The sequence below is a fragment of the Numida meleagris genome, chromosome 7 (genome assembly GCF_002078875.1).
Source record: "Numida meleagris isolate 19003 breed g44 Domestic line chromosome 7, NumMel1.0, whole genome shotgun sequence".
NCBI lineage: Eukaryota > Metazoa > Chordata > Aves > Galliformes > Numididae > Numida > Numida meleagris.
In genome coordinates, this window is record NC_034415.1 from 29,017,200 (window position 1) to 29,086,474 (window position 69,275).

At 44.5% G+C, this 69,275-nt stretch overlaps 3 protein-coding genes and 1 long non-coding RNA gene across 12 annotated transcripts; 2 read left to right on the top strand and 2 right to left on the bottom strand.

Moving 5' to 3' along the window:
* LOC110402640 (methylcrotonoyl-CoA carboxylase beta chain, mitochondrial-like) lies at positions 1,553-15,175 on the top strand. Of its 3 annotated transcripts, XR_002441214.1 has the most exons (14): positions 1,553-1,705; positions 2,189-2,504; positions 3,902-4,098; positions 4,932-5,110; positions 6,040-6,120; positions 6,518-6,696; positions 7,110-7,302; positions 8,333-8,424; positions 9,320-9,476; positions 10,238-10,360; positions 11,349-11,494; positions 12,057-12,138; positions 13,589-13,733; positions 13,978-15,175. XR_002441214.1 is itself a non-coding variant. In XM_021404991.1 (13 exons), the coding sequence occupies exons 2-13, from the start codon at positions 2,200-2,202 to the stop codon at positions 13,670-13,672; spliced, it is 1,818 nt and encodes a 605-aa protein (XP_021260666.1). In that variant the 5' UTR covers positions 1,553-1,705; positions 2,189-2,199; the 3' UTR covers positions 13,673-13,796. The 3 variants fall into 3 exon arrangements, 2 of the variants coding, with proteins under 2 accessions (XP_021260666.1, XP_021260667.1); XM_021404991.1 differs by lacking the exon at positions 13,978-15,175 and having other exon boundaries at positions 13,589-13,796; XM_021404992.1 differs by lacking the exons at positions 1,553-1,705; positions 13,978-15,175 and having other exon boundaries at positions 1,753-2,504; positions 13,589-13,796.
* On the bottom strand, positions 14,712-24,412 carry RPE65 (RPE65, retinoid isomerohydrolase). 3 transcript variants are annotated; one of them, XM_021404990.1, is made up of 14 exons: positions 20,696-24,412; positions 20,150-20,232; positions 19,272-19,422; positions 18,622-18,729; positions 18,405-18,546; positions 18,179-18,326; positions 17,647-17,728; positions 17,216-17,348; positions 16,994-17,133; positions 16,526-16,655; positions 15,880-15,994; positions 15,695-15,789; positions 15,483-15,594; positions 14,712-14,881 (listed from the first exon to the last, which is right to left on the bottom strand). In XM_021404990.1, exons 1-14 carry the CDS (start codon positions 20,704-20,706, stop codon positions 14,730-14,732), a joined length of 1,602 nt encoding a protein of 533 aa, XP_021260665.1. In that variant the 5' UTR covers positions 20,707-24,412; the 3' UTR covers positions 14,712-14,729. The 3 variants fall into 3 exon arrangements, with proteins under 3 accessions (XP_021260665.1, XP_021260664.1, XP_021260663.1); XM_021404989.1 differs by lacking the exon at positions 20,696-24,412 and having other exon boundaries at positions 20,150-20,392; XM_021404988.1 differs by lacking the exon at positions 20,696-24,412 and having other exon boundaries at positions 15,695-15,994; positions 20,150-20,392.
* On the bottom strand, positions 24,546-35,072 carry DEPDC1 (DEP domain containing 1). 3 transcript variants are annotated; one of them, XM_021404985.1, is made up of 12 exons: positions 34,926-35,072; positions 34,060-34,325; positions 33,299-33,443; positions 31,975-32,093; positions 31,414-31,544; positions 31,051-31,095; positions 30,466-30,606; positions 29,134-29,997; positions 28,360-28,532; positions 27,245-27,421; positions 26,782-26,967; positions 24,546-24,788 (listed from the first exon to the last, which is right to left on the bottom strand). In XM_021404985.1, exons 1-12 carry the CDS (start codon positions 34,971-34,973, stop codon positions 24,648-24,650), a joined length of 2,436 nt encoding a protein of 811 aa, XP_021260660.1. In that variant the 5' UTR covers positions 34,974-35,072; the 3' UTR covers positions 24,546-24,647. The 3 variants fall into 3 exon arrangements, with proteins under 3 accessions (XP_021260660.1, XP_021260659.1, XP_021260662.1); XM_021404984.1 differs by having other exon boundaries at positions 31,051-31,098; XM_021404987.1 differs by lacking the exon at positions 29,134-29,997 and having other exon boundaries at positions 31,051-31,098.
* LOC110402641 lies at positions 35,081-57,667 on the top strand. Of its 3 annotated transcripts, XR_002441216.1 has the most exons (6): positions 35,160-35,364; positions 35,485-35,642; positions 36,182-36,245; positions 38,943-39,010; positions 46,015-46,110; positions 56,391-57,667. It is a non-coding gene; the product is annotated as an uncharacterized LOC110402641 (long non-coding RNA). The 3 variants fall into 3 exon arrangements; XR_002441215.1 differs by having other exon boundaries at positions 35,081-35,642; XR_002441217.1 differs by lacking the exon at positions 35,485-35,642 and having other exon boundaries at positions 35,090-35,364.

Consider the following 69,275-nt stretch of genomic DNA (forward strand, 5'->3'; position numbering starts at 1 on the left):
TAGGTGGACAGCTGGACTGGATCATCCTGTTGGTCTTTTCAAACCTTGGTGGTTCTATAATTCTATTCTACAATTCTAAACCCCAGAACAAGGAATGCCCCATATCATCCTGCATGGTGTAGCAGGCTGCTGATGTCCTTCGTGGGCTGTGCCAGAAACGCCTCTGTGGCTGCACCAGTGCCTGCAGCATGCTTCCTGAGAAGGATTTTTTGTTCACTAGTTTTGTTGGCCACTGCCCAGGGGTGGGGGGGTCACCGTCCCTGGGGGTGTTCCAGAGCTGTGGGGATGTGGCACTGAGGGACGTGGGCAGTGGGTACAGGGGGGTGGGCTGGGAATGGGCTTGGGGATCCTACCTGAATCATTCTGTGATTCCACGAGTATCAGTAACAAACATCCACTGCTGACCTCATTCTGACTGGTCCAGTATTAATGAGAGTTTTAGGAAAGTGCAAACAAGATCTGCATTCCCAGTTCGGGCAACATCTCTACTTCCTGTGCAGTGCCCATGAGTCCCCCTGCAGCCTCCCACAGCCCCACATAGCCCACCACAGCCCCTTGCAGCCCCACACAGCTGTTCCAGGCTGCAGAGGACACCCCACCAGCTGGAGCCTCTGGAACCCCTCCTGCTGAGATGCAGCCCCACAGGGCAGCAGGATGCTGCTTCCAGCAACCTCATTCTCAGCACAAGGGGAAAGAACATCAAAGGCGATCCTACCTGTTCTGTGCATAAAGGAAAAAAAAAAAGAATATTTTAAATTATTATAGTGCACAGAGTCTTGATTATTATCGTCAAGATTTTTTAATAACATATCCTACGTATTTACCTACAAAATCTCTCTCACACTTATGCTGGATACTTGCGTTCACTGCTGTATTAGTCATTGCTTAATTACCTCTGAGAAGCCTAATTAACAAGGATGGCGGAGGAACTCTGGCAGCAGCGCATGCTAACGAGGCTGCTGACAGCAGTGAGCTGCAAGCTCCAGGTTACAGCAGGGCTAAGGACAGCAATGGGACTGTCACAGCAGCGCGAGGCACAGAAGGGAAGCAAATTCCTGGGAATATTTCCATGACACAGTGCATGAGGAAGCACTGGCACACCTCGGCTGAGCACTGCAGCACCCAGTGACGGAGTGAGCGGACACTTGGCCTGTAGGAAAGCGTGCTGCACAGGAGGGCACGCTGCTGGCGGTTTGTGGCCGGGCAGCCTCTAACGTTCTGTGCTTAATGGCGAGTGAGGCTGTAGTCTGTTACTTCCGAGGCTGCAGCGTGTAATTTAAAACATCAAATACACGCGGTGTGTGCGTAGGTGCGCTTATCCTCCGGTGCAGCAACGCGCTTTGCTGCCCCTGTTGTTGCAATGTTTGCACCCGGAGATGAAATGAGCTGAGCGTTCCCGGAGTTTGACCCGGGCCCTCCTGGAGGGCAGCCGTGACAGACCGAGGGGACAAGGGGGGCACGGGCAGCAGGGCCGCAGGGGAAAGCGGGGCCGAGCGGGGCCGTACGCTGAGGGGCCGCGGGCTGCGCTGAGGCAGCGGGCCAGGAGGGGCCGGGCGAGGCCCGCGGGCGCTGAGAGGCCTGCGGGCGGAGGCGGGCCCGGCGCGCGGGGCGCGGGGCAGAGGCCTCCGGGGGCAGAGGCGGCGGTGCGGGTAGTGGAGCCGCCCCCGGGGCGGGCCCGGAGCGGTCGGCGCGGCGTTGGCTGCCCGTAAGGCTCGGCGGGGCGCGGGGACGGAGCGGGAGGGCGGGCAGGAGGGGGTGGTGGTTGCGCCGGGCCTAGGCCGCTCCGCAGCCCACGCCCGGCAGGGGCGGAGCAGGGGCTCCGTACAGCCCCGGGCCGGGCAGGCCCCGGTGTCCCCCCGGGCCCGGTATCCCCCCGGAGGTCGCGGGGCCGAGCATGCGGGGCCGGCCCGCGGCTGGCCGGGTCCCCCGGCGGGTTGGAAGGCCGCAGTGCGGTGCTTGCCGGCCCTCGTGGCAGCTCCTGCCCTGCCTGCTCGCGGGGTGACAGCGAAGCTTGTGGCTTCTGCTGTGTGCAGAGCGTTACAGCGTGTTAAGAGTAGAAATTCAGTCGTTCGTGGTTTCATGCCTGTCCGAGCTGTTGCATCGTTTATGCTTCTTAATTTTTGCCTTTTTCGGTGTGGGGAATCTGAATTGTAGCGCTGCAAGTGAGCACTCTTTCATTCCACTTCAGTTCCCAGGGTCATGTGGAACAGCATCGCCCTGTGCTCCGTTTGCAAGCCTTCCCCTAACACGGTGTCATTACTGCTGCCAAGACTCCTACCCTTAACTCATATCTTCAGAAGAATGTGTAAGGGCTTCAGCAGTAAGCGGTTGATGCAGATAGCACAGAACAGGGCATGCAGCACGCTGCCCGGCCGCTTAGCGGGTAGCAAAGCAAAACGCAGCCGGTGTGCACAGCATTACCCGCTGTTAGATGGACGCGTCCTGTCTGTGCACCGACACGTGTTTGAAGAGAATTTCAGGAACAGCGAGGCGGTTATTAAAAGGTAATAACTGTTTTTGTAACGTTTTTAGTATGTCGATACCCGTGAGATGATGGGAGAGTTACTTAGGGGCGCTTTTAGGAGCTTTTCACCTAGATTGCTAATTAAAAACTTAAGCTACAAAAAACCTGTTGGTAATTTTTTTTCCTGCCCACTTCGAAGCCCCGGCTGTTTTCGTCACTGCTGTTTCCTGGTCAGTTTCTGTTGACTGCAATGCCCAAACGTGGGTGCAGGCTGTATCTCAGTATTATCCTATGACATTGTTCTGCGTGTACTGCCAAGAATTATTTTTCTGGGCCTTCATGAGATGTGTTTCATGTTTGATTTTGAATGCAAGCAGAGAAACAGCGTCTCAGTCATTTAAAGAATCATGATTTGTTAACGAAACAGGAAAATATATCTTAGGTGTTCTTAAGGATTGGGTGGGAGAATTCAAAGGCCTTTGTTCAGGGGGATGGTGCTTGAGCTGCAAGCACAGCTATGGAGAACGCGCTGTGCCCTCCTGTGGTGGCGTTTGTAACACTGTTTAAAACTCTTACTTTTTTTTTTTCCTGAGGTTTTTCAACCTCTGCAGTCTGCAGGAACACGTAGTAAGTTAATGGAGTCGTACACGGAGTGATTTGTAACTAGGTATTTTTATTTACAGATGATGTGTCTTGGTAAAAAGAAAAAGATATTTTACTTAGAATAAATACGCAGCCTGGTTTGCTTCAGACCAAAGTTATTTGAGGTGCTGTGTTTGTTTCCAGTTTTACTCCATTCGGTACCTGTAATTTATGCTGCCCAGTAATGAGTGGTAATGAGCTTCTCTTTTTGATGACCATAGTGACACTGCGGTATTCAGTTTTATTCAAGTACATCTTCTGTGCTGCTGAGCATTTGTTAGGCCTGCCAGGTAAACTTTCAGCACTTGCTGAGGGGGTGTGGAGGAGGAAACCTGTGGCTGGATTCTGCCCTGGAGTAGTTGGAACCTGGAGTAAACCTCAGTGCTGAATTAGGACTGGCACATTATGGGAGCCTTATTCCTATCTGCAAGCTTAGGGGCTAAAGTTGCTGCTGTAAGGCAGTATCTCTCAGAATGTGCTTTGGTGGCTGCCCCTTCGCTGTGCTCCATTCATGAGTTTGCTGACAGGGACTGAGTACAGTCATATATATTGTGGAATGCTGTGTTGGAGGTATATAGGCAACTCCTGGGAGGGATACGGACAAGAAAACATGCCTTTGAATAGTGTAAGCTGTTAGCCAGTTCCTCACTGCTGTTATCAAGTTATGTGAGTTCATCTTCGTTCCTATGTCACTGGGATGAAGTCTGTGCAATACATTTAAGTACTATGCAAAACCTATGGAAGGATAAAGTATAAGGGAAGGTTTCGTTAACTGAAACTTTCTTTTCGAATCAGATACTCGGAGTTGCTCCAGGTGGTCAGTAAAGGAGGGGGAGAGAATGCCATCTTGCGTCACACTCAGAGAAACAAGAAGCTGTTTGTCCGGGAGCGCCTGAAGCTGCTTCTTGATGATGAGTCTTTCCTCGAGCTGTCTCCCCTGGCAGGCCTCAGTATGCCATATGGTGACGTCCCGGCTGCTGGGTGCCTTACTGGTAATTGCTACAAAATGTAATGGGAAATTCATGCGGTTCGTTTGCTCAATTGTTCGTATCTTTAAGTATGTTTCATATTAGATCTCAAGATTCACATGAGTTGAGGGTGTTGTTTGGATCAGCCCGCGCTGGAGCTGCAGCCCTGAAAGGAGAAGGGTTTTGAACTGAAATAATTTGGGAGGTGATGTTTGAGTGTGTTGTCAGTGGTTATAGGCAGCGTACGATGGTTGCAGTCTGTGTGTGCAGACTGAAAAATTGCCTAAAAGATTTAGAATGATGTGTCACATGCACTGATGTCTGTGGAATGACAGGCGACCAAGTTACTGCACGACACAGGTCCTGTGACATTTATTTTGTAATGTTTTTCAAATGATGGAATTTCTCAAATTCATTGCTCTTTGAAGAGCGGTTCCAGTTTAAAAAGTGACTGGAAGAATGGATTGTGAAATCCTGTCTTTCTTTAGCCTCAGGCTTATGTTGTTATGTTTTATATCAGTAATTTTTAATTCCCTTCCCTGTTAACTCAGTCCAAGAGCTGGAAGTCAAACTGTATTTTTTCTCTTATATTGTCACCAGGTGTAAGCTGTATTTCAGGTTCCATCTTGTGTAGTTTAGATGTATTTGTTTGCTTGTTGTGTGTATGTGTGTCATTATCTGTCAGTTTCTCATTCCAGAGAAGAGCGATTGATTTCTTCTACGTATGGGATTTGCAACTTAATTTGCAGCTTACTGAAATAGCGTTAACAAAAGAACCCCCTAGTTATAATTTGGCCTCCTTGTTTCATTTATGGTATCTTAGAGAGTCTGCTAAGTTCCTGTGTTGCCTCTTGTAGGAATTGGGAAGATCTGTGGGATTTGGTGTGTCTTTGTAGCAAATGATGCAACTGTAAAAGGAGGAACTATTTATCCAATTGGAGTGAAGAAACAGCTGAGAGCTCAGGAGATAGCCATGCAGAACAGGCTGGTGTCCGTGTACCTTGTTGACAGCGGGGGAGCATTCCTGCCACTACAGGTAGTATCAGAACCGCTTTGCAAAGGAATGTGCTCACTTCTTGTCTCAATCATATTGATTTTGTAGAAATCTCCGATTTATGTTTTGTTTTCCTGGCTGGCTGACTTTCATTGCATTGAGTTTTGTCTGAAAATCTGAGGCCAGGAGGTGATTTCAAGGTGTGTAACAGCAGTGATGGCTTTGGCTAATTTTGCATCTGGCATCAAAATGTAGAACCTTGAATATCAGTGCTGGGATGAAGTGGTGACCAGGCAGGTAGCATGGGTACTCCTCAATGCACCAAAATGCTTTGATGTCCTTAGTAAATCAGAAACATTGCTTGAAGTCTCTATTTTCAGCTTCAGAATCTTTAAAACGACTCTATGTTGTATTCTAAAGTCTGTGATAGTAATGTACAAACTTCCATGGTCTCTGAAAATGGAGTTTTTAAAATTCTTGCTGTAGTGGCGGACTTGAACAGGTTGCTTTCCTGTGCACAGAAGTCACATCATCACAGAGACTAGTTATTCCCTCTCCAGACTGAGACCAAATGGGTAGAAAAAGGTTTTATCTGAACTGAAGAACTGAACCAAAAACTATGTAAGAAGGGAAACTATCCTGAAGTCATTTCACAGCTGAAGTGTGAACATGAGCTTACCCTTCCCCATGGTCACAATTGAAGCTTGTGTAGAATAAATTGGTTTCACAAAACACAAGAAACTTTCCTCTGCTTTTGAAATGCAGTGGCCGTGGGTATTTTTGTGGAACTGCACAACGTGTAAGAGCAACAAATGCAGGAGAGAATGCTGCACGTGAAGGTTTCTGGTGTGATTGTTAGTGGTGACCTTCTTAAAGTCGTTACAATGCTTTTGTGAATAAATGAAGTAAAGAGGTAGTGTTAGCTTTTGTAGCTAATACTGAAACTTACTGTGTCTCTTCTCTATCATCAGTCAGAGCTGTTTCCTGACAAGTTGCATGGTGGACGAATTTTCTACAATGAAGCAATAATATCTGCTATGAAAATCCCTCAGGTATAGTGTCATTTTGAATACAAATACGTGTAGTAAAGTTCTCTTGTCATACAGCTCTAAAACACACGATACATTTTTGAAAGCTCACCTTTTCTATTTGTGGGATAGAGCGATGCAAATAGTATCTCAGATAATGGAAGACTTCAACATTAAGGATCTTCTGAGTGCTTACTGACCGATCTGTATAGAAAGCATCAAATCATTAGGTGGTTTCAGAGTAAACGTTGAGCTCTGTGTTGCCAAGAACAGCCACGTTCGTGCTGGTGTTTGTGCCTTTAGTTTGTGGCTCTGCAGGCTGTGGTTTAGTCTCTTGAACATTTCTGAAGTCAAGGTAACTTTGTCCCTCCATTCTGCTCTCTCTAGCATGATGGTTTGGTTTTGGTTCTGTATCATTCAGGTGGCAGTGGTGTGTGGCTCCTGCGTAGCTGGGGGTGCCTATGTCCCAACCATGGCCGAAGAAGCTGTGATTGTAGATAAAATTGGTACGCTGTTCCTTGCTGGCCCACCTCTGGTGAGAGCTGCTACTGGAGAGTATGTTTCTCCAGAGGACCTAGGAGGAGCTACACTTCACTCTAGGTATGCAAAATAATTAGTAAAAATTGTAGAGAGCTGGGCACACTTAGCTTTAAAGAAGGTACCATTCTATCCCAAATTAATGTGACTGAAGCTGTCTCCAGTGACTGAACGTGCTGTGGTTCTCAAGGACTTGAAAACATGCAGTGAAAAAAATGGCAGAAATGATAGATGAATTTTTACAAAAGTTAGTGATATTCAGTTGTATATGCAGGAGTATCATTTGGTTTTTGGGTTGGTTTGCACAGAAATTCCACTGACTTAATGGTTTGAGCTCATTCATACAGGAACACAAATGCATGATGTTTTCAGAGATGTCAAATATTCACAGTAGAGATGAGGGTTTTTCCTTATTTTGGGTTTTCTATCAGAATTCAGGTTTCGTTAATACTAATTAATGTTGCTTTCTCTCTTAGAGTCAGTGGCTGCAGTGACCATTTTGCATCTTCAGAAAAGGAAGCCTATGAGTGTGTTCGAAATATTATCTCAACGTTGAATTATGAGCCTGTGCCAGAAGAGCTCGTGGAGCATGACCATCCTCTCTATAGCTCTGATGAGCTCTTGGGGCTGGCCCCACAAGATTATAGGTGTACTCTTCCTGTAAAATTGGTAAGCTGGCAGATCCTGTATTCCTTCATTCTTTTGGTCTGCTCTAGCTGGTATCTTCAGACTAATAGGCAACAAGCTGTTCTTCTCCCCTGGAGAAATCATGAAGTACCTGAGAGATTTCGTATGATTGCCTAATCAGTTCACCAACCAGACTTGAGTCTGCAGCAAAGCAGAATGGCACTGATTCTGTAGAGCTGTTGAAAATATTTAAACAGAAAGCCTGCTAGAGATAAGATGATTACAGATCACACCAGCTGATCCCCATCTGTTTCTATGCACTGTTTGAGATGCTTTTACATCAGTGTGTCTTGTACTTTATTGGCTCCTTTAGAGCATGCATCCCTTTAGAAAGGCGCTTGTGTCCTGCTTCCTCCCATCTCCCTTGGTTTTTTTTTTTAAGGGTTTTAGGCAATATGTTGTGAATCAAATGCCTAATGAAATTGTGGACTGCAAAAACAAAGAAATTCAAACTAGATTTGTTTGAGGTTGGGTCAGACATCTCTGCAGAGACATGCAGAACTGCACAGCAGTATTTTTGTTGTGTGGTTCTAGGAGAGGTTTGGTCTCTCTGAGGATGTGAGCCCGGTATCTTTACCAGTGGTTAGCTCCTGGAGTTAAGGGGATTGGCTGTAGTCAGCAGTGTAGCTTTGACTAGCAGCTCTTAAACTCATGTTCAAAATAAGCGTGAGCAGTATGCTGCTGAGTGGTTTTAGGCACACAGGCTGTAACTGTACGTGCTGCTTTGTTTATAAGGCTTTTATGCACAGGAGCAGCTGTGTTCCGTAACTCTGAAATAATCGTGGAGTTGAACTGTGCCTCAGAAGCTATGGTTGGTAATCAAACACAAACACAGGTTTGATGCTTTGTGCATATTGAGTATTTATTGGAGCATAAGACATAAATGGACCACTATGATCATTTAGTTTGACTTCTTGTGTACTCCCCACTGTTTGAGCTGAGCATATCTTTCCCCAGGACTAGTCTGTTTTCACCTAGATTTCTGTGTGCAAGATTGTGTATTTCTTTGCAGGTTCTGAGCCGCCTGCTGGATGGAAGCAGGTTCCAGGAGTTCAAGGCTGACTATGGAACAACATTAGTAACAGGATTTGGCCACGTGGAAGGGTAAGACTATAAGAATTCACCATCAGTATGCATGGACATGTATGTCTAAACAGCTTTTGTACCACTTTCAGGTTTTACAATATTCCTGTAACAATATTTATGGAGTTCAGAATAAGTGAAGAATGGGTGATAAAATACTTCCAGAAAGCCTTATTTTTTGTCTCTGGGCTCCACATTCATTGTGTCTCAGGCTGATTGCAGCAGAGTGATTACAAATGAATCGTTTTCATGACTTTGTGAAATGATTTATTTGGTCACTGAAGTCACTACATGGACGGCTGGAACTTAGAAATCTCAGAAGATTCTCTAAGAAATAAGAAATGGCATCTGTAAGTGTTCCTTCCCAAACTGAGCCCAAAGTTATCCCATCTCCCCCAGGATGGAGATGGAATAGTGGCTGTACAAGAGAATCTAGCATAGTTCAGGGCAGACCTAGTCTTACTAGCACATTCATAAAACATACAACATTCCAGCCAAATCTTTAATTAAAAAAAAAAAAAAGTAGTAGTAAAATGTTGGTTAAAAAAAAAATAAACTTTTCAGCTTGACTGTTGTATTGTATGTTAGAGGAAACAGAGAGCACCCAGAATCCTGATACCTTGTTTGTTAGCTTGCAGTGTGAACGGTGGCTGGTCACCTGTACCCTTACCTGCCTTCTGAGTGTTAATCCATGTCAATACCTCCATGCTTTATTCATAGGGAGTACTGTAAAACGTCTTGTTTGTTAGGGGTAGGAGGTCCCCTGAATGAAATGATGCATGTAATTGCATCCTTTTAGAGCCTGAATTTCTGTAGAAGGGCAGTGCCATCCATTTACGTTTCCATCCTTCAGCAGGCCGCTGCGTGCTACCTTTTCTTCATTTCTGGGGAAAATGTTCATGTGTCTGTTTTGTAGGCACTTGGTGGGAGTAGTGGCTAACAATGGGGAGCTTTCTCATGATGCTGCTCTCAAGGGCAGCCATTTCGTGCAGCTGTGCAGTCACCGGGCCATTCCCATCCTCTTTTTCCAAAATACTGCTCCACATGCAGCAGAGCCAACAAGCATCTCACAGGTATGGCATGTTAATCTGCCGTGCTTAATTCAGGCAATACCTGGTTCTCATTTTGACTAACATACATTTTGAAAACTATTAATTACGAGGAAAACTAATTTTTAATCCACTTTTGATGGTTAAATCAAGAAGCTTCCTAATTAGCTTTCTTAAATCTTCCCTTGGCATTCCCACCTGATTCTGATGTTAAGCAGGCCTGTATGCTTGTCTGCTGTCCAGCTGGTAATGCAGGCTGTAACATTCAGAATTCACAGTGCTTTTTACATTGAGATACAGCCTGTTGGTTCTTCTGCTACCGCTGTGCTGTGATCCATAGAAAAGAAATATTTCCCTTTTCTAAAGTGAAGGCATTAAAGTACAGTGGGTTGTGTCCCGGGCTTTGGAAAGCCACACAGTAGAGCCTATGTTAGATTGTCTGAGTAGAGACTTCTGCAGCTCTGTTGCCCCAGCTGTCACTGGCACTTAAGACAAAGCCTGCCACAATTCTGTTGTATCTGAGCTCTGCTGATGCCTGGAAGAGCCAGAGTTACTCTGTGTGGCAGGTTTCTGCACACTGGTTCTAACTGTTTTGCTCTTTGCATTGTAAAATAAGTAGCATCATGGGCTGTGGTGGTTAGCTTATTGATCCCGCCTTACCGATTTGGAAGAAACGATCATACAGAATTGCAAAGGAAGAACTGTATTAGAAGTAGGTTGTAAGTTTGGTGGAAGTGGAAGGAATCTAGAAGAGCGCAGAACTAAAACGTTTCTTGTCCTTTCAGGCTGAGGCTCAGGCCAACAGATTGAAAGCCCAGGCCTCCATGATGGCTGCTGTTGCTTGTGCAGCTGTTCCCAAAATAACCATAGTGATCGGCGGCTGTTTTGGGAGCGAAAGTTACGCGATGGTAAGGGTGTCACAAAAATCAGTGGGGATGGTAATCGACTTAAGGCTTTGCCTAGCATTCCTGGCAGTTTCTTTTTTTCAGCATTGTTAGCTGCTGTACAGACGTTTCACTTGATTCGTGATTCTAACTAATTTTAAATAAGAATTGTGTCACAAGTTGTGGTTACAGAAAATCTGGTCTGCAGCTACCCTAGAGGGGGTTCTGAAATTCAGATTGTCTGAAAATGTCACTACTGAGGATTCAGCACCACTGTTTGCTCAGCACACATTTGTTTTCAGTGGTCAAGGACTATGTCGTTTTCAGTTGTGTCGCCATGTGTGCTACTCATGCCCTAGGAAGTGCACTAGCCTCTGTGCTCTCTTGGGATTAAACACAGTGAAGTAATAAATACCAATCCTGAAGGCAGTGGGACCGTGGTGGTTGCTTGTGCAGGGGATCTGGAGAAGAGAAGGCTGCAAAGCGACCTGAGAGCAGCCTGTCAGTATCTAAAGGGGAGCGACAGGAAAGAAGGGGATGGACTCTTTCAGGGTCTGTGGCGACAGGACAAGGGGAAATGGCTTCAAGATCAAAGAGGGTAGGTTTAGGTTAGATATCAGGAAAAAATCTTTTACAGTGAGGGTGGTGAGGTACTGGCACGGGTTGCCCAGAGCTGTGGTTGATGCCCCATCCCTGGAGACTTTCAAGGCGAGGCTGGATCAGGCTCTGGGCAACCTGATGGAGCTGTGGTGTCCCTGTGCACTGCAGGGCACTTGGACTAGATGGCCTTCAGAGGTCCCTGCCAACTCTAAGGATTCTGTGATTCTATGACCTGTACTGATGGAGGAGCCGTAGCTGTAATGGGAAAGGATCTGCATCACTACTGCCTTACAAATTTAACTGTTACATTTTGTCTTGAACTTGATTGTGGCATTGTAGGCCCTTTTTTTTTTTTTGGTGATTGAATTCAGTGAATTTATACTGTATTTTTTATTTTGTTTTATTTTTGCAGTGTGGGAGATCATTCAGTCCGAACTTTCTGTTCTTGTGGCCTAATGCAAGAGTTGCTCTTGTGGATTCAAGACATTTGTCCGTGGTCCCACAAGCTGGAGACAGTGGTTGTACAGATGAATCCGAGCTAAAACATCTGAAACAAAAGTAAGGATGCTAAGCAATAAAACCCTGCAGTTAGGGTGACATTTATACCTAATTCCCCTCGTGTTTCAGGTTAACGCATCCCAAACAACTGAAGCAAACCTGAATTTCACAGAATCACAGAATCATAGAATCATAGAATGGCTTGGGTTGAAAAGGACCTCAAAGATCATCGATTCTCAACCCCCCTGCCAAGTGCAGGGTCGCCAATTTGATGAAAACTTTTAGAATTCTATATAATTCCATGTCTACTCTTAGGATCTTCTCAAGGAAATGCAAAATTTTTACTTAGAAAAACCTGAAACAACAGAATATAACATCAAGTCACTGCTGTAAATTAACCAGTAGTGTGATCTTCTGAATGCAGAGGACTATCTTCAAAATGCAGAGGGATCAGATCTGTTCTGTATTTGCTGGATCCTAGTGGATTTTAACACTAGAACAGCACATTCACTTGAAATTGAAACACATGCCTTTTTTATCTTTAACTTTGTTTTACCACCCTGGTGGTTTTTTTGTGAAGCTTTTCTGCTTTTAAGTGTGTTTCATGCTCTCTCTTCTCCAGGCTAGAGGAAGAAAGCAGTGCATTTTATTCTTCTGCCAGACTCTGGGATGATGGTGTAATTCTCCCTCAGAATACCAGAAAGGTAGGTGGCTTTTTTTTTTCCCAGTGTATGTTCTATTATACATTTTATCCTCAGATCTCATCTTGTGATGAATATGCAAGCCTCTGGTTTGTTCACGCCTGGTCAGCTAGCATGTTGATTTCCAGAACCAGGTCTCTGAGTTCTCACTCTGTTTTTCTTGGCTTTTGGCTTTGAATTCTCATCTTTTCTCTACCCTATTGGTCTATCTAAAAAGTTTCTGTTGAATTCTGGTTGCAGTCTGACTACAGAATTTCCTCAGTGAACCTCTTAACTGACTTTCTAATTTGGTTCAGACTCCTACTCCTTTCTTTTTGGTCTTGCCGTATGACCCATGCTTTCACTCTTAAGCTCAGGCTCTCCACTGCTTGCATTGTTTTCATTCTTTTATCGTGGGATGTTTCATTTCTCTAAGCTGGTAGACATCTTCTCCATGACATTCTTTCTAAAAGCCACCACTGCTGTTTTGCAGTGTTGCATTGTTTGTTAGCAGTATGTAGTGTTTGCATTTCTGAAGGGCGTTTTTTTTTTTACTTAACGATCACAAATATATCTGATATCAATTAATACTTCTAACTAGGGTACATATTTATGGTGCTACGTATGTTAAATATTTTCTGGGGTGTTCATAGGAACATTGTTAACGGGAGAGCCCTGAGAAGCAAGCATTCTTGTGTAAAGAAAGTTTGTGACAGTTGGACTGCATCACTGTGTTTCTCTTCAGGCAGTACAGGTTTCACCAGTGTGCCACAATTCATGTTCACTTATTTCTTTCTTTATTTAACGCTGTGGTTTTGCTGTTTTGTCCTGGCTCTTGCTCCTAGATGGAGTTTACGTTTAGTTTTGTCTGAACTGACAGCATGTGCCCGTGCTTAGCATACCTTTAAAAAATATCTTTTTCAAGACAATGCATGCTGCTGTGCTAGCAGTCAATTATGCACAGTGAAATTGGGAAAATCCTTATCCCAACTCTTATCTGTCTTGCTGGAAGTCTAAAAGGTTTCGGCAAAGCCAACTGCTACATGTATCAGGTGATAAAAGTTAAAATACTCCGTTAAGACTTTGTTCAAAGCCCAAAACCAGTTCTGCATTTTCTTTCCCTGTTCTCACGAGGCACCAGGAAATAAGGCCTATTAGAAAAAGATGGACACTCAAGCAGAAGAGCAGAACATCTCGATATGCTGTTGGAAATCTTAGGAGCGTGGCTATGAAATAACTGAAGGAAATGATCAGACATTCTTTTTCTTTGCATTTCCCATGACCCAGTGACACGTTACACTGACGTCTGTCTCTGCTAACTGCACAGCCAACAGCTGTACTTTTTAAATGTGCACTGCTTTACAGAAATAAGAACAAATGCACTATTGAATGACTGTTTAACTGATAACCTTTACTGACTTTTTGTTTCAGAAGCCCATTGCTTATATTGTTTGTTTGTTTGTTTTTCAATCAGGTAATTGCACAGTGCTTACAGATTATAGAGCAGCAGAAGTACCAGGTGCTACCTCCTTACCAGTATCCTGTGATGAGAATGTAACTGCAGCCCTTCACAAGTGATCACCCTTTGAAGTTAGCACTGCAAATTGGAAAGCTTTAATGTAAATGATTTTCTAATTCTTTGATACCATGAATAAAAATGTTAAACCATTGCAAGTGAACAATCCTGGACTTCAAGACTGTTTACAATAAGTCTGTATTTTGAAACATAGGCTGTTATTACATGAGTTGAAAAGTCATTTTGTGGAAGGAAAGGATTAAGTTGTGATTCTGTGGCACTCTAACAAAGCAAATTCACCCTAAGCTGTAATGATTGCTTGATTTTATTTTTTTTTTCATATTAAGAATATGCAGAACTCAAACAGCACTTTAAGAAAAGAAATGGGAAAGAGGAGACACGCATGCCTGAAAACTAGACAGGAGTAATGCGTGTAAGTTTTAGTAAAGCACAGAATGCTGCCTGCAAGGTCAGATTGCCAGAGCACCGTGGAAGGGCTCCCCTCAGCTTCCTCTGAGGATACCAGTGCAGTGACCAGGAGGTGAGTTCAATCCAGATCACCCCCATAGGATAAAATTAACCTCTTCTCAAAGCGTGCAACAGCAATAGCACATTGACTTCTACATAGTGTTACCGTGCCTACAGGGTCCAAGGTTACACTGTGCTGTTTCACACGTGTTTCTCTCTGTTGCAGCTGCAAGATTTAATTTTGTAAAAGAAAGCTGCTCTTATTTTAACTGTATGGTTTGATGTATTGTAAATCTCGAAATTAGGCCACGGAGTACATTTGAGAAATATCTGGGTAAGTATTTTGGGAAATAAGCAACAAAACTGAAATTCTCTGTCTTAATTAGGGCAGCGAGGCACCTGTGGGTGCCCAATCCCACAGATGGGGCACTGGGAAGCCCGTGGCAGGGGTTTGGAACTGGAAGGGCTCTAAGGTCCCTTCCAACCTAAGTTCATAGTACTACAGAATGGCTAAGTACTCATACAAATAAATGACCTAAATTCCTTCAGTGTCACTTTCTGCGCGCTTGCAAATGGAGACTGCATCTTTTCAAAGCTGGAAGAAGCCTAACACGGACGTTGCAGGCAGCGGTCACGCTCTTTTGAAGAGTCCATGGAAAGTCACAGGGATGTTCACCTCCACTTCAGCCCTGGCCACTTCGCTCATGTCCTTGGCGTTCAGGATCAGGAGGTAGGCAGGCTTCGGCCCGGAGCCGGGGCTGATCACAATGCTCAGCACCACCCCTGGGAGGTGATAAAAACAAGCACTCAGCACAGCCAGGGGCTCTCCTGGCTTCCCGTGATCCTGCTCTGGGATGAAGAATTCAGGGAATGAGTGGGTGCCCTATAAACCTAGTGCTGCCACCTTCAAAAATAGGTGCAGGGCTGGGAATGTGTGAATAAATGTGGACAGTGCTTGGCATGAATACAACTTCGTGTCCTCCACAGCCAAAGCCTGAATTCACCCCCCTCCTTTGTGGGGAGGAGGGGTCTACAAATAAAAACATACTTGGCTTAAGACAGGTTTAATTTCATGAAGCTTGGCCATCTGGAATTCTTTAAGTAGTGTAGCTCCTGATGGAAAAAGGCTGGGAAATGAGAGCAGATGATCTGAACCTACAGGTTTTTTCTTATGTTTTTGTTCAATTCTGATTTTTCCATGTTCTCAGAAACTCGCCAGCAGTGTTAGAGCAGGGCACGTCTCACCCAGGAGCGGCCTGCAGGTCCCCTGGCTCCAGCTCATCCCTGGTGCACCGCTGGAGGTAGGTCTTAGCAACAGCACACCTAGGGCCAGTGGACACAGACTGCAAACAACTCTAATTAACAAGCACAAATCATTCATTACCATCATCCTCCTCCAGAGCATCTGGATGGGAAACAAAGATCGGCTCCGATGGGTATGAATCTGGCTCCTGCCACACCCAGGTCTCCTTTGTTTTAACATTCAGCTTGCAGAGCTGAGGGGAGAAAATAAAACCACATCTGAAAAATGCCCTTACTCGCCCTTAAGCAAAAGCTCATCAAAAAGATGTGCCTCACCCCTCTGCTGATAGTTACCCTGTCTGGAACAAAGTGATTCAGTCCAAGCCCATATGTGTACGTATATGGTTTCCCGCTGTATTTCTTGTAATTGATCTGTGGAAATTCAAAGGCTGCAAAAATAGGTATATATGCATGAGGATTAGCAGGACATGGGTAGCTGATTCTCGTGCTGCCTCTGTGGCTCCGAGCTGTTGTCTTACCGTGGCGTGGCCCTGAGAAAATAACTTCTGGCTCTAGCCAGATGGTCTCATCGCTGCGCAGCGTTGCAGTGGCTGTCGTGTAGGGCAAGGTGACCAGGTTCTTGCCTGTGTCAGCCTGGGACAAAGAACAATACCCAAGTCAAATGGAGAAACAAATTTCTGAGTGTATCTGCGCAGAAGTTAGCAATACGCAGCAAAGCCTGGTGAAGCTGCAGAATAGAAATATACTCAGAAATGGTTGATTCTTCTGTTTTCTTCATCAGCTTTTAGTGTAGTAACAACACCTATCGATCAGGCTAAGCCCAGCCTGAATTTCTGCCCTCAGCGTGCTTATGAGGTGAACACACGTGTAACTTTTCCCCCTCACTAAGACAGTCAGAGGCTTGTTCTGGGCTGCATGGTTTGCATGAGCAGCAGTGCAAGACGGAGCACAGCTCAGATAGGCTCATCCATCGAGGAGCACAACAAGGGGAGCTGGAAATCACACAGCTCTGCACCAGGCTGACCACTGCTTTAAGGATTTTTCCTTCCCATTAAAAGGTTTAATTTGAATTAAGTGTGACCAGGCAGAGCACTGGGAGTACTTGGCCACTGAGTGCAGCTGTGCAGACTGCAGTGTTGGCTGGCACAGGGCTGTGCACGGTACCTTGTCGATGTGGAGGGGCAGCACGTATCTGCGGGCTTCGGGCTGGGGAGCCTTCTCTGCATTCTTCTTTACCTCATCCCAGTTTGCTCGGAGGTTGGCTAAGTAGAGGTAATTGTAAATGAACTCAAATCTGCACAGAAATGGGATCGGAGACAGCAAAAAAAGTCATTGCCAGTAGAGAGTTCCAAAACAGCTGGTTTTTTTCCCTAAAATTCAATTGAGTGACATGAGCCCTGTTCCGCTCCACTGGGAGTCGCGGGGCCAGACTGGCTCGGGGCCATGTTTCCATCTTGGTGTGGAGCCTGGATGTGGAAGCATTGGCACACACTGCCCAGGGAAGTGGTGGGGCCACCCTGTCCCTGGAGGTGTTCCAGAACCGTGGGGATGTGGCACTGAGGGATGTGGGCACGGGGGGGTGGGCTGGGGATCTCAGAGGAGTGATTTTATGAAGGCAGTGCCAGCACCCACCCCTTCCATGTGCAGAGATCGACAATGAGGAACCCGTTATCCTCGAAGGTGTTGATGTGATGGAACAGGTTGAAGGCTGAGGTCCGGTACTTGATATTGAGGAGCTGCCCTTTCTTTTTCTCCGCCACATGAAGCCAGACCTGAAAGGCAAGCAGCAGGCCAGTCTCTCTGGTGAGTGGGCTTGGTGCGGTGGGCACAGGCCCCGTGTGACCCAGTGCTTACCCCCATGGTCTCGTTGGACTCAAAGCAGTCCATGTAGTTGGCTCCCCAAAGGCTCCAGGAGGAGAGGAACTTGAGGAGGTTGATCTTCACCGGGGTTTCGACAAACACGATGTAGTTTGGGGTCAGGCCAAAACTGTTTGGGAACAGACACGGAGCACAGGGAGGCTCCATGCACAGCGCAGGAGCACGGGATGCAGTACGCAGAGCTTAATGCTACAGGGATACAGTCACCCCGATGTCAGTACCAGCCCCAGCTGTAATTTGCTAATTACAAGCAAAATCAAGTCCTGCTGCCACTTCTAACAGTGAGCTCTGTCAGGGAAGGCTCATTTCCCAAAGCAGCTGGTTTGAGAGGGCGAGCGTGCTGCATGCAGCAAGGAACCAGAGCTCGGAGGGTCTGCCGCCAGCCAGCTGAGCCTGGCAGGAGTTACCTGTGCACATAGGAGGGCTTAAATCTGTCACTGCAAGGGAACTGCACCACCACCTCTGACTTGTTCATTGGGTCCTCTTTGTCTGCAAAGTACAGCCAGATGGTTACAGGGGAGCTTCCAGCCACGCGCTGCCTGTGTTAGCAGTGCCTGCTCAGCAAGGGCTCTGCCTCTGGTGCAAAGGAAGATTGTGGTCTAGAACAGAAGTGTCCAACTCGCTAGTTTTATGTTTTTGGTGCCCTCTTTTTTTTAGTGCTTTAATTAAAAAAAAAGTTTTGTTACTTGTGTACATTAACTATATTATATGCGGCCCAAGACAGTTCCTCTTTGCTCAGTTTGGCCCATGCAGGCCAAAAGGTTGGACACTCATGGTCTAGAACCACATAAATAATTGTTTTAAAGAGAACATTTCTACTGCTGAAAGAAAGAAGGAGGACCAAACGAAGAAATCTGATGACAAAACGCACATGAGGAATAAGAAGTAATTTAGAGAACAAGATTTTCACCAGCTCGTTTGGAGGCGTGTTAAACTGACCTGCCTGGAGTGGAGGAATCCGTATGATGTTGTAGGCCAGTGAGAAATTCTTCCCAAAGCAATTGCCGATGTTGTAAACTGTGCCGTCGTTCTCCACGTGGGGGTGAGCTGTGGCCCCATTGACGGAGACGTACTTGCAGAGATCCACCTGGGGACAGCGTGCAGGGAGGTGTGGGCTGCACAGGCAGCAATGTGGGAGAAGATTTAGCTGAATGCTAAAACCTACCTGCTTAATTGTCTCTAGAGTGTCTGGGTTAATTTTGGTTATAAAGTTGGTCTCCGTACAGGCATAGTAATCCTCGCCAACAGGGTAGACGTTAACGAGGGCGTTATCAGTGACCTCCACTCCTTTAAAGTAGGAGAAAAACCTGTGTGGAGGGAGGCAGCAGGGTCAGTAGAAGCCCCGTGGCACGAAGCTGCAGTGCTTGTCAGGGCCCTGATACCTGGAGAAAATGTTCTTGCATGGGTCTGGGTAGGCGTAGGTACCGAATTCAGTTATCACGATCCTCTTCTCCGTCATGGCTCGCACGTAAGCGTCTGTCCTAACAAACCTGAGGGGGTGAGGGACGTTACAGGCAGTCACACCAATGCGACAAGCAATGCAGTTAAAATAAATGCAAAGATTTTTTGTGGTGAGGCTTGTGAGAGCTCAGCCCAGCCCCAGGCAGCAACCACGGCTGTGTTGCAGCAGAAGTGCTGGAGCCCTGGGCATGGTGGGCAGCTGCAGCCCCGCAGAGCACACGTTGTGACTGCAGCTCCAGGCAGCACCCGCTGCCCTCATCTTCACAGAACGTTTCTGAACTGTAGGAAAAGCTATATATCTGCTAAGCTTGAGGAAGACTTGGTTATTTTCAGCTGTTTTTCACAGAATCATGGAATGGCTGTGTTGGAGGGACCTTACATCCCGTCCAGTTCCAACCCCCTGCCATGGGCTGCTCAAGGCCCTATCCAGCCTGGCCTTGGCACCTCTGGGGACGAGGCACCACCGCTTCTCTGGGCAGCCTGTCCCAGTGCCTCGCTTCGGGTGGAGCTGGAGCTCCTCCAATGAACACGAACCCCAGAAGAACAGCAGTGCCTGGCCGTGTCCCCTCACCTCCGGTGGTAGGTGACGTGCCCCTCCTTGAAGTCAAACTTGTGCAGCAGTGCCTGGCCATCGAAGAGGTGGTAGAAGGGCTCTGCCCCGACCTCAAATAGGCCGGGCCCGCAGCGCAGGAGGCTGCCTCTGAGCCAGGTGGGGATCCTGCCTGCAGGAGATGCAGCAGCGTTGTCAAAATATTTTGTCTTCTATTTTTTTTTTTTTATCCTTTGTTTATTCATTCTTTTAAATTATGATTTTAAGAAAAGATCATTGATGCTTTTAGAATCACAGAATCCTTCAGGTTGGAAAAGCCCTCTGAGATCCCTGAGCCCAATTGCTGCCCACGTCCCTCAGTGCCACATCCCCACGGCTCTGCAACACCCAGGGCCGGTGACCCCCAGCCCTGGGCAGCCTGTGCAGTGCATTGCCCCTCTTTGGAGCAGAGATGTCCCCCAGCACCCAGCCTGCTCCTCCCTGGCACAGTGTGAGGCCGTCACCTCCCGTCCCATCGCTGTTCTCTGGGAGCAGAAGCTGACCCCCCCTAGCCCCATCCTCCTGCCAGGAGCTGTGGGGAGTGATGAGGTCTCCCCTGAGCCTCGTGTACTCCAGCGTGAAGCCCTTTATGAGCCTTTTGGACTGTGGTTTCTTCTTACTCTACAGAGCCGTAGGACAAGGACAACATTCTTGGAACACCAAGGATCACTCATCTGCTCTGTCCTTCCTCTGCTCCCAGTACATCAACTTAGGCACATCCCAAGTATGCAAACTTCCTTGATGTCATTTAACCCTGCGTCCAAGGACATGCAGACCTCCCAAACCTGGATCCTGTGGCCCCAGTACTCCTGAGAACGAACCGGGGCTCATAGGGAAGGAGGTGGTGAGGGCGCACAAACCTGTGACGTGGGCAGTGACGGGCGAGGACAGCTCCTCCACCGTCTCAAAGAGCTTCTTGTAACCTCCCGCGGGGTGCTCCACCCTGCAAGGGACACCAGGCCTAGGTTGGCAACTTCGGAGCAGTGCTGGGAGGACAAAGCTGTGTCTTGCAAAATCCAGTGAGGCGAGCAGGGAGAAGTAACAGGAGGTCTTGGGGGTACAGAGGGGGAACCGGCAGTGGGACAGCAGGCACCTCATCCCCAACAAGTGGTACATGATGGGCACAAGGGACAAACCAGGCAACAAACACCCACCTTACCTCTCCCACGTCTTGAATATTTTTTACTTTTCTAAGCAAAGAGTTTTGGAGTACATAGCTGAGAATTATTTGCTAAGCTCCAATTCCGATCTGTCGCAAAGCACGCGGTTTGCATGGCACATGGTCCTCGCCTCTAACCCAGGGACCATTGCCTTTGTGCCTGCGAAGCCCACGCCATCCCAACCTCGCCACCCCAAGGAGCCACCCTCCCCAGCCCCGTATAGAGGAGAGCCCCGGCAGCACTCACTGGCTGTACATCGTCTCGGTGCAGGATTTGAGGCTCCCGGAGCCACGTGCGGGTTTTTATGGGAGCGCAGGAAGGAGCCACGGGAGCTGCCCGCAGCCCATGGGCTCAGCACTGGAACAGAGGTGGCTTTCAGGCTGAAATCCTCCCGATGCCTTGCGGGGCTTTGTCTTGCCATTCACACGAAAAGCAGCTTTGAGGGTTTTTTTCAGAGACCTAAATTCTTCCCAAGCAGAAGAGATTACAAAGAAAAAAACAAAACAACAATAATAAAAGAGGAACTGGAGCTGCACTTCACCTCAGCTCTGCATCCCCATCCCATGCCATGCTGAGAAACCAGGTGACACCAGCGATGGCGGGAGGCTGGAAAAGCCCTGTGAGATCCACAGCCCACCCCCCTATGCCCACTGCCCACGTCCCTCAGTGCCACATCCCCACGGCTCTGGAACACCCCCAGAGATGGAGACCCCCAGCCCTGGGCAGCCTGTGCAGTGCTGAGCGCTCTTTGGAGAAAAAAATGTCTCATAATATCCAACCCGAGATATCAATGAGAGCTAAACAGTGTTGGAAGTGACATTTCAGCTTAACATGTTTTTCAAATAAATCTACTCCAAGCGAACCAGAACACTCAAACCAAATTAAGGGTTTTAAAAAAAGCAGACTAAACAAGTTTATGCGAGCTTAATTCTCGCATGAAAACAAGTTAAAAAGCCACAGTGTGTATACACGAGCACGTGGGCTTTTCTAAGTGCGGGGCGGAACTCGAGAAGCAGCCCTAAGCCCTTTGCTCACTGCAGACTCCCCTCTCAGAGCAAAGGGGAACAAAGCCAAAGGAAACCTTTGCTCAGCTGCGCGGTGCCGAGCCCTCATTAGCAGTGTGTGTGCCAGCACAGCCACAATGAAACATTTTTTGTTCTCTGGTGAATGCAAGACAACCACAAATCCTTCTCCCATCGCAGTTTTCTGATCAAAACTGTACTCCAAGCAACAGATAATCCTGTTACGCTGCCTTGTAGGCAGCCGATAGGTTACAGCCAACTGTGATTTCATGCCTGATGAACTGCTCCCCAGGCAGAAGTACAGGTTTTGCAGCGTGATATGCAAAAGAAAAAACAGGGTGAAAAGCTCACTTGAGACAAAAGGATAGCTAAGAAAGGCTTACACTAGAATTCCATTTCCACCTGTGGAAGTGGCCCATTGCTAGTCAGTGTCTCTGCTTATTCAGGTTTTTCTTACTTAAGCTTGTCAAAACCTCAGAAGGGAACGTTAAATAATTAAACAACGTTAAATAACATGGATCAAGGACTCTGCATAACGAGGGCAGGCTGTTGAAAGGCAAATCCTAAGAAACGTGAGCTATGTGGCCTCGTAAGTTGCTTAACTGGACCACAACTAACTAAATAAATGAAGCATTTGTGAAACACCGAACAGTCCAAGGAGCAGAAGTGGCTTTAGGCAGGTGCAGGATGCTTAGAAGCTGTCTGCGGGCCCTACAAACCACAGACACCCATCACCTGCTATGTAAGCACCAGGTACCTGCAGGACACTGAGGCAGTACTGATATTGGCTAAACCTGGGTGTTCCTTGCTTTGCCACGTACAAAGCATTCACCCTGAAGGAACAAAACCACATAGTAATGGTGTACAATGCAGCAGTGACAGTCCTCAGCTAAGACCTGTATGAATAACACCAGCAAAGTATCTAGCTATCTAAAGTCCAGGCAGGGACAAGTAGAGATTTCTTTTCATTTTTATTTGTAATATTGCTTTTAAGACAACTGCTGTAAGTGCAATGGCAATTCAGTTTTTGTTAGGAATGGAAAGCCAAAAAGGCATATTGCATCCCCAGCGAGGTAACAGGCACGCTGGAGGTTCACGCAAAGGAAAAGCACTCATCACTAAAACATTTGGCTTCATAAAGCACAACATTGCTTAATAGAAAAAAAACCAGCCTGAAGGTGAAACCACTGGTGGCCTCCGTGTGCATCTCCTCTTCTGCAGTCCAGCACTTGCAATACATCCCTTCAGGTTTTCTGCTCGTGAAGCCAAAAGAAGCAAATAGTTGAAGATTCATCTAGAAGCAATAACGCAAAGTGTGAAACAGACGCGTTCCTCAGGAGCATAGAACAGCTTCAGGGCTCGGCCCAGTAGCGGTGGTGGTATGAGCTTATGGAAGCCTCTGCTAGGACTGCTGTGCCGAGCCCACCTGAACAGCAGCTGGGGTTACGCGTGGATGCACCGTGGGCTGAAATCCAAGTCAGGTGAATCCTAAGCTTTCAAGCATTGTGACATACAAAGGCTTAACGCTCAGCACCCTGAATGGCACGGATACGGCTGGCAGAACCCAGCACCACCAGCACTCACAGAAGTGAATCTTTCCTGACTCGTAAGCAATAATTTTGGCATGGTATTGCAAATGTGAAAAGAAAAAAAAAAACAGACATTAACAAGAATCTACAGAAATTATTTTACACGGTGGCTTCACTTCTCCCCAGGAACCACCAGCTGTGCTCTCTGAAGTTAAGAGTTCAAGCCCATCACTCCCCAGCTGATGTCTCCACTTGTGGCTGCTCACAGATGGAGCTTCACCCTTCCCAGAGCTGTGTTTAAACCCTGTCTGCACATTCTCCTTGCCCTGGGCTGAGACGACAAGGTGCTGAAGGTGTTAGGGCTGAGAGGCAGCTCCGTTAGCGCTCCCACAGCCTCGTAACGCACACACTGCTTGGAGCAACTCCAGCACATAGCGGTGCTGCGCCTGCTATGGCAGATGCCAGTAGTTCCAAATCACAGCGTTCCAAAGTCACAACACTTTTTACATAAATAATATTTCACTTAATGCTTTAAGGTTCAGATTTTTCTCCATTTTTCCCCGTATGTTACACCATTTTTACCCTGCAAAGAAGAAAACGACTTTCATTACGTTTCAACATCGCCTTATTCACCCTAGCTCTGCCCACGTGTTCTCAAGCATCTGTTTGGGGCTACAGACAGAAGCATTTCAGGCTCCTTTGGGTGGGTGATAATACGGGGAAGCAGAGTTCCCCCAACCACAATACTGAACACCAATGTCATTCAGAACTTGGGCTGTTTTCGGATTTTGTTTTGGTTTGTTTTCCTCTGAAGCATACCTGCCTCAGCGTTAAGTTGGAACGTGCTGGATGAAAGTGCTTTAAGCTGTTCTACCACAGATCCACTTCCTAATTCTGGAAACAAGAGAGGGAAAGGGAGTGTATTATGGTTCTATGGAGTGTGTTATGGTTGTGGTTGTTGTCCCATCACATACTATCCATCGCTGTTTGAGAAGTATATCAGTACATCCAGAATAAACATTCCAGGAGAACAGCAGAAATATACAGAACATTTTTAATATAAATAAATAACCCCGTCCCCAAAAAAAGAAAATGTTACAGATGAGAGGAAACAAGTGTTTCAAGGAGCCAGATAATTCCTTTCTGCTGAATTTCTGGCCCCCTTAGAAGCAATAAAAACAAGTATTAATTTAATTCCAAACTCAACTTTGTTTTCTCAAAATATTTGTCTTTAAACAAAATAAGTAAGGCACTTATTCACACCAAACAAATGAGGAGTGTACACAAACTATTATTAATGGCACCAGTTTCTGAACAGACATTAAAAACATTACAGTATGCATATCATTAGTTTCCCATATGAAAACCATATATAAATTTTTGGTTATTAGTAGCTTCATTTTCACATTCCTTTTGCCGAGCGCAACATATTGATTAACATGTAAACAGATAAATATTCCTTCCTTAGAAGTTATTTAAAAGTAACCTCAAAAAAAAAAAAAAAAAAGGTATTTTGGCACTTCTCAGCATAGTGTTCATGTAAACATTTCTTCCCTCTGCATCCACAGCCGCTGTCACATTTCCATGCCAAGCAGCCCTTGGTCAGCCATTCACACACACCTCCCCTAAGGAAGCATGCAGCTGACATTAATATCTCAGGCTGCGAAATTTTGGTTTTCTTAGGCTGAGCATGGGTTGTTTGATGGTAGGTTTGTTCTCAAACAGCATCGCTTCATTTTCTGTGGTTGGAAATCTGTTCTGGTATATCAGAGGATATTCCTTCTGAAACTAGAAAATACACAAGAGAACATTAAATCACACCACCAAAAAAAGCAACAAAAGCACATCAACTCCAGCTATGCAGGATGCAGGCACGAATCACTGTGTACTGATACATGGCAGCAGGAAGAGCAAGGCTATCAGTCAGTAAAGTATCTCTGCTGTGAGACTTGACCAAAACCACAGCCCTTTGTGCTTATGAGCTCAACTGATAAACAAGGAATGAGAAGTTTAGTCAAACCTTCATCTTCTGCTGATATGAGAAAACTCATTTCATTCCACAGGTTTTTACTGTTGTGACCAGAATAGCCCTTCCAGCACACACCATACCATTCCATTTCCTACCAGTGACTACCTGCCCTTATCTCCCTTTGAAATGAGAGTTGCTTGTGATGATGTTGATAACTGAAGAACAGTTGCTTCTGTCTCCAACTATTTAATTTTGAATGGTCTGACCAGTTTTTACCCTACAATTACGACTTAGTAGTCACCCATTTGAAGAGAAGCTGTCAACATGGGTCTATATTTTGTTTATGCTTGGATGACTGTCTTTCAAAAATTACCATGGTGAACGTTTCACCAAACAGAAGTTAAGATTCAGCAGATTTCTGAAGACATTCTCTCACAAGAGATAACTACTTCACCAGAGGAGTTATTTTCAGTCCCTGCAGAGACAGGGTTGGACAGAAATACCTGGCTTCAGAGATACTTTGGTTGTATCCTTTGTCTTCTTTTGAAAGGTTGCTTAGGAGTCTTAAGTAGAATTCACAGCCTACTGAAAATTATTACACCATTTGTAACTTTTGATGGTGATGTCAGTTGGATGTAACCCCCTAGGAAGTGGCATGCATTTGGCTTTTCCTAATTCAAAGCATCACAACTGTATAATCACTCCATAGAGTGGGGATTGATCACACTGCTCACTATCTCGGCACAGCTAGCACGACTATAATACAGCTACACTACAGAGTTTATTTGACACCAACTTTGATAATGCATGGCCTTTACAATCTAAGCTGCTTTTGGATTTTGGTGGGAACTCACAAAAATGTAGGTATACACTTCAGGTTTTACTGTTAGACTATTTTAGTTTATTTCCCTCCTTCCTGCTTCACCTGCTTGAAGTGCTGCCGTGCATCACTTCTTACTTGCTTACTCAGAAGTTTAGCTTTAAATTAACTGTAATTAACTGCTACTCTTTATATGCAGGAAGTTTCCATGAACTTGAACAACAGGCCTGAAGTTTGGTCCAGTAAAAAAAGGAAGTTTTCACAACACATACGAAAGTCAGCATTGTAGAGGCTGATGGAAGGAGCATCAGAACAAACGTGCTTGCTTTGAAAAGCTGCTTTTTCAAATTTGAATCACAAGACCTGCTTAGGAGATTCTAGGACAAGTACAATACTATTCAATTGGTCAGAGACACTTGCCAAAGGTTTTCTTAAAAAGAAAAAAAAGCCAGTATTAAATCCTGCCAGAATCGCTGCATTTCGGCTTTAGTATTAGGCAACATGTTAGTAGGCCATAGAAATGCCAGATAATCTCAAGCAATATACATGTTACAAAATAAAGCTAATTCCACAGAAAAGAATGTTTCAGAATTGTGAATAGATCGAGCTTGACTTTTTAAAGGAAGAAAAGAAAGCCACTACTTTTATCATTAAAATGACATAGATGCGTATAAAATTGAGGGGACACAATCTGTGTAGCCAGTACAACACCTTATTTAATAGAGAGCATCTTAGAAAAGTTTCCTACTGTTTTTGAATCACTGAACATCACCATTGCTAGACAGTATCAAATGCTATTTTAGACATTGCTCTTAAAATGCAATCATACCACGCAACCCAAAAAAAACATTAAACAGCAGACTTAGTGCTCCTTATAAAACAGGGATTTTCTCTACAGTCTGCTCATGCTCTGATAACAGTGTCTCATGACTGAGCTCTTCCCCTCACACGAGCATTTTCAGAATTGCTCAAGTTTCCAACAAGTTCCTCACCTGTTTTAACTTTTTCTTCTTCTCTTTCACAGATAAGTTCTTATCTTTGATAATGTTCTCTAACAGCTCTGCCACAGCAGCTTGAGAGGTAGAAACCTTTTGTTCTTCAAACTCCTGAGGGGTTATTTGTTCACAGTACGAATACGTCGGTAATATGGCACAAACTTCTTCCCCTGGATATTTGCACTGAAATAAAAATCAAAGAAAGGGTCTTCAAAGTCAAGTGATGATGTCCAGTTTTGGTAAGAAGCTACCTTATTTAACATCCAAGCATATTAACTTACAGTGACAGCACAAGTTGCAAGGGGCTATAACGTAGCTGATGTCTACGATTGCACCAACAGCATGATGCAAGTTTGCATTTAATATACTGTGGTTTTATTTGCAGTTTTCATCCAACCCATATACGTAACAAGTACTCTGCAGTCAGCAAACGTACTTAAACTTCTGTTATGCCACCCACCTGAGCCATCTTCACGTATTCTATGTGATCTTGCACTGCAACCTGCAGGTAAGTTGGTACTTTAAATATTTCCTGTTGATGGTCCATTAGAAATGAAACTAATCGTGTAGAAAGTAGCTCGTCAAGATCTACTTCTTCCGCACAGCATAACACACATCGAGAAAAAGTCTGTATCATCTAGAAGTATTTAGCAGATCGTTAGTATGCACAGGTGGGGGATTTGTCTTCCACTCTACACAGCAGCACAATGAATTCTCCAATGACAACTTTCATTGCAGTCCCTCTTGCCCACACTGACTGGTCAAGAGAGGAGGAAAGAACCCACAAAACATTGTTCAATACAGAAGAGTACAAGCCTTACAGTAATAGCTTTTAAGAAATGTATTTTAAAGATGGTGCTAAGTCTTCCCCCAATAGAAAAATGCGCATATTCTATTGATCGTCTTGAGCCATGTGAGATGGCAGAAGGTTAGGCTGACTCTAAGGGTGTTCAAGATGTAATGCACATGAACAGTAAGTTTGAAGTAGCTTTTAAAAGCATTTTCACAGTTTTATTTCCAGCTTTCAGTAATCTTATTTTAAACTAGCACATGCAGATGACGTTGTTTAATCTTATTTGGTACAAATATTACCAACAACTTGAATCATTCCAATTAAAGCTTACTTTCAGACCTAGAAGGCAGCCTGTAAGCTCGCTAGGCAAAACCTAGCTTCTTCTCTGGAATGGCTTATGTCATACCTTCAACTACACAAATATTTAGCCTGAGAAAGGTCATCCACAAACGCTGTTGCCAACACTTTGTAATCTTAAACGGCAGTTGACTGAGAAATCAGACCAAACAATCATTCGCATTCTTTTGATAAATTATTTCCCTTCTTCTCCCGAAATGAAGAAAAGCAACATCGGTATTTGAAACATGTTAGTATGGAGACGAGGAAATGCTCGCTTCAAGTGAGATTTCTGTAAATTTGTAGAGATGAAAGATCTGTTCATTAATCACTATTTAATTACAATAAGCCAGTGACACTGAAGTCCTGATTACTGCTAGCATCCTCGGCATTCCTTCAGCAATATTTTTAAGACAATAGATGCACAGCACTCACAGTTCTCTTACCAAAGAACGCGTGCCCATCGCATCATGCAGTCGTGGCATATCGACGTTTTCACTGATCCGAGAGATCATACGCATCAGGAGCTGAATCTTCCTTCGGTTTGGTGGTGGGAGCAGCAAACAACATATCTGTAGTGCTTCAACAGCAATCCTTTCTAAATGAGGCTGAAGGAGATCTACAAGTTGATTGTAAATACAGTTGTCATTAAGACTTGAACAAGCTTTCAGGATTTTTTTTTTTAATTCAGTAAAATAATTTCCCCCCTCCAATGAAGACAATCCGTGTTTCATTTTCATAGCAAGCAGCTGTAACACTATAGATCAATGTTATGTGGGTATCCCCAATTCACTTCATTATTATAAACTACTTGTGCAATTAAGGCCACAGTACAATTGAGATAATATCCTAATGCTGTTTCTGAGAGCATTCCCAGAAAACACTTTTCAAAGATTGTAAAAAGACATCTCCAAAAGGTAGGTCTGCGTAAGTTCTTCTCCAGATGGTGTCAAGGTCAGAACCATCATTGCTTACCTGAACAGGAAGGTTCTGACAAATCAAATTTGAGAACTCAAAGATAATACACGCTGCTATTGGTTAACAAAGCTACGAAAATCTACTTTTATATGCTACAACTTAGCAACTCTTTTAAGCCCTTATGTTACGTAGATGTAAAAAAAAAAAAAAAAACTAGTAACCGTGTCAAAGAAAGTAAGGAAGCAGAGATTAGTTAGTCAACACAATAAGCCAATACAACATGCTTTGTAAAGCCATCTTACTTTGCGTGCCAGTCAACACATAAGAGTGAGTGAAAGAGCATTCTGAAAGTTCTATGGTACTCCTGCAGAGTCTCTTACTGATGATGATATCAGAAACCTCAGTCCTGGTGCCCATCAAAGTACCCACTGAGGTATTTGCTCTTCCTTGCCCATGAAGTTGAGACCTTGGCTTTACTGTGATTTCAGCAACTGGGACGTTGATGCTAGTGCAACTTTTGGAGTTCCTGCTCCCAAGTAAACTCTGAGACCTGCATATTTGCTTTGATTTAAGAGTTTCTTTAAATAGCTCTCTATCCTGAAGAACTGGGGCAGACACTCTCTTTGAACCATCAGTTTGTTTTTGGTACGCGTTATCAAAGCCAAACTCCAATACGGAATCAGCCTTGTACTCATATGGCAGCGATTGTTTCTCATTTCTTGTGCTCGAGACGTTAGTTTTCCTGAGGGAATCCAATTCTCCTTTGTCACATACTCTAGAGGCAGTGTTTCCAATTCTTTCCAAAGAGTAACATCTCGTCTTAAATTTTAGAGGTAGATCTTGTTCATTCCTGAAACCTGAGAGATTCTGACAACTTCCTCCTATAAGATTGTCAGCACTGCCTTGTTCACTTGTCAGTTTACACAGCTGCAATTTCTTTGCACGTTGTGTTTGAACAGCTAATTCTTCCGAAGAAGACTTCCAGGAAACTTCATATTCCTCCTTTTTTTCCTTTGGCTCTTTGCGAAGCAGGCTTAGAAGAAGACATTCAGTTGACTTGAAAGAGTTCAAGTGAAGAATTTTTGAGGATTGCGGGTCACGTGTCTCATCTCGGACAGAATGTTTTCCACTGCATGTATTTGGAATTGTGATGAAGCCACACATAACTATCAGAAAATGAAATATAAATTAAGATGCAAGTGGTATGAAAGCAAACAAGTTCAGAAAGAAATGTCGTTGCTAACAGAACAGAGGACAACAAATAAGACACTAAGTAGTTAGTAAAATATAAGAAAAAAATGAGCTCAATCTCAAAGCAATCAATTGCAACCAACATGCAAGAATAAGGAATGCCAACAGACTGCAAAGGTGAAGGACAGAGATGAGCATGTGTTTTTAAATTATGGTTACTGAATATTTAGAAAGTTATCTCAGACAGTAATTTGCACAGAATGAGATACAACTGCATTTCAATTACTGATGTAATACAGAATGACAGCATTGAAGATAATCCTCAGATTCAAGTTGCCATACAGATTAATATGGTCAAGTTTCACTTTGAGTTGCAGGTATATTTTCCCCCCCAGTTGATATCAGCTTATAGCTTGCCCTGTCATTTCTAAACTCATACATACCCAAAATATTAACAAAAAGTTCATAGTATTCAAAAGTAAGTAATGGTTCAGGGAGATTGAGAAAATAATCAGCAACTGTTCTGAAGACATCTCGTTCAAATCCACTGTAAGTTGGCTGGCTCATGTCATTATTTCTAGGCCCTAAAAAGAGGTGAAGACAGGAAATTCAGTATTTATTTACACTGTTTTTTGAATAGAATTGTGAAACTTTGTTCCAGGAGGAATAACCATTTCACAAGAGAAGAATCATGCCAGCAATATACATGTGATTTGTTTAGTTCAGTGCTATATCATTTGTGAGCAGAAGTAGCATAAAATATGTATACTCTGAGGAGTTCAGCTCATTTTCAACAGGCTGTTCTGCACCAGTACAGTAAGTGAAGACTCATTTATGCCCTTTATATATTCCTCATCAAAACAGTCACAAATTCTTGATGTTTTCCTTCATCTCCAAACTACAATAATGCCAACCCTCCCACTGAGAATTTGAAAATGAAATTCACAACGGATCTTAACACGCCAGCGTATTTCACTTTCAACTCTCACAATAAGTTTCTGGAACTTCAAAGCTCTTCCATTACTTACAGTATGCGAGGCATTTCATAGCTGACAACACCCAGTGGGGGAGGTCTTCTAAAATAAGTAAATGCATTAGTTATACAAAACACTAAGGACTTCATAATACAAACAGTAACCTGCAGGTTTTAAATACAGTAAACAGAGTAGACTCAATTTAAAGCTAATTTTAAAGGTTACTATGCATACATACATACTTACAAATTAATGTAATACACCTACAAAACCTTCTGGACATGCATACTGAAATGTATTCCAATTTAGAGAAGAAAGTGTAAAAGCCTCTCTATGAAATATATTACCATAATCAATTAGTACCTTTGTTGTAATTGCACAACCCACAAACTTTAAGCAAAGCGAGGAAAATCTTACCTGATTTGTTCTGCAAAATAACAACACCATGTTTGCTTGTGTGTGTCATATTGTATATGACATTCTCAGGAACTATCTGTGTTGGCTGCAAAACTTCGTCCAAGGATGGGAGGCCTAAAATGGTTTGCAAACTGCAGGGAGGAAGAAAACAGATGCTGCTTAAGAAGTTTGTTAGTGAAAAAATAAAAATGAAAACAAGTTCTTTGCATCTATTCAAACAAGAGTTGCTTGGTACGTTGATTTGCAGTTTAATGAAATCTCATTTACAGAAGAAAAGTTTGAGGATACACTTATTGAGAAAAGCACTGAAAAACAATGAACAGGGAGAAGAAAGAACAGCAGTGGGGTTAAAGTATAACTCAACACAAGCAGTAAGTTTCTTAAATACAAAAGCTAATGTTAGAAAATACACTGGAAAGTATATATAAATAATGGTAAAAATATTCACCTTTATTCTTAATAAGTTCAAAAAAGTTTGCAAGTCAAAATCTTCATTGGGCCATTATAGGCAGAAGGCATATACACAGGAAGGGAAGGTACATTTTGCAATTTGTTACTTACTGTATTAGAATGATATTCCTCCAAGTTTCTTGCACATATTCCTGGCTTACTTCCTTCCTGTGCAGTGCATCCTCTTCATTTTCCATTTTTTTCTCTGGCTTTGTTTTTTCCACATTTTCCTGAAAGTGAGCAGTTTATGCATGTTACACTGGAAATTAGAGAAGCCTCTGAGAGAAACAAACACCGATCTTGTCGAAGAACATTAAATTCCACTACATGGTCCAGCAAATAACCTTAACCATGTCAGTACTGAAATGCAAGCATATACACTTAGAAAGCCAAAACCAATGCTACCCGTAAAGACCTAAAGCAAGCCTTTCAGGAGTCAGTAATTTAAAGGACAGAAACGCATCAAATTTAAATGTATCAGTAAGCAAAGAATCCGTCTTTAGGACCACAAAGTATGTACACAAACTAATTTGAAAAAAAATAAATGGCTAAATACATTTGATCATTTTTCAAAAAGCAAGCAGAGCAGTTAGCAAATATGTGCCTTTTTTTTTTTTCCTTTAGGACAAACAAATCTGAAGTTTCACTGAGAACGTATTGTGCCGCTCATTTCTAGAGCTCCACCTTCCAGCTTTCTCAATGCTTTGAAATATTATAACCAGGGATAATTCTGCACTGAACCAGCCAAAAGGAAGAATCAATAAGAAAGCAAAAAGCCCCCCATATTGATGGGATTAGACGCTCCAGTGCTTACACAAACTCAATTAAAACTCCACTTAATGCCAGATCATTCAAAAACAGTTCCAAGACTGCAACTGGGGGTGGAGGTGGCACGTAATCTTTCTTTGCATTTAGATCATGTGTCAGCATTAAGAACACTCTCCTCACATTTTCCTCCCAGCAAACCAAAGCCATTAAGCTGAGGAAAAGACAGCTTCACATAGACTTAAGGAGTATTTAAATTTCTTCTGCCAAAAGCACAATCCACTTTACTTGCATCCTGCATTTCAGAAACGCTGTGTTACAGTTCTGCTTATTTTACATATCTTGCATTTCAGCATATTTTACATATAGGAATTTTGCTTGAATATCAGTTATTTAATATAATCTTTTCATACATGCAAGGAGACAAACAGCACACGTAATTAAGACACTGCATTACAAAACAGAAATGCATCTTTCTATCAAACCTGTATAAACGTTTATCCTGCTGTCTAGAAGAACCTACCAACTTATTCCTTCAGTGACAATGGAATGGGACACAACTGCGTCCCTAGAGGATGACTGCCACTAGGTAGCATGGTTTTTTTGTTTTGTTTTTAAAAGATAAAGGAAATACGTGACAACTAGGATTATGTAAGAAACACGTTACTACCAGAGATGTCAGTAATTCACGTTTTTTAAGAGTTCTCCTTGATAAATGCGGCAGCTTAAGAAGTCTGTCTCTAGAGAAGGTTTCCAAGTTTTCATTTTGTCGACATGAAGTTGGTAGAGGTTTAACTGGAGAGGTTGAAGGAAACCTGGAATTAAAAGGAAAGACGTTCAGTGCATTTAGAATACATAAAAAAATACAAGCAGTCATTTACCTGAAGCCATACCTTACCAGCATGATTTGATAAGATTCTGAAAGGATTCAGGGAATTGAAATTGCTGATTTATTTTTTCCTTAGAACATGGTTTAACATAATCATATTATAAATTCACTTTGGGCAATTCTTCTTGATTCCACAGTCAAGTTGGAGGTAGCTGAGCCTTGCGGCTGGACTTGATGATCTTTAAGGTCTTCTCCAACCTGAGCAATTCTGTGATTCTATTTATACAGCACTGAAATCAGAATTCTCAAAGTGAGGGCCATCAGTACTGCAGCACGGAGCTACTAGAATAAGTTTGCTTTGGGTCCCCTCTGAAGCCCTTACATGTAGCACACACGCCAAGGAAAAAACCGGACAGACAAAACCATGAACATAGCTTTTAGTAAGCAGGATATACACTGCAAAACAGTTGAGGAAAATTCTGATAACAATTGCTTTTGACTCAACTAGTCAACCTAAAACGAGGTTGTTTTATTTATAATTCTGAACATTTAATACAATTCTCAAGCTAAAGAGCACTCTCCGCTGATTTTCATTTCAGTACCTGTATAGTGCACCGTTGTCCTCTAAGTTTTCCGATCCCCACCTTCCTTTTATATCTTCAATCACATGATTCTTGAGGAACTTTCTTAGCAGCTGGACGGTCTGCTGCCTGCTCACTTCAGGCCCAAAGTTACTGTTGCTCCTCAGTACTTCATGCAGCCAGTCTGCAGCTTCTGAGGCAGTGAAACAGCTCCCGTGCTTTTTGAAGTGCTGCCTGTGCGTCCTCAGCGGCATGCCAGCTCGGAAGTACTTGGTGATTTCATTCCACTGCACAGGAAACAAAACGTCGAGGGACAGAAGGTTAAAGCTGAAAGATGATAACAGCAAACAGCAATAAATCAAGGTTGTAGGAATAATCACAGCAGGAAAACCAGGTTAATGTATTAACAAGCATTAACGCTCACAATAAATCACTGAATAGAGACATGCTAGCAGCACTCAGCATCTAAAGAGCAGCTGTAAGAAAGAAAGGGGCGGGCTCTTGAGCAGGGTCTGTTGTGATAGGACAGGGGAGAGGGCTTTAATCTACAAGAGGAGAGATTTAGATCAGAGATAAGGAAGAAGTTGCCTGTGATAAGGGTGGTGAGGCGGTGGTGCCCCATCCCTGCAGACACCCAAGGTCGGGGGACGGGGCTCTGAGCACCCTGTGGAGCTGTGGGTGCCCCTGCTCATTGCACCAGATAGCTTTAAAGGCCTCTTCTAGCAGCTCCGCGATGCTACGAACAAATCCGAGCGTACCACCATCGCGCAGAGGGGCCGCCACGAATGCGGCATTTCACCCCACAGCCGTGACAGAGGCCCCTAAGGCCCGTAGGCAGGCCGGAGCCTGGAGCCCGGCCACCCCCCTCCCTAGCACAGCGTCCTCACCAGCTCGGTGGCGCGGTAAGGCCCGGGCGCTGCCGGGCGGCGCTCCATCGCTGACCCCAGGGGCGCCCACCCAGACGCGGCCCAACCGCCGCACGGTTTGAATTGGCTGCGCGGCCGCTGATTGGGCGGGCGGGGCGGGCGCGTGCTGAGGGCGGGCTGGCTGCAGCGCCGCCTCAGGGGGAGGTGGGAGCGGCTCCTCCCCTCAGGGGGCGGTGCCCGGGGTGGAGGGGTTGCGGCGAGCAGCCGGGCGGCGTGGCTCGCTCTTTTTCGTTCGTGGGACGATGCTCCGTGCAGCCCTAGGGCACCAGACCCCTCCCGGTTGCCCCCACGGGGCGATATCTGAGAGAGTGTAACGGCAGCTGGTCGAGACAGGGAAGCGGAAGGAAGAAAAAGTCCTAAACCAGCAAACACCACAGCAGCGCAGCTTTTACCGTTTTTTGTAAGCGTTCCCTTTCCCTGGGGACTAAGCACACCCGTCTGTCTCCTGGGGCTGCAAACACATATTTGCTTTTCATCATTTACATATTTCAACGGCCGACCTCCTGCTCGTCTTTCTTAGAAAATCCCGTGATGAGTGGTTGCCAAGATAGAGAGTGGCATTGGTTTTTCCAGTAACCCAGGGTCTCAAGCTGCTCGGGATATAGATCAATTTACTGATTATCTCAGGGAAATCTCCATGAGTACAACCTGGAGAAAGCGATGACTGCAGCTCTTTCGGTATTGATTGCTTCCCGTGCTCCCTCTTTTAGCTCATTTTAGAACATGCGAGGCTTGATAGATTTGCATTCAACCCATAGAGGGTCTAATACATTTTGTGGAACTTAAATCAAGTAAAGAGACTTTAGAGGCATCTCTGGAAAGTACAGCGAAAAGAATAACTGGAATGTCTGGGAAACATTACAGTCCATCTTCTTCATACTGGTGTGAGCAGTGCTGTGCTGTTAAAGCTTGCAGTGCTGTAGTTAATTTCCTCAGAGTATAAAACTAGAGTTCTTCCTGCTTTTACAATTCAATTTCAAGTCCTCTCTTGCCTGTAGGTTTCCCTGCCTGGAGAAAAATGACTACGCAGAGGCAGATATTCTGTATTTCGATCACTGCACAGTCTTGTAATGCGCTCGCCAGGAAATACAAGCAGTCTTTTAGAATGATAGAAGAGAATTTCTGGGTCACTAAAATTATTCTTAAAGCCAGTTTTATGACTTCTCAATGAGATTTCCCTGTTGTTCAGACGTTTTTATGTCCTTTATTCTCATTAGAGTGGCTGAGCTGGAGGAGCGCATCGGGGCGACTCTGCACGTGAAGTTCTGCAAAACACATGAGGTAAAGCAATGGAAAAAGAAAGCACTATTCCCTTTCCCCTCACCTCCTTCATAATTGTTTGATGATGGTATTGTCTGCCACTGGTTACAGCAGAAAGTAAAACAGAAATGAGTGGAGTTCATCTAAAATTTCAAGGTCATGGCTGTCCCTCTGGCTCATTTGTTACCGTGTGTGTTAACACAAGAGGTGTGTGCTGTAAGTCTTTGTTTTACTTGTTTTAAACATAGGAATGAAGCTAATTAGAAACTCTCAATATTGATCTGCTGAAGTTTAGTGCAGCTGAATTAACATTCCTACCCGTGAGTTCAAATAGAAGGCGACTTTAAAACATAAAGGAATACATGGCGGAGACTGGTGGTGATAACAAAAGCTTTCTGTATTTGCCTTTAAGGAGTACAGATAGATAATACACGTGGATTGTGGGGACAGGGCAGTAAATGGATCAAATTTCAAGTTTTAATTTGCATCTCTGCCCCTCTACTAATGGCACCTTCTAACTGCACGGGCTAGCCCCTACTTAATTGCTCTTTTGTTACCATTTGTAGAAACAATACAGCTTGAAAAGCCCATAGCGGTGCCTAAACTGCCAGTGAACTGTGTGTGTATTTATTTGATCGAGCCTATCTTTATCTGTTACTTAGAACAAGATGCTTCAGAAGAAAATATATCACTCCTGGTTTTCCCTTCCTTCCCTCAAAGCATTTGCTTTTATTCAATTTGGAAACTGATACTGAGTGTTTGTATGTTAAATTTTGTATAAATGCTTACATACATGAATTTTAGGTAGAATTGCAGAATCATGTAGTTCGGAGACGACACCTTCCACAGGTCACCTAGTCTGGACTTTTGCTCAGAGGAAATTGTTCAGGACTGTGGCCAACCAAGTTTTGAATATCCCAGGGATGGAGGTCCCACAGACCTTCTGGGCTCCTGCTCCTGTTTGACCACACTCCTGGTAAAGGTGTTGTTCACTTATAGTCAGAATTGCTGCTGCTTGTCCTTCCATTGTGCACCTCTGAGAAGAGCTGGCTCCAGCTCCGTAGCTCCCATGAGATGGCTGCAGACAGTGGCACAATGTCTTATTACTGAGCAAACCCTTTGTCTCAGCATCTCCTCATATGTCGTTGTCTGGTCCTCTCACAATAGTGTTAAATTATTTGTTCCTAAAGCAAGTGATTACACAATAGAGCAGTGCTGTATGGAAAAAAAAAGTGCATTTTCAACCCACTCAATTGAACTAAAGCCTTTTTCATGTCTTGTGAGACATGCAGAAGAGATCTGATTTCTCCAAAGCATTTGCTGCCTACCCCACTTTTGTCGCTTCTGCTTTGTCATTGTAAGCCATGCAAGGTAAACTAGACTCTGAACTTTTTCTCCTTACAATTTTTCCCATGCCTTCATTCATTTCTATTCCTCTTTTCTATACTCTCATCCAATGCGCTGAATGACAGAAACAATACTCAGTTACTCCAGATTAAACTGAATCACTGTTTTGGGAGAGTTTTCAGAGCATACAGAATTCCTTTATATTATTCATTACCTGGCTTCCTGCACATTCTGTGCTGTATTAGCTATTCCACTATGTGCTGAGCAAGAGTCCTTGACGATGGATGTGTCCATGTAGATAGCACAGTACTAAGAATGATGAAGACCTCCCATATTATCTATGAATGTTCTTCTTTCAACTCAAGTTAAATTCTCAGGTTAAAAAAAGGTGAGAAGTACAACTTTTCAAAAGCTGTCAGAATTCTGACAGATCTCTGTAGGCTGCTGTGCGTGGGGGCTCAGAGGAAGAGTGGGGCAAGGTAAGGAAGGCCTGAGGGCTGCTCCGGCTCTGCAGGAGGCTGGGAGGGGGTGGCAAGAATAACTCCTGCTTCTGACAGAATCCTCTTGCTTCTGCAGCATGTACTGCTACCTCACCATCCCCATATCCCCTTTTCCACCATTTCATTTTTCCCCCCCATTTTTTTCCTTTATCTTTCCCATTTCCTTTTCTACCTGTACTTGCTAAGATCAGCAGATGCTTGGGGCCACATGGCCAGACAGAAAGCTGATGACCCCACCGGTCTTTTCTTTAACCCCCGTGTTTGCAACTTTAGTATGGCTAGATGCTGGTTTTCATCTCTGCTGAACTGGAATTGTCTTTATGCTGAGATACAGCACACAGCAAACTAAAAATCTGATTTCTTGATCGTGCCCCCCTGCAGGCAATGCATGTGGCAGTAATAGCAGCCGTGACAATCCTGCAGCTGGGGCAATCAGGAGCACTGACAATGAATGGCAGTCTCTGAGTTTGCTGGCATAAACGCAGCCTGTGGGAGAGCTGAGAGTGGGGCATTTGTGAAGTGCCATGAAGATGTCAGAAGCATGTGCTGTTAATGCTCTGGTGCTGGGTTTTCATGCACATCTGTTCAAATTCTGAGTTTAAGGGGATAGCTTCTATGCTTACAGAATGCAAAACAAACCTGCCAGATATTTAGTGAAGTGAAGCAAAAAGCATAAGAATGTTTAATGCTTGAAAGATACATGCTCTCCGAGTTGCTCAGCTGTCCTCTGCACTACAATTAGGGTCCCAGCTGCAGCATGTTCTCTCTGATGAGGGTAGGGTCACTCCCCAGGTGTACTGATTAGCATAAGTAGTAAAGACCATACAGCTTAGTAGCTGCTCACAGTCCTATTCCTGGTTCTTACTGGTAGATGCTGGAGTTGTTGCAGCAGTTATCCTGACATTAACCACTAAGGCTGTAAACCTTCCCTTCAACCAGGTAGGACAAATGTTGTTCAGTTTCTTCACTTGTCTAGGTGCTTTTTCTCCTGAATGTGTTTTAAGTAACTATTTTGCTCTGAATTATAAAAATACAGTGATATTTTGTAGAAGCTGTACAGAGGAGTCATGAAGTCTTCAATAATGTTGGTTTTTATGGTTACACAATCCCTTATCTTGTAGGAGTTTCATTTCTTTCATGTTATAACTTGAAAAATGTAAACCTTTCTTAACGCTGGCTCAAATGAAATTGTTAACAAAAAATGCTTGGAGCACTTTTGGAGCTGAAACAACAATCAAGGTGTATTTTCTTATTAATGTTAAAGTTAACTGTTATAAAAGACAAAGTCTAAAAAATGGATGAGAGAACTGTGCTTAACAGAATGTAAGTATCTGTGCCATGACTAGTCATAAAATGAATATTATTCTACTGTAGGGTGATGTGCACAAAGAGTCTTTTTGCTAGAGATCCTTCATGTTGTATTAAATATGTGCAAACAAAGTGGGTATGAAGTTGTGAGATCTTTGGGTTTTCAGCACCACTGAGCTCGGAGCTCAGTTTATTGGGGTTAGTTCCAAGTACAGTTTCAAAGTCTTGTAGAGATGTTTAATCTATAATTAACAACTGGTGCTTGCAACCATCTTAGGGGAAGGCTGCAATTTCAGTGAAAACTATTTTATTTTTAATAGGCTTCAAAGATACCGTGTACAAAAATGACATACTACTATCTATTTCAGCTACTCTACTTGAGATGATTAAGTATTGATACTGTGTGCATCTGAAGTTCTAGTTGTAAATAAAGCTTTTGCATGTGTAGGCATGAAATGTTCTGGATTCAAGCAATTAATACAGATAGTTTAAGGCCTGAGGTATTTTTGAAGTAATTCTAAATGAGGACCCTTTTGCTTTGCCTTTCATATATCATTTATTATCCTGCCAAAGGTTCTTTATATACTGGATCATGATATATTAATAAACTCGTGTGCTCTTTTTCCCTAGTCGTTTGGCTGAAGACTTAATTAAATGGTGGCTGCTAAGTGTAGTTTAGTGAAGGGAGTCAGCTGAGTGTGCTTCTTGCTAGCTCAGCTCCACAGGAGGAGCGTAGAGCTGCTTGCTTGCTCCACTCTGCAGGGAGTGTATGCTTGGTGTGGGGTCTAGCCCACCTTGCTGAAGCACAGAAGTATCTAAATGTCAGGTGCCTGCTGCAGCACTGCATGGTCTCTCTGGAGTAACCACATAGAGGCTGTACAGGCACCAGAAATTACAGAGGAAAGGGCTGTAAGCAAATGGTGACGTCTCCAGCTGGAGTTCCCCAGGATGCTGGTGGCTGGCAGACTGGGGAGGGTGGTCCTGCCCCACGGGGGCTCTGTGCCTTGTGCACCTGATGTCTGTGTGGAAGCCAGGCATGCACAGTGTGCTCCTGGGCTTCTCAGCTGGGATGAGAGTAATTATGGCTAGGTGAAGCTGGTTAGATGTCTTCATGGAGGATGCTGGAAATTCTCATACTGCCAACTGCAACGCAGGCATTTCAAACTAATGTGCAGATTTAAGTTGATTTTTCTACTGTGCAATGTTCTCTTTTCCTTTGCAACATTTAAATGTAAAAAATATTTCAGTGTTGATGCCTCTCTTAAATGTCCTTTGGATTTATATGATCCACAAACCAAGTTTTTCAGAAGTACTGAGATGCATGGAGGAGTTTTAAAATTCTCAGCCATCTGGGGTAGAAGAATTGGATTTTTAAATTGTTCTTATTGGTAAGTGTAGTGCTTATGGCTTGCTACATAGATCTCAAAGGCAGTTTGGAATCTAACTCCTCTGTGAGTATCTGCTCTTTTGAAAATATGAGTTAAATACACTTTTCAAGGGATAAAAGCTGTTCCACATTGTTTAATGGTCAGAATTTGCTTCCTAGAGCTATATCTTTGTACCTGTCTTCCCTTGGATTCTTGCTGCTTTTTAGGCAATTTAATGTAGTAAAACTCAGTTTTAGCATAAGTTTTCTATTAGAGTGAGAATGTAGGCTGTGTGGTGACTGACTGGTGCTCTGCAGCAATCCCTCTGCTCTCTCACTGCAGCAGCTGCCCGAGGCTGAAATTTTAATTCTGCTCAGAAGGATGCTGATTGTGCTTAGAAATGTGAAGTTTCCCAGTTTTGGTGGTGAATACAGAGCATCAGCAGAGAGGATATGCTGTAGGAAAGCTGTTCTCAGCTGATGAGTGCTGGTCAAAAGTGCAATCTGTGAAACATTTCAAACAAGATGCACTGGTGTAAAGCACTTGGAGCTTGCACTGCCAAGTAGGTGGATGTCTACCTAAAATGTTGGCTGTGAATCACAATAATCCTTTTAATGAGTTAGGCACCTGGCCATCCTTTGTGCTTTTGAAAATCCGACTTTAGTTGCTTTAACCACCTAAATGTGCTTTAAAATGTTTTCCTAAATAATATGGTGGTTGAAATCTTGAGGTACCCACACTGATGCGGTTACTGTTCCTGTGGGGAAGCTGTGGGAGACTTGTTAGATAATTACAGCACAGGAAGACTCTGCTAGTACAAGGCATGCTGGTCCTGCCTGGCGTGATTGCATGTCCAAGGGACCGAGCAGTTGCTCTTTGGTTTTTTTGTAGCGAGATTTGGATGGCCTGAGATGATTGAAAATCCTCCTATGACTTGCTGAGAGCTACAGTTACTGCAACAGCAAAATGTAGAATGAAGCCTAGGAAAGGACAAATAGGCAGCGGGAGCAGGAGAGATCTGAAGCTTGGAAGCAAGCTACCTCTGCTGTAATTTGTGAAGTCGGTGGTTTTTCTTGTGCAAAATCATTCTTTTTCATGCTGTCAGCTGTACTGTGTGGGCTGCTGTATTACTGTGTACTGCAGCAGGTTATTAGTGAAGTAATTCTGCTGAAGTATGTTTTAAGAATAAATCATAACGTTATCTCTGTCCTGTAGAGCACTCTTGCTCTGCACTGCCTACAGATTGCTAGCAGATGCACAAAAGTGAGGTGGATGTTTCTAGTTGTCATGATGGATTTTGTATCTGAACAGTTAATTGCTTTTTTTTTTTTTAACTCTGAAAAGCATTTCTCAAATCATTTAGGTTACAGCTACAATAAAAATAATAAAACCCATGAAACTTACTTGGATGTTTTCTGGAAGTGTCAATACCTTTTGCTGTTCTTGCTTATGCTGATCTGAGTTCTTTGAAAATTCTCTGTGAAATGAAACATGAGCAGTGCAGCAAATGAACTAACAGCTCCCAGGAAGGCTGGACATCTTCTGCTTTTTGAGTAGCCCTCTGATGAAAATAGAGCAAAACCACCCAATTAGATGTTTTTCTTAGATTCTCTTTTTCCTGGGAGGGAGTATGGATGAGCAGAGTATAACTGACCATTTGGAAGTGAAGGGAGAGAAATACAGGTGAGTCCTGTGCCTGGAGTGGGCTGGCTGTGTATCAGCACGGTGTGCGGCTGGTGGCTTGGCAGCAGCTCTGCAGAGAAGAGCTGGGGGTCTTGGCATGGAGCTGGGTGTGAGGGCCTGTGCCATAGTGCATTAGCAAGAGCACCACCAGCTCATGTGGTTAATTGCTTCTGCTTGGGACCTGGGCGCAACAGCTGGAGTGCTGTACTCAGTTTTGGGCCTCATTTGTGTGGCCATCTGCAGTGAGGGGTTATACTGTGAAACAACCAATGGTGCTGTTTCCATCTAGTAAGAGCTCTTCTTGTGGAATTTTTTTTGAACTGATGGTATTATTTCCATTAACCCAGTGTTATGTACATCTACTTCGTTATCTTTGGCCATCTTTGGTTTAAATGTAGATCCGAAGTGATTAAACTGATGTTTTTGCTCTGATCTCTTTAAGAGTTATTGGCGGAATAGCATACAACAACTTCAGCATAGTTTGTCACTGACTCAAAAATAACACGTCCTTCCCTAATGGCTCTGTGCAAATTCTGTGACTCCTGTACTGTGTGACATCCTGCCAAGACAATTTTTAGAAGAGAAGGTGCAGTCATAGCTTCCTTTTTGGTGTAACAGCGAAAGAAAGCTTGGTTCTGATAATTCAGTGTTTTTACTTGGTGCGCTAGGAATCTTCTTCTGTGGTGGTCTTCTGGACAGAAAAGCAGACTTTCCCTTCAATGTGTCTGTGTAGCTTTTATTGAACTCCACTGATGGCTCTTGTACTTGGAAGAAGAGTGATTTTCCGACTCTGCTGCAGCCCTTTCATAGCAGTTGCTTCAGATATAGGCGTATTTCCTCCTGGTTCCCTTATCCACCATACTAACAAAAGCAAAACCCAACAAAAACCAGCCATGTGGTTTCAGTCAGGTTGGTCTGGAAAACAAATCCTTTTATGTGGTTGCTTATTTGTTGCTTTTCATTTGCAAAACTGCATCGCAGCTGTGCCTGGTTCTCTTACAAAGTAGTTCATCAGATCTATTATTCTACAAATGTGTAGCAGCTGTTGCTCAAATCAGCCTGATTGCACATGCCCTCTACAGTTTTACTCAATTGGTTTACTCTAAACATTTTGTTACTAAATCATTCATTTGCCTGTAACCATCCATACAAAGTATACATTAAAATGCTTCATAGTGCAGCAATTTGGAAGGCGGTTACTGAAAAGATCAAAGGATGGGCTCGTATATAGGGTATGGTCCTTTACTGTGCATATTCATGCCTCCTGGCTGTGAGAGGCGGAGACTCGCATCCAAAAGGGGAAATGCTCAGATCAGAGACGGTAAACTTACATTTTTCATCTTGATGTTGTTTGGGAGAGCCGGGAAGCAGTAGGCGTGAATGTTGTACGTGCATTCATCTCTACATTTCCTGGTGCTTCCTCGTTCTCCACGAGCCTCTGAAGGGCAGGTGTTCCTGGGGGGTGGGGGGTGGCAGCAGCTGCCAGGCACGGCAGCAGGAGGGGAAGGGAGACGCTGGGAGGAGCCGGGGAAGGAGCTGCCCTCGTCACTAGAAATAACTAAACACTAAGATGCTTTTCAGGATTTTCTTACATCTTCTGTAGCATCTGCAGGACTCTCCAGCAAAGTGAGTGGCGGTTGCGTGCACGTGGTGTTAAGGTGGCTAGAGCTGGTGTTAGCTGTGCTGCCTCCATCAGCTGAGGCTGCGCTATTTTAAACCTTAATTTGAAGTACAGTTGTCTCTTGAACTGTTAAAGTGACTTGGAAGATCCAAACAGCCTGAAAAAAGTAAAGAACATATTAACAAAACAATGCAGATTTTTTTTCTTGTGAACTGTCTATTTATAGTCTCTTCAAATATTACAAATTCAACAGAGATGACTGGAAAACTTGAAAATAGACTTCTGCCTGGCTGCTTGGTAGGACGTGTCAATACTAGCACTGCTGAGCTGTAGGATTAGAATCTAAGCCCCAAGGGTCTAAGTCTAAAGGGGCCGGCATGCTTTCTATGATATCTGTAGCCTTGTGTCTATTAATGCCTGAAAAAATCAAATGGGAATTGGGGATGACTCTTCTAGAAAGTCAAAGCAGACAAGTGATCCGTGGGTCAGAGTTCAAAGTATGATGTCCTGCAGTGAGCAATAGTACCAGAATTACACCCATAGCAAACCTGTATTCCTAATGGTGAGCTCAGGAGCCTTTGGTCTGGCTACCTCCGAAGGAGATGGAGCATGCCCTTGCTTCTCTGGGTTTCTCCTTACCGTTTTCTTGACGTGATTGATTTCTGCCACATGGTGGTGGTATTGCTTTTTTCTAACCCTGAAAAGTGGTTTCTAGGACCAGCTGGGGCACGGAACTGCTTTATTTGTTAAATGCAACTTAATAACAGCACGTTGCTTTAGAAAAGGTTTGTGCCATTCTCATGCTGCTTTTGCAACCACGGTGTAACTGTGCTGTCAGCTGTATACATCAGATCTGTTGTGCTGTTGCAAGGCTGCTACTGCCAGCTTCCTAGTCTTTGCATTTAATAATTTTCACTGCATTGGGTATTCTATGACTGCTTTATTCCCTTAGGAAAAAAGGTGAGCTTTGTTTTTTTTATTTTTTCAAAAAACCTGCAGACATTTTACTTTCAGTCATTAAGCATTAGTTTATATAAAGCTCTTTTTCTGTAGGAGTGTGATTTAGGTGTTGTATTATGGGAATGTGTTAGTTCAAGTTTGCATTAACATAAACCGAAATCTGCAGATACCTGCTTGTCAGTCTGGGAACCATCTTGTTCAGGGAGAATGATTCATGTGCTGTTGCTCAGCAGCAGGTGCTATGTGTGAGCTCCTGAAGTAGGCTGATATGGTCCAGGTCTCCTTGACCAAGTATTTTATAGGACCTGTAAGGATATGAAAGTCTGAGAAGCAGCTTGGTGAGATGGTGGAGAAAAGTAATTGAAAAGCTGTGGATATCCAGCAGTCCTTAGCTGTCGGTTTGCAGGCTGGGATTTTGAGCAGGAACTCAAGTAGGAATTTGAATAAGCTTGATTCTAGTCACTGAAGAAAATATAAAAGTGACTTGGCCCTCTTTCATCCATTGTTAGTCTCGCTCTGAACTTTCCTTGTGTGCTGTAGCTTAGTGGTATGGACAGGTGACACTTGTCTTTCCAATGGGCACTGTAAAACTTGAACTAGTCCTCTGGTTTTGCCCTAATTGGAAGCAGGGGACTTCCTTGGACAAGAGGAGGAATTGGTGGAGGCAGTAGGCTCAGAGCAAGGCTTTGCTTCTCTCCTGTCCCCTCCCTGGCTACTGAGCCTCCTGGCAAAGGCTGTGCAGGCCTGGACCATGTGGAGGGAGCCCCAGAGCATCTGTGTCAGTAGCTGCCTGGGCTGGCAGTGCTGGCAGGAGGGAAGGCACAACACAGAGTTTCTGTTCTGCTGCAACCAGCTCAGTCCATCTCCTTCCTCTGTGTGATTTTCATCTTATTTCTACTGTTCTTCCTAGTCTGTGGGTGATGCGTATGCAGAAAATGTTTTTTTCAAAAGGAAATTTTTCAAGTAGAAAGGAAACCACTTGAAAATCACTGTGATTTGATTAGAAATAACACTTGAAGAAAAATCCTGGAGGGAAGACAGAAGGAGCAAATTGGCCATGTGAAACAAGGACAGGAGGAACAGAGGAGGTGAGAGGCTTGGTAAGTATTCTCTCAATTAACATACAAGTACCCCTACTTTGGCGAGATAAGGCTGCTGTTGAAGTTTCTGTTGTCTCCTCTCTGTTGCCCCATCACCCCAAGGGAACCATACACTTGCATTTTAATTACGTTTGCTGTGCAGATCAGAACATCACATGTGCTGCTTCCTGTTAAGGAAAAATGAGAGCTGGACGTGGCTCTGGGCAGCCTGGTCTGTTGTTTGGCGACCCTGCACTCAGCAGGGGGGTTGAAACTCAATGATCTTTGAGGTCCTCTTCAACCCAGGCTGTTCTGTGATTCTATGATAAAATGCATTGGGCAGTTGACAATGCTGCCTGATGTGGGTACTTCAATCTCTTCTATTTCATTAAGTTCAGTATAATTTGAAGAAGAAGGCACGTTTGTAACTGAGGTCAGGGATGTTCTTATCCTCGCTTGTGGCTCTGGCAGTACAGTGCACTGACAGAACTTCAAGAGCATTCAGTCAACGGAACTCTTGCATACCTGCAATAGACTCATGGTAATACTGCAGTATAATCTACAGTGAGTAGGATTTGAGTTGTACAGAGTTAAACATTTTTTCAAATTTCTGTACCTAATTTGTAAGCTATGGACAGAAATGTCTGTCTTTTTAAATATTTTTCTAGGTCACAGTGCACTATTATCAGCTGGCATCCTTTGTACCAGATTACAACTTTTCAGTTTCTAGCCAACTTTTTTTTTTAAACTAAATATTCACTGAGTCAAAGAGAAGGTACTACTCTAAAATTGTTAGAGGTTGTTGTTAAAAATGACCTTCATGCAGTAGTAGGTTATTTTGTTTAAATAGAGGGCTAAAAATAAGTTTTTCACTTCAGCAGAGTAGATTTTGATAGACCAAAAGAATTAATGGGCCATTAACTGGGCAGAGGAATTTGAGCCTGAAGAAATTCCAGAACCTCTCCAGGTTTGGTGGCAGCTTTTGGAACAGTTGAGAAGAGAGGAAGGACTTGACCCTCTCTGTGGTGCTTGGTTAGAAAGAATCTTGTAATTATTGAGACTTGAAAGACTGGAAAGAGAAGGCCAGATTTGTGAAGAAATCAACATGATAGAAATGGAAACTTCTAGTAGTTTTGTTTCATGTTGGACCCTATCTGATGGTGTGTCCTAATGGATAGAAACCTTTGTGTCCAATTCTGAAGTTTGGCTTCTCTCACCTTGGGCATACCTCAAATGCATCTTCCCTTCAAAATCTAGTTGTTCCCATCTTTGTGCAGCCAGTCTGAGATATTCAAGCCCTGGCTTCTTTTCAGCTGCTTCTGGTGAATATTTATGCGCAGTTGAGCAGTCCAGCAGGAATGCCTTACATCCTGTCTGGAATAGATGGTACCATAGAGATTATGGTAGGTGGAGATTAAATCCTTGGTCCACCTAGGAGCCGTCACCTATCTACCACAGGAATGCCTGAGCTCCAGGTTCAACGCTGCTTTCGTAAAGTGAGTTTTCTTCCATCTGGACTTGCATCTAAAAACTACAGGTAATCTTTTTTTACCTGAAGTGTGTTGGAAACAGTAATAAAATTGAGTAAGTTTTTTTCATATGAGCTCTCTTTTAAGCAAATGCAATCTTAAGTGTAGAGCAGTCTCGGTAACTGGACACACAACTAATCCCATTCACAATTAGTTTATTATTCTTTTTAGGCTGTTTTTTCCCCTGATAACACATTTCCAACAGCTCTAATTTTAGACTAGATATACAGGCACATTCAGCAATGCCTAAAGTGTAGTAATGTGCTGAAGATTTACTTGATTTCATGTTGAATGATGCTGAAGGGAACGTACCAGGCTACCCACGTATCTGCAGCCAAAGAGCAAACTGAAGGAGTCATGCTTCGCATTGCCAGTTATATTTTCAGCTTTGCGTGTGCAGAACAACTATCTGCTTTCCCACTGTTTGTTAAGCATGCACGTAGGTTAGTCACTGCACTGAGCTCTGTTTTCACCAAAGGGGTCTGTTTGTCCATGAATTTTTCAGTAATGTTAATGCCCTGTAAATAATAATGTTAACACTGCACATACTAGCTGGTAGATGTTCCTTAAGCCTGCTACCTGAATTCAGGCTGGTTAGAAGCCACGCAGGGAGTGAATTCAGGCTTGTACTCAATGATAAGGTGAAGGTGTGCAGTCTTTACATTCATTTCTACACACGCAAAGTGATTGCAAATTTTTTGCTTCACAGCTACTCTTGATTTCAATGCAGTACTACAAATGTTTCTGGTAAGTGTCACGTTTGGGCAATTCAGCTTCTGAGGCCTTTAGATTACGACTCTTCTGCTCTTACAGATGGAATTTTAAGAAAATAGGAAACTAATTTTCTGGGGAGACTTCAACCATTGAAAAGTGACAATTCCTGAATGTTTCCACCTACAACCCTGTAAACACAGGAGAAATGATTATGGTTTATGTATAGAACTTGTTTGTTCGGCTGATTTAAAAAATATATATATAGATATGTATCTTCTGTTTAGACCATCACTCATGGAAAATCAAACTTTTCTCGACAGATGAGTGTTTTAAAGGTAGGTGAGCGTGTTTAGAAATATAGATAATGGTCTCATTTTTTCTTAATAGGTGTTGAGATAAACAGAAGTATTCTGAGATGATCATGGCCTCATTTAGCTCTAGCTTTACTGAATTTAGACTTTTCAAGCGTAATTGTTGTCGTGGTATTTTCAAAGGGAAGCGTGCAGGAACTGTGTGTGGGAAGACACACATGCACCTCTCGTGCTGGAGAGGTTTGGTCAGGCGGCAGCCAAGCTGTGCCTGGTCCTTCTTTCCCAAGAATGAAAGAGCTGATGTGTGTTTGCAAGGAGGAATGGGTTCACCTGTACATGTTTGCGCGGTGCCATGGAATTACAGCCCTTCAGGCTTCGTTAAATACCATCCTTCATTGATAGTGCAGATGAGTGCAGAGCAGATAGCTCAGACCTGGATTTGGAACGCCTCAGGAGCTAAGATCTCAATTAGTTTTAGGCTTCACCGCTGCATATTTAAAAAGGGCATAGTGACAAAATCAGATCCAGATTGAAGTACAGAACTGGAATTCTACAGCTTTTCATAGATGTCTCATTTGGAATCTGGTATTTGGCTTGGATCCATCTCATTTAAGACGTCCCCAAACTAAAGGTTTTACCAGAAGTTTATAATGGCATATTATCTTAATAAAGATAAATGACTTTAATACCACTTGCTTCCTTAAGTAGGGCTTCCGTGGGAGCTCTCACAGGCAGTGGAGCAGGTGGGCAGTGGCACAGTGTGATTCCCCAGATCTCAGACCTGCCCTGTGCCACCTGTGCTCTGCTTCCCTGCTGCTGTGTGCACCGGGTGGGTTAAAACCTGTGGATCCCTTCCAGGCTGTCAGTCTGACACCTATAGCAGAGTTCAGTTTCTCTGTATGTGATGTGCTCTGATTAAAGCCAGGAAAGAATTTTGAAAGTACTTCAGAAGTTTGTGCTTAAAGCACATATAGAAAAATTTTGAGGTGTGATGCATCCTTGATGCAGCATTGGGGCTCAGGTTGTATCCAGAGCATGGACTTAGGTGGATGTTCACTTGGGGGTGGTGCTCAGCCACAGCTTCAATGATATAACACTTAGTGCTCTGCTCTAATGAAGTGGCAAAAACTGTAGCTAGATTTGTTGCTTGATTTCTGTTGTCTTAAGGGATATAATTTGTAGGTTATGCAAGATTTCATTGAATTAAAAAAAAAAAAAGAGCAAACCCAGTTGTTCCTTCATGTTCTGCTTGTACTGTAGACTTGTCCAACCAATCCCAAGAGCAGACTGAGCTCCAGCCCCCAGCTCAGCAGCAAAGGGCTGAAGCACGCAGACTTGATTATCACAGAACTGTAGGGACTGGAAGGGACTTCTGGAGAACATCCAGTCAAGTCTCCTGCTGCAGGTTACAGTAGAAGCGCTGCGATGTCTGAATGGAGGTGCTTGGGGAGCACGCTGTCCCCACCTGCAGGCACACACAGGGCTGGCCCATCAGCTGTCAGTACCAGCAGTGCCATCACTGTGCCATCCCAAGAGGTCATTGCTGTGCTTAGGTTTGGTACCATGTCTTGTCTCATTTGCAGAATCTCACTGCCTTTTGTAGTGTGTGGAATGCCTCAGCAGCACCCTATGAAGTGGAGCAAGTGATGCAAGAAATGCGCAAGTCCAAAGCTTATACGGGCAGATTAAATATTTCTCAAAAAGAATATTCATCCTGAACAATTACAGTACGGTGAATCATGCAGCACAAATTATACTTAAAAAGTAGTCTGTAGAACTGCTGAGTTGTGTAATAGTGCTCAGTGATCTCTGGGGCTTTGTCCTACAAGTTACTGAACAATTCTACTATGAGAGATACAAGAAGTCCATTTATAGCCAGCTACCTATATTTACTGTCAATAATTGTAATAGTACTTAACTAGTGTTTATTTGACTATTGTAAAACCAAGAGCTTATTTAGAGAATTAACCATACCATAAACATACAAATTAAAAGGAAAATACACAATTTGTGAATTTTTATTCACTGGAGAGATCTTAATTCTTCTCTTCCTTAACTGAAATTCTCTCAAGTTTAAAGGGCTCCCCTCTGAATTGTGGCTGTGGTAATTATATCCCACGTGTCACACAGATGCGCTACCCACTGATACTGAAGTTTTCAGAAATTATAATGGACAAGGACAGATGTTGCCAGGTTTAAAAATAAAACTAAAACAACAGGAACAACGTAGCAGCTCATCAGCATTCATCAGCAACCAGGGTTTAATTCCACGGTGCTGCACTGTTATCTGTCGACCATTCATGCAATTAAGAGAAAATATCTCCCAACGTTTCCATGGTGCTAAAGCACTCCAGGAGAACAGCCAGCCCACACAGGGCCCGGGAGCGATAAAATATTAATTCAGAACAAGCACATGTTCGATAATCTCAGCATTTAATACAGGCGATAGTAATTCGGTCCTAGCAAATTATTCAGTTAAACAAAGCTGTGCCAGATAGTGTACTACTTGGCAATGGGTTTATTTGCAAAAAATAAAGCCTATTTATTGCGGGATTAGGACCGCAGATATGGAAGCAGTGCCATGTGAGCAAAGCAGATACTGTGACTGCAGGGCTCGGACTGACTGGCTGCAGGGAAGGCTCTGCTCTCAAGGTGTGCATCTCCAAAGGAAAGAGTTTGTGCTGCATCAAGGAGAGAATAATTCACCTGCTGCATGCTTTGGAGGTGACAAAGGGGACTGGTTTCAGTGTTTGTTACAAGAAGTTGCAAATGGAGATGCAGTTTGAGTTTTGGATGATCCTGTGTGTAGCTAGAGGTTGGACTCGATCCTTGTGGGTCCCTTCTAACTTAGGATGTTCTGTGAAGTCCAGAGGGGATTTGGTGCAGATTTGTGCCTCCTCAGTCAACACCACTGCTCCCGCTGTCCGTGCATTCCCCTGCTGCCAGCTGTGCCCACCTTGCTGCTGAAGTGTCTCCTGGCACTGTATGAGAAGTCTGATACAACCAGAGCGAAGCGTAGCTGGAATGCTCTGCTGTTTGAGGCAAGGAGATGGGACTGGATGGTCCCTTCCAAACTCAGCCAGACCGTGATTCTGCGCAATAAGCTTTGCTAACAGGAGTTGGCTGTGTTAGAGTTGCCACTTTCTCTTGAAAATAAATCATGCTTGAGATGTCAGCTTCTCAGAAGAATGCTTTCCCTGAGAAATTTCAAGAATGGTGCAGCATCTCTACATCATGCATCTCATATCTGGATATAAGGACAAAGGGTGGCTTATTTATGTATTTTTTTTCGGTAATGGTAGTGAGGTGAGGGCACAGGCTGCCCAGGGATGTGGTGGGTGCCCCTGTCCCTGTAGACACCCAGAGCTGGGGTGGATGGGGCTTTGAGCACCCAATGGAGCTGTGGGTGTCCATGTCCACTGGGGGGAGGTCGGACTAGATGGCCCTTAAAGGTCCCTTCTAGCTCAAATGATTCTATGATTCTGTGATCTCCTGAAGCCCAAATCCAGCCTGTGGTGTCTGGAGCTCTGTGCTGCTGCTGCGTGTTCACGGCACAGTGCTGTGCGCTCAGTGCTGTGCGCTCTGGGTGGAAGCAGGAGCCCTACTGGGATTTTGAAGACCTGCAGATGATGATGAAAGGGCCATCAGAGGCCTTTGGTTTCCTTTCATCTATTCTTCATAACGTGATGTTTTTGTTCAGGTTGTTGCTAAAAAGGGAGAGCTGGAAAGCTGTTAGGGGAAAGACCCACAATGAGTTCAGGATGCAATTGTACAATTAGCTGGGTAACTTGGCTTGTTATCAATTGCCTTGGAATAAAAAGGACAAGCTCACAGTTTGGTAATATTGTTCGTCAAGAGTTGGTGATACATTTGCAGCGTGAGTAATGTGCTTTGAGAATGGATATTTATAGTGACAATTTGTGGAGAATTTGCAATTTTTCTTGTGTTTTTATAGCCTGTAAATCCCTGGCAAATAGGGTTCTGCTGGCTCCCTTAATAAGCCAGACCATGTCAGGAACGAGGCATTGGTGGCTGGGAAAAGGCTTTAAGGGGCTGAAGGGTATTTTAAACTTCTTAGGTGTTTAATCTAAAAAAAAAACCTGAAAAAATAAGTGAGGATATCTTCAGCAAGAAAGGATGTGAAAACTGCGCTTAAAAGGGAAAGGTTGAGAGGAAAATATTGTGAATTTCTGCTTTTTGCTTTTTTCCCCTAAAATTTTCCACTTCAGTGGCTAATTAACATTTCAGAGAAAGGAAGGTTTTGCTACAAATCCAGCATCTCTCCTTAAGGCTTGGCTTAAAAGCATGTCCTTAGGATCTTCAAGAAATCTGTAGGAAAAATAGACTAATATTGGCATTCCTAATATTTTAAAGATAAAACAAGAGCAAATACAGCAAAGCCATTGCAGGCAGTCTTTCAAGGCCATATAAAGAAGCAAATTCACACCAGCCTTTTTTAAAAATACTTGGCAGCTCATCTTTAACATGAATTGCACTGCTTTTCCCATGTTTTTCTGAATAATGCATCCTGGGTGTTCAGTCCCTTAAGATACTTTTAGACTTATCTCCACTTTGATGTTGAGCCAAGTTAGTACACATATTGGTGGCAGCTAAAATTAGTTCTTTTTTTTTTTTTAGTACATCAACTCTTAATAATTTTAGTTCAACCTTCTAAGCCCCATTTTTTTTGTGTCCCTCTGGCAGAGCCCATCATAGGGCAATCCTGAGGTGGGTGAGCACAGCTCTGGAAGAGAAAGAGGAGGCGAGTGAATGGGGGTCAGGGTTGGAGCAGTCTAGGGGGTTGGGAATATTTTATGACAGGTTCCCATATCTGCAAACTGACTTGTCAAAAAATCTGCTTTGTGCTTCTTGGAGCCAGTGTAATAGGCTGAGGGAACAGAGTGGATGGACAAACAGATCAAGAACCAGAGCTATAATGCTTTTGAGGTCTGGGTTTTGTTATCTTGCAACTGTGGTTTTCACTTGGTTCAGAACAGACTGGTAATCCTGCTGCTTCTCCAGCATCCTCCATGGTATCAGTCAGCACGTACTGAAGTCTGAATGCAACTGCTCAGTGCCATGGGTTGTGGCACTGCTGGTTTCTGCTCTCTGTGGTTAATGGATGCAACCCATGCTGATGTGTGGGAGAATGAAATGCGTAACATTAGGAAAAATGTTTCAGTATGGAAACAAGCCAGTCTTTTGTTCTGCAGGTTACCTTTATGCTCGATTTAGTCATGAGAAAAATCTTATTAGACAATTTATCCATCTTTGTCCCACTACTATGACACAAAAATGAGTAATTATTAATGTTAATGCATTAATACAATGCTCCACTTTCTCTTCTTTGGTAAGAATACTTGGTGTTAGGGTGAGAAATATAATTCTTTAATTATATAATATAAATGTAAATAATAAAAATAATTACTTTCCCCATCATGTCCTACTGCTACAACAAAACCCTAAATGCAAAAGCTTCCAAGAGGCAAATACAATATTCATTCTGATGTGAGACTGACAGCAGTGCAGAAAAAGTGCAACTTAAGCCTATTTATGTGAAACTTTTCGGAAGTCATTCATCATTAGTTATTTGCAGAATGTTTTTTTTCTAATAAGGTATTTCATCCTTAATGCTTTGTCAAGCCTTCTGCTGTATGTCAATATGTCAGCTGTTTTTACATTCCTGATGTGACACTAAATCGTGTTTGTGACAGCACAGTCATCAGTAAGTGCTCTGGTTTTCCATCTTCTGGAGTTGCTTTCCTCTGCAATGCTATAGTTCATGCTCTTGCTTCATCCTCCCTGGAGAAAATGGTTGCAGTAGCCCCAATTCCCAGCTGTGGGCCCTGTTCTGTCCCCCTGCATGTAACTGTTGTGGCATCGCTCGTCCTTTTTCATGCCAAAACAAAATGTTTTTCCAACCTGTTAGAGGGGGAAAGAATCTATTCTTCTGGGAGGTGGCTGTGATCAGAATATTGAGGATCTTATGCTAGGATGTTGGATGTTGCAGCTTTCCTCTGAGAATGATCTAGGCTGTGTGGTTTCCTAGCTACCTCCAAATCATGAGGTCTGTTGGTTTTACATCTCCATTTCTGGCTTCCAGCTTTCTTAACAGAGACTTTAATTTTGCCATCTTTCTCTGAAGGGCAAACATCTTTTTCTTCTGGTTCCTGCTGAAGTTCAGTGCTGCTTGGCCCTCGGTGCCCAGAGACAGGCCAGTCTGTGACAAGGCAGCTTCCTCCTCCTCCAAGCAGAGCTGAGAGGCCATACAGATGAGGATTATGGCAGACGTGGTTGCTATGTGGAAGTCACTGATCCGTAAAGGACTTTAAATACATGTACACTGGCTTAGCCGTGAGAACTCGGCTGTGGTCTTTGTGTTTTTGTTTTGATTTTTCCCAACTAATCCACTCCTAGGGCGAAGGCAAAGCCAGGAATCCTTTGGCTCTTTGTAGAGGATGGCCACGCTCCTGAAAGCAGTTCTGAGCCTGGAGGATTGCTCCTAATATCCTGCCCTCATTTAACTGAAATACTCTGGATTTCAACTATTGAGTCCTTTCATGCTGTTTTTCTCCTTTGCTTTCGTTCCCTTACTCCATCCATCTCAGTTTTCTGCCTCATCAAGGAGGAGCTGCGGGTCACAACCAAATGCTTCCTGCTGCCTACATGCTGAAGCTCTGTTGGGGATTTCTGCCTTGAATTTCTACAAAGGTTTCAGTGTGGGGGCTGTAAGAACTGACCCATATTACCTTGCTGGAGTTACCACGCTTTTGGTTGAGCTCTGCAGGCCATTAAACCAAAAGAACATCACTTGCCTCACAGCACAAGCTGTAGAGAGCAGCAGCCTGCTTCTCGTATCACTGGAAAGTGGGGCTTTTCTCCTCTTAGTTACTGCAACTATCTGAGGCGTGGGGTATTAGCAGGGAGTACCAGTGCTACTGCACTTTACTGGAGGTAATCCAGTTTTTTTTACGCCCAGTTCTCTCTAATGCTCATTCTAGCACCAAGTAATTAACGCTGCTCATTGATGATGTGGTGCTTAGGGACATGGTTAGTGGACATGGTGGGGATGGTTTGATGGTTGGGCTTGATCTTAGAATTCTTTTCTGACCTTAGTGATTCTATGATCGCTTCCAGCAGTGGATGCTTCACAGGGTTTCTGCAGCACCTGGGACTGATGGCAGGGGCAGCCACGTTCCTGTCCTTCCACAGCCCCTTGGAACTTTTGCATCATGCATTTCTGTGCTTGGTTTTGTCCTCACTGCTTCCGTTGCGCCCAAGCTCATCCATAAACATACCATGCTGCCTCTTAATTATGTGTATTAATTCTGTATTCATAGGTCATTTGAGGCTTACTTAGATGCTTAAGATCACTTCATAACACTTAAAAGAATGTGAATAATGAAGATATATTATTTGAAGACCATGTGTTTCTCTTACCGGCTGTTCTTGGATATATTTTTTGCTTGCACGTGCAGGCCATTGTTCCTCTGACTTATGTCCTTTTCAATATCATATTGCTATCTGAAATGTCATATCTCAGCACTGTATATTATGATATAAGCACAACACAGATTGTATTCTATGGGTTAAATGGAGATGAGCCTGGCAGTCTGAAAACTTGCTGGCTTATGGGCCCAGCCCACGTCCTTTAACTGAAGTAATTGGATTATCAGGCTCTTTTTAATTGCACTTTCAGTGTAAAGACTCTGATACCTCCTCCATTACTGTTCTTGCCCCCTTCCAGCTGGGTCTGAGCCTGCTGTGGACCTCCCTCTGCCATGCACTTGTCTGAGGTGCTCCTGCCTCCAACCTCCTTACAGCCCAGCCAGGAACCCACATCTGTCTTCAGTCTCACAAAGAATGAACTCCTTAATCAGAACCTCTGCAAACCAAACCCTCTCTAGGAACTGAGAGAGGATGGTCCAAGCTGTAAAGCAGCCAGCTTCCCAACATGTCAGTTCTGAGTATGGCTCTTTCACTTTCCAAATGAGACAGGACAACTGTGCAGCTCAGGCTTCCAGTGGGAATCATCCCTACCTTACTGCTTTAAATGCTTATTTAAAAAACCCAGAAACTGTGAGAAGAGAAAACCAAGTGTTGCTTGAGTTCTCACAGTTTTACTGGCAGAATGTCAACATAATATTTTATATAGTGCACATGCTGGTAAGGCACTGAGATAAGCAGAAAGTCTGAGATTTCCCTGCCTAACAGTTCTCTGATGCTCTTGATTTTGTAAATCTCTTTATTCTGTAGTATGTGATGGGGAAAGGCCACCTCAGTGATGAGAAAAGCCACTGTAGGGAACGACAATAATAAGTGCTTATGTCCAGCTTTGGTTCTAAGCTCTTTTGTGCTTGGATTTATGAAAGCTGCTTTTATTATTGTTGTTTTTATCTCTTCAGCTGGTCGGAGACAGTGTATTAGTCAGATGTGTGGGTAGCGAATTACCTGTGATATCAAACTACGTGTTGTTAATTAAAAATACGTGCCTTTGACATATTAAGCATCCATTAAGGGCTCCATCGTTTGTCTGGAGCGGCACTGTGCATTGCGCTGGAGGAATCGGATGAGCTGTCGAGACCTGAGGGCTGCCTTGTGAGGAGCCCAACTGGGCAGATTAAAGGATGGAACTGTTGTTTTGGATTATACATTTGGTATTGCTTTTGCTTATCTCACAAGGAATAAATCTCGAGGGCTTAGCTGGATGTCTGGGTGAGAACTAGCAGGTGAAGTACCGCCTTCTTTTACTGGTGAAATTGTTCTTCTGATTTGATCGGAATAGTGCAGCACGGTGCCTGCTGGTGATCGTATCCTTGTAGCTGGAGGTTTTCAGGGAGATGAGAAATCGGATTTTTTTAAACTTGATGTGATGCGCTGCTAATTTGAGCAATATTTATTTTCCCACAGGCAGTGTTTCCAGAGGCGTGTGCAAACGGAGGTTTGCAGCACTGTGCTATTGCCTTTAAACTGAAAGCTGGCTTCCTTTCTCTTAAGAAGCAGGCATTAAGCATAAGGGATTAAGCATACCTTTGTTCATACAAAATGGGCCGAGCTGTTACTCCTCAGCACCAAATAGGCAATTTAGCAACATTTCTGGCCTCAGCTCAGGGCTGTGGTGTGCCCCAGGGCTAGATGTGGGGCTAGGAAGGGTAGATGCACCCCATGGGGGCTTCCCTCCTCTTCCTCCCCAGGTCCCAAGTGTGCAGTTCTGCCCAGGGCTGCAGCTGTGTGTCGGAGCCCTGGCAGTGGGTCAGGGTGCTGTGGCACTGCGCCTGCAGGGAGCAGTGCCACCCTGGCTGTGCTCTTGGAGGTGGCACTGAGTGCGGTGTCAGGGCGGGCACGGCCAATGGAGGTGTGCATTTGCTTTTTCAGAGAAGAATCATGAAATAAAAGGAATTTTTTTGGCTTAAAAAAAAAAATCAGAATAATTGAATCGTAATTACCCAGGGATGGTGGTGTTGTCTTTGCTGTCAACCTGAGCGCAAACTTTAATGGGCTTCACTATTCCAAGCAGTTATTCGAAGGAAAATGGTAAAACCCCAGAAGTGAGTGTTACTGAAAGGCTGCTGCTTGGTAACACATGGGCTCTTCCTGGAGTTATTATGGGAAATTCACATTTCTTTAATTTTGTAATAATAGAAAGTAGACAATTATTAACATGGCTAAATTTGAGTCAGCTGTAGTGTTTGCTGTAGAACTGGTTTTGTTTTAAGGGTGAGTGCTGAATCCTGAGTCATTTCCCAGCCCGTGAGGCAGTGCACGCAGCTTGCCATTGGTGTGCAGCAAGGGCTGAGGTCTGCCTTGGTGACAGCCATCAAGCAGCGCAAGAGGAAAGCATCCCCAAGCAGGCATGTGCTCTGTGCTTGCCAGTTGTGTTGAGAAACTGTACCTGCTGTTTTCACCAAGGAGAGGGAAGTCCTACACTATTTTGAGCTTCTCCTGATGGTTCTGAACAAAACTTATTTAATTGACATTGAATTTAAATTGATTCATTAATAAAATATGAAGTCGTAATATGCGTAGCCCACTTTTGAATTAAATCAGTTATGATTTTCCACTAACATGATGCAATATTGTATAGCTATCAGCCTTGGCTTTTATAGTTCACTCTTCCTGTACTTGAAGTGGGGTTTGATTTGCAAAGCTGTTGCTTGAATAGATATGATTGTGGGGGCTCAAAATAGATTGCTCCTTGCCTTATTCTCACCTATACATAGCAAAATAGTTGCTTAGCTTAAGGATGATGCTACCAGAGCTGTACCAAGGCCACAGAAGTGATCCCATGTGACAGGACATGAGGAAATTGTTTCAAACTAGAAGAGGGAAGATTTAGTTTGGGTATAAGGAAGAAGTTCTTTACACTAAGGGCGGTGAGGCAGTGGCACAGGGTGCCCGGGGAGGCAGTGGTGCCCTGTCCCTGCAGACACCCAAGGCCAGGGGTTGGAGTCTGAACACCTGGTGGAGCTGTGGGTGCCCCTGTTCATTGCAGGGAGTGAGACCAGATGGCCTTCAAAGGGCCCTTCCAACTCAAATGGTGCTTCTGTGATCCTGTGACTTCAAGGTAAACTGCTGCGCTACAGATGCACAGGCTGTGAATCCTGGAGGAAACTGCTGAGCTGCAGCCTGGCCCTGAGAGTGTTTTGTGATCTGCGGGCTGAGGCAGGGTGATAACTGCAGAGGTCTCTGTGCAGAAGGGCCGAGTGGGGAAGCCTGTCTGTGCCAACATGTCACTCCTAAAGGGAGCTGATAGTGCTACCAGAGTGATGTTGAAGTTTTTATTAGTATGTAAGAGAGGAAGTGGGAGCAATATTATACTTACTGATGCCTGGCATGAATGAGAGCCCAAGAGGAAAGAAGAGGGAAATTACACTTGGCGGCGGCGTTGGGCAACACCGAGGACTAGCAGTGCTGATAAGGAGAGTGGCTCTGAAGTGCAATTCCGGACTGAGAAATTGCTTTGTGATAGCACAGAGTGAGGCTTGGGTGGTGTTTTCCTGACTGCCATGTCTGAAGATGCAGTCTGAGCCCCTGGAGCAGCTCCAGGCATTAATAAACTCCGTGGCAGCTCTGAATTTCAGGAGTGAGCGCTGAGTGGTGACCTGTGGGGGTACTGCAGACCTCATTTCAGCCTCGGCTGTGTAGAGGCTGCAGAGTTTGTGGGGATAAAAGTCAGTGAGAACTTATTTCTGTCCCTAATGTTAGCAGCTAGTGCTGTGAGTGCACATGGGCGGCTGACCTGCTGAGTCAGGTGGAGCCTTTCTGCAAAACTGCTTTTCAGAGAGAAAAATACTTTTGATGAGATGTGAGAGTTCCATGAAGATCCAAACCTCAGTGTGAGATTCAACTGGAAGAAAATATGCAGTAAAATGATATATCTATATATAGATAAATGAAAGTAGTGGGACTCTCAGCATGACTGGAGGCAGTATAGCAAGAGCTGGAGTGGTCTTGGATGTGTTTCTGCACACAGGAGAGACCTGCTGCCATACAGAGTACTGCATTAATCAACTGAAGCCCCATTTTTATGTTATGTGAGAAGTGCATGCTACTAAAGAGTGGGTTTCATCCATTTTCCTATGGATGAATTTAGGGTGTAATGAGTGAGAAGCTGCTAAAGAAAGGCATAGTTTTTGAAGCTGCAGCTGTAAGGCACTCCAGGCACTTGCAAAATGCTTGGTTTGGGGAGGCTGTGAGGTCATCTGGCCTGAAATTGGCTGTTTGGATTTGGTATCAAAACAATTTCAGAACAGATCCAGATAAAAGATGGCAAAGAGTGACAGGATGAAGGGTGCCCAGATTGAGCACTGTTACAGCACTTTGGGAGTGCTTGGCTCCCTGAAAGAAGCACAGCCCAGGGGATGATGGCTGGCATGGAGGTGACTGCTCTGTGCCCTTCTTGGGGTGCAAGGGGCCCTGGGCTGTTCTGCAGCACTGTGTGCTGCTTCACATTTTGCTTTGTACCTGTGGGGACACGTTCTGTACATGTTAATCCTTCTTGGGCTGAGCAGGCTCCACAAAATGCTTCAATGAGGAGGAAATGGGGGACCCTGAGGTGCTGGGGTGCAGCAGGTGAGCATGCAGTGCTGGGAGCCGAGGCTGTGCTGTGAGCCAGGTTGCTTAGCAATGCAGCAAGGCCTATGAGAAGAAGTAGAATAAATAAGGTTTGAATAGCAGTCACTTTGAGAACTTCACCTCTGTGTGCTTTTGCTGCAGGTTGTGGCCCTTTTGCTGGAGCTTGCAGCTGGGTTTCTGTGGTTTCTCACAGTACCTCAGAACAGCAGTGCCATGAAGCCATTGCTTGGGTGCTCGCACGCAATGGTGTTTCCAGAGGGCTCTGTAGCACCTGAAATTGGTTTGACTTGAGAATACCAATAGTCCTTTTGGCTCTACCTCCAACCTGTCATCATGGACTGCATGGGCTGTGTTTAGTAAATTGGGGCTTTGTAAACCATTCCATTTAAATTATTCAGATGTAAGTGTGGAGCTGCAAGCTTTGTTTTCCTGCATTGTAGCAGAGATCGTAATGGTCCCCCGGTGTCTTCTGAACAGTAGAAAAATCTAATTAAGGGAAAAATACTTCAGGCGCGCGCAAGATTCACAGCAGAACTGCTTGATGCCTTTGAGGCTTTTCATGGAATCACAGCATGGTCGGATTGGAAGGAACCCTTCCAACTCAGATCGTTCTGTGGTTTTAGAAACAAACAATCCCCCCCAAAAACCTACTAAGTTTAAACTTGAAGTTTAGACTGTGAAAGCTGGATTTTATAGCTAATGAAGTTTAATGCAGATCAGTGTAGGAGCGTGACCATGGATTGAGTTAGGGGAGCAGTACATCTGTTTCTGGCAGTGAGCTGCTGAGCTCCAGCCAAGCTCACCTCTGGCCACTGGGATCTGTGTGCACAGAGCAACCCCAGCGACTGCAATGTTTTCAGCCAAAGAATGTTCAGAAGAACTTAAGCCATGACAAATGCTTGCCTTTAACCTATGACTTACCATAAAGGCATCTACAACGATGTGGAAATTCCTCACTGGAGAGCTTGTTGGCACCTGCTGGTCCTGAAAGCTGCTACAGGTGCAAGAGCTGTGGATTTGTTCAGGGTGGCTCTTGCTGTCTGGAGATGTACTGGTCTGTGTCACCCAGATGTGTAGAACCAGCAGTGCATAGGCTGAAGAGCTCTTCTTAGGATGCTCAGCTGCATGCAAAAAGGACTTGTTTTCAGATCGGGTATTAGGAGAAATCTCTTCTCCAAAGAGCGGTCAGCACTGCACAGGCTGCCCGGGGGGTATGGGGGTCAGCGTCCCTGGGGGTGTTCCAGAGCTGTGGGGATGTGGCACTGAGGGACGTGGGCACGGGGGTAGGGGTGGGCTGAAGTTGGGCTTGGGGGGATTCTAGAGGTTTTCCAACCTTAATGATCTAATGGTTCTGATTTCTTTCTTTTAAATGGAAGAATCTGGGGCTTTCAACTGCAGATCTAGATTGAGCCTTTGTGACCTGCTTGGCTCATTGGTAGAAGGCAAGAATTGAGCCCACAGCCCCTGGCACAGCTGGGGCATGCCAGCTCAGGTTGGGTGAGAGTGAAACACGTATACAGCAGTAATTGCAGGGAGATAGAGAACCTGATGGGACTGAGCCCTGGGATGAGCTGTGCTGCACGCAGGGTTTTAAAACAAGCTAAATCTAAGAATGAAGTGTGAAGCTGAACTGGTGCTTATGTGGTGCTTTGAAGATAGCTTGGGCCCTGGGCAGTGTTATGTCTGGAAAATGAACTTGGATGTTGTCTTTCTGTAAGTAGTCTCTGTGATTCAGTCTTTTTCTGTAGAGCACATCTCTTCCCTAATTCTGCTCCTGACAAGACAGCACTATTTTTTTTTAAATGAGGATTTTATTTTCCTAATTAACCATGTAATTGTTGATTTTCTGTTTCCTGGCTTTGCTGATGCATTTGGAGGCATCTTACTGAAGTTTTGTTTCTGCCTCAGCTCCTCTATAATTTCCAGCATTGCAGCCAGTGGTTCACAGCTGATACCAAATTTCACTGTTGAAGACTTCTTGATAATGAGTCCAAGTCCAGCAGTGCAGCATCTGTATGACATTGCTGGGCTAGGATGCAAGTGCTGGTGTTGGGAGGGCTGTCAACAGATCTACTGTGCTGGGAAACGTCTCAGGAACAGGTCAGACCATGAAGTGATCTCATCTTTAAACCTCTTCATGCCTCCTTTTGTGGCCTGGGCTGTGTGTCTCCCTCCAGGGCTCACTTACGCTGGTAACCAGTATTGTGCTGGGAAAAAGCCCTTTGATTTATGGAAGGACTGCGTAGACTGCAATTATTAAGGGCTGCTTGCTCCATCTGTGCTTACAAGTTGACTGATTGTCCTCAGGAATCAGATGAGCCCCGTATGTATGTCATACCCAGAAATGACTGGAAGTGTCCCGTGCTTTCTCAAGAAAAAGCAGTGGATTGGAACCCCAAATCTTGAGCTGTGGGAAGTGTTGCTATTCATACAAAGCATCCCTGAGAAACCAGGAAATACAACCTGTATCCTCAGGCAGAATTTTCTTTTTGTGTTTGGGAAAAAAAAATATTAGAGCGTCTGCTTTGGAAATTTGCAATGAGTTGGGCAGAGGCTGCATGCAGGATAACTTGAGCTGGCTTACCTTGCTCAGTTGGTACATTGCTGGAGTTGGAGCAATTACGTTGAGAAATATGTCATAGCATGCATACTCTTGAGATGGAGAAAATGCTGTAGAAGTCCTGAAGAGCTGCTTGCAGATGGGTGACAGTGTGGTGCCGCTTGCTCCTGCGCTGATGTGTGGACAGCACTGTGTGCTGTGACAATTGTAGTATCATTAAGGTTGGAAAAGCCCTCTAAGATCCCTGTGCCCACTGCCCACGTCCCTCAGTGACACATCCCCACGGCTCTGGAACGGCCTCCAGGGATGGTGACCAACACCGCACCCCCTGGGCAGCCTGTGCCAGTGTCTGATCGCTCTTATTATCGCTGAATAAATATTTCCTAATATCTAACCTCCAAGGTGAGGGCTCTAGGGCCATGTGCTGGGACTGGTGCTTGGCAGCACTTTGAAGAGGAGCCTGGCATACCCAAAATAGGGTGGATTCAGAAGGACAGGGTTTGAAGTGCAGAGAAGCTAGGTGACAAGAAGGTCCACGTGATGTGAAGCTGTTTGCTTGGTGCTTCAGCCCAAACCGGCTTTGTTAGTCAAAGTGAAATACTGTGGGCGGTTAATCCTAAACCCACCAGGGATCCTGAGCAAAATGGCAGCATGAGGCAGACACAGCAGCGTGGGAGCATCTGTTGCCATGCCAACCTTTTAATTTAAAGCTATTGCTGAGCAGATGCTATCACATCACAAATATAGGTTTACCTTGTAGTAACGATGCTGTTCTAGGCATTAGATTTGCTCATGTGTAGGGATGCTCGGGACCTGAAGTATGCATAATAAATCACAGTTCTGTGATAGCAGTATTTATCTTCTGTGAAATAAGGATTAGGCTTCCTCGGACTCATCGCTTTGCATGGAAAGTAGTGAGTTTCAGTTTCTTCTAGAAGACATCTTTGCACATCTCTCGCCTGGAAGCACTTCTGCCTAAAATCCCCTTTGGCCATCCCACCACGCACCCCATTCCCACAGCATCCTGCTCCATGCTCTCCATCTCCACTGCTCCTCCCTCTGATGCCCAACTCTGTCGTAGCTTTAATTGCATTTTCACTTTGAAAGATCTTTCTGTAAGTCCAGCTTTTCTGTCAGTGTGCTTTTTTTGCTCTTGTGGTGAAGAGAGCAGCTGAACGGTGCACGCCTCTGTAGGAAGGGGGCTTCCCATTGCATGCTGCTGTGTGAGGGATGGAGGCGCTGGGCTTCTTACCAGGGAGAGCATGGGAATCTGTCTTAAATTTAGCAAGAAGAGATCAGCTGTAGCATCACCTTTTCTGAGGAGATCAAAGCAGAAATGCAGGGATACCATGCCCTGATGCAGACTAGTGCTTAATGTCCCTGGGGTGTGGGCAAGAGGTGAAGTGTTGCCGGTGCTGTGGGTAGAGCTGCTACAAGTCATAGCTGGAAATGGTATAGCAAAGTGGGCTGTCTGGTTTTCTGGGGGTGAAGGGTATATGCTGAAGTCACTTTGCAGCAAACGATGTGCATGTTGTGTCTGAAAACCCTCAGGAAGAGGGATATATTCTGCTCAAAGCACTGTTTTCACCTTTACTCCAAATGTGACCAGAAAAGCATCCTTCAGCTTCCATGTGCTTGAGGCAGAGAGAGTGCAGTGGGCTGCCAGAGGTGGGAGATGGAGGGAAGCTTCATCCTAAAATTGAGGCAGCACCGCACACATTGGCCCACGTGTCCTGCAGTTCAGTGGACTTAGTGAATACCATAAAGCTTTCGGTACGTTAACTACTTCCCTTACATGCTTGTGTGAGAAACATATGAGCATTAACAACTACAGTTAGCTGAAAATTCCTTCCCATATTCCCTTTTCTGATCTAAATTTGAGCAGATATGGCAAAAATTGATGTTTGGATGAGGTCCAAAGGGTCTTACTCAGGGAAAACTATTGGAACTGTGGGTAGGTACCACAGGGTGTGTGAGCAATGATGTGGTTCAGGAGATGGAGCACGCTGTACAGTGATGCTCTGGGGAGTGCTTGGTTGCAGTCCAGCATTTCTTCATTAATAATCTGCCAACAACAGACACTCTGGAAGCCCCAAACCCCTCCAGCAGCCCCATCTCACTGATGGGTGTTGGAAATCAGCTGTTTCCACCGGAAAACTGCTGTTCCGTCCATCACTGAGATGTTCTGGGTTTTTGGGTAGCTGGTATTTAAAACTCTGTTTTTTAAAAAAAAAACTTAATGGAATGTTGAAGTACCAGAGAGTGGTGTTCAAGAAATGGGAAGTTTGCTTTTTAAAATTCCAGGTTCACTGTGGAGAGCGGCTCCTCTGCCAGCCGCAGCCACTCGCCTGTTGGATGAATCATTACAATTGGCACGGAATTAGCCACTTAGCAGAAAATTGCTGCTGCCTTTACAAACCTCGAAAACTGGTGTACAGTGTGTGTTTAAAAGAGAGGGACAAAAGGCACTCATTTTTAAGGCCATTTTGCACAGAAGGATGCTGGTCCCAGTGCCAGAGCAGCTCCCAGCACTTTGTCAGCTGAAACATGTAAAAACACAAAACAGTGGGACCCAAAGTGGCAAAATATGTGCACATGCAAAAAAAAAACTTAGAGGAGGGTGCAATGAAAGCAGCTGTCTTGACTTTGACAAGGCCCAGCTCTGTGCTACCAATCTGGGCTTGCTCATAAGACCAGATGTTTTTAACTATTTTATTCACTTTTTTAAATGGATTTGCCTCTGGATTGTGCCTCTCTGCTATATCCATGGAGTTTTACTAATAAACTTGTTTGGTGCTAGACAGGAGAAGGAGGCAGAGAATGGCTTTGTCACCCTGTGGCTGTTTTGCGTTGTATTGCTATTTTATGCTGGAGCAGAGGAGGGAGACCTACAGCTCCTGACAGAAGGTTGGGGCAAGGTGGGGGTTGGCCTCAGCTCCCAGGGAACAGCGATAGGATGAGAGGGGAGGGCCTAATGCTGTGCCAGGGGAAGGGCAGGCCGTGTGCTGGGGGAAATGCCTTCTCTGGAAGTGTGGCACTGGCACAGGATGCCAAGGGAGCGATGGGGTCACTGTCCTTGGAGGTGTTGCGGGACTGTGGGCATGTGGCACTGAGGGATGTGGGCATGGGGGGGTGGAGGGATTTGGCTTGGAGAGCTTAGAGGTCTTTTTCAACCTCAGTGATTCTGTGATTCTATTTATGCTGCTGTCTCCAGACCGAGCACAGGCACCTCTGCAGGGCTGTGCCATCGCTCAGATATGCTCTGGAATTTCTCTAGCACGTCCAGATTTGTCCTGTAGTGAGATCGACCTCTAGTATAAACACTTAGAAAAGCTCAACACTGTTTCCCAAACTCAAAGCAGCATCTGTTCTGACCAAGGTGCACTAATGCGCTGCAGTGTGCCTTACGGCAGCACAATGGTCTCATTTATGAGCCAGTGCTTTTACCTTCCTTTAGCTCCGGCACATCTGACATTTCTATTTTCACAGCTGCTTCCCCATTCTCATCCCCCACAAATTCCCTGCTACCCTATTGCAGCCATTTAAAGCAATTTGTTCACTAAGTCTCTTCTAAGTAGGAGGAAATTCGTTAGCAAATAGCACGGGCTGTGTCAAGGCACCCCCGCAGGGATATTTTACCTGTTCGACTCAATGGACAGCGGCAATTTGATAGATCTCCATGCAAGCAAGTCACTTGGCAGCTATTGCTCCTAGATGAAATATAATGTGGAAATAACAAGCAAAAGAGCAGAGAGAGGGAATAACCCCCCTTGCTCTTGTGGATGAGGCCAGGCACGATGGATATGTTCTTCTCTTTTTAAGGCTGTCGCCATGCTACCCTTAGGTAGGGGAGAAGGGAGTGTTTAAGAATTCAGCTCATTTAGAGTGATTTTTAATCTCTTCCTAATTATTTAATCACTGAAATAGCACTGAGGATGTGTCATAAATAATGCTGCGTCTCTGTTTCTTCAAGCTAGCTGCTCACTTCTCAGCTGCGCACACTGCAACAAGACAGAGTTCCTTCATCTTTTATTCTGATTGATCTGAATCACGTTACTCAGTAACACTAAAGCGATCTGGGAAGGAAACCAAAGGTAACTGTATTTTCCCTTGCCTTAACAAATGCTATTTTATTAATAGTCACCAACATGTGGACAATAGTCACCTGCACACTCAGATGTGCATGCACGCCCAGTGCTTCCAGTAGTACTGCTCACCTCCATGCATGCTGTTCACTATGGCACTCCTGCTTTAAGCTGAGAAAGGAATCGCTTCGCTGAGTAAAATAGAATAGTGTTTGTATAGCAGCTGCATGGATGTGTGCTCGTGAGTTGCTTTCTGCCTGCAGAGTGCTTTCAGCTCCTTGTTGACTACTCCTAACATCCCTGGGAGATGGATGAGCCCTGGGGTTGGCCTCTTCCATGGTCAGCAAAATGTGGGTGTGATACTGTGCTTGCAGTGGGCTAGGGGCCAGCACAGCCCTGGCATTGCATGGGTTGGGGTTTGCTCTGTGCTTGTGCAAAAAATCCCTGCATGGAGTTGTGGAAATACATCCTTGAAAGTGCTATGGGCTGGTACTTTGCTGGACTTAAGATTGCTTCGTATTTGCTTTATGTGAAAGGGTTTTCGCTATGCCCTCTTCTCACCCATGAAGTCAAAGCATGCCTTGGAGTGCTGCTTCCCAGGGTCCTGGCCACAAGTGAGAGCTGGACCATAGCTGGTGTCCCCATCCTGCTTGGCACAGGGACTGCAGCTCCAGGGAGCCTGACCACTGAGGGTGCAGCAGGAAAAACAAATCAAAGAAGGGAGTCATAGCAAACAAGAGATGCATGCAGGAGCTGTGCTGCATCCTATGCATAGCAGGCAGCTCTTGCTTGTTACTGATCTTACCCCAAGGGCTCCTTTTGCTGCTGGCACACACAAATGTTGCAACAACCACTAAATGTAGAAAATTGTTTTTCCACCATTGCAGCGGTGTTGCAGTGCAAGCTCTGGCTCCAAGCTGGTGCCCAGCAGAGGCATTTTCCAGTAGCCTGCACTTAAGGGAAAAAAAAACACGGGCATATCTCTGTCCATCCCTACCTGTTCCTGAGTTCCTGGCGAGCAACTTGAGTGAGCTGCTTCCTCCCTGCTGGCTGCTGTGCCACCCAGGTGTCTGCTTTCCAGGAATGCAATTCAGCCTCAAAGAGGCGAGTGTGCCAGCTTAATGGAAAGCACCTGGCACCACTCCAGGTTTTTTCTACAGTACATAATTCTCTGGTAAAATGAAGTAGCCATCCCTAGTTAAGGGTGCGCATCTATTTTGACACTCCCAGCTGGATTTGTGCTGCACCGCAGCTGCCGTGCTGCGTACCCAACTCTGGGGAGAATTGTAGCACCATAGAATGTTAAGGTTGGAAAAGAGCTCTAGGAGCATTGAATCCAACCACCAACCCATCCCAAGCATGCCAACCAAACCAAAAGGCACAGGCTGCTGCAGGGAGCTGCCCTGCAAAACAAGGCGACTGCTTGGCTTTGTTAATCAGTTCCTCCTGGAAATCAATTAGCTGGCAGAGGCAGCCCAGCCGGTCTTGGTAACTATGGAGACAGACAGAGGAACCAGAGGGAAAAAGTGCGGTTTATTCATGAAACACCCAAAATTTGTGTTCTAGTATTTCTAACCTTTTGGAGAAAATGAGGAGCTGTTTTCATTAGGAAAACTGATTGCCTGCTGTGGAATGGTGCTGCTGGGATGAGGAGCTGGCCCCCCGGCAGGCTGTCCAGGTGGGGAGAGCTGTGCTGGTTCCTGCTTTTGGAACTCGGCTTTTGCCTTGAACCTCACAGATCCCACCCCAGAGGGCCTCTGGGTGCCCCTGGTGCTGGTGGGGCTGTGCTGCCCCCTGCCTCGGTGCTGCTTTCAGGCTGGGATTTATGCAGAAATGTGCAGAGTGCTTTCTGTTCCTATTAAAATAACAATGATTTTGCACTGAAAGCCAAATGAGAAAAGCTGATGATTTA

Coding starts and splice junctions, on each gene's coding strand:
- LOC110402640 (XM_021404991.1), top strand. CDS start 2,200: ATGTGGAACAGCATCGCCCTGTGCTCCGTTTGCAAGCCTTCCCCTAAC. Junction 7,303..8,332: donor GTACTCTTCCTGTAAAATTG/GTAAGCTGGCAG, acceptor ATTTCTTTGCAG/GTTCTGAGCCGCCTGCTGGA. Junction 12,139..13,588: donor TCCCTCAGAATACCAGAAAG/GTAGGTGGCTTT, acceptor TTTTTCAATCAG/GTAATTGCACAGTGCTTACA.
- RPE65 (XM_021404988.1), bottom strand. CDS start 20,387: ATGAGGTGCCTGCTGTCCCACTGCCGGTTCCCCCTCTGTACCCCCAAG. Junction 18,547..18,621: donor TGCAAGAACATTTTCTCCAG/GTATCAGGGCCC, acceptor CCCTCCACACAG/GTTTTTCTCCTACTTTAAAG. Junction 17,349..17,646: donor AAGCCCTCCTATGTGCACAG/GTAACTCCTGCC, acceptor GTTCCCAAACAG/TTTTGGCCTGACCCCAAACT.
- DEPDC1 (XM_021404984.1), bottom strand. CDS start 34,973: ATGGAGCGCCGCCCGGCAGCGCCCGGGCCTTACCGCGCCACCGAGCTG. Junction 31,545..31,974: donor AGGAATATCATTCTAATACA/GTAAGTAACAAA, acceptor TCCTCCCTGCAG/TTTGCAAACCATTTTAGGCC. Junction 31,099..31,413: donor TATTTTGCAGAACAAATCAG/GTAAGATTTTCC, acceptor TACTTATTTTAG/AAGACCTCCCCCACTGGGTG.